A 72,089-nucleotide genomic window follows, 5' to 3' on the forward strand; every position below is an offset into this window, starting at 1 on the left:
ATGACCTGAGCCGAAGTCAGACGCTTAACCGACTGAGCCACCCAGGCGCCCCAAGCCTCCATTTTTTAGTCTGTCTCCTTCTCTCCTTTGATGGTCCATTTTGTTTCTTAAATTCCACATATGAATGAAATCATAGAGTATTTATCTTTCTCCGGCTGATTTATTTCACTTAGCAGTATACTCTCCAGGTCCGTCCATGCTGTTGCAAATGGCAGGATTTCATTCTTTTTTTATGGTTGAATCATATTTTCATTCTTTTTCATGGCCGAATAATATTATTTTATGGCGGGATAACGTATATATACACCACACCTTCTTTATCCATTCATCTGTCAATGGACCCTTGGGCTGCTTCCAGCCGGACAATTGTAAATAAGGCTGCGATAAATACGGTGGTGCATGTATCCTTTCAAATTAGTGTTGTTGTATTCTCGGAGGAAATACCCAGCAGTGCACTTACTGGATAATAGGGTAGTTCTATTTTTAATTTTTTAAGGAACCTCCATACTGTATCCCAGAGTGGCTGCACCAGTTTTCATTTGCACCGAGAGTGCAAAAGGATTCGTTCTTCTCCACATCCTGGCCAACACTTGTTGTTTCTTGAGTTTTTTGTATTAACCATTCTGACGGCCAGAATGGCGGTATCTCATCGTGGGTTTTGATTTGCGTTTCCCTGATGATGAGTGATGTTGAGCCTCTCTTCCTGTGTCTGGCGGTCATCTGGATGTCTTCTGTGGACAAATCTTTTATGTCTTCTCCCCATTTTTAATTGGCTACTTTGGGGATTTTTGGTGTTGGGTTGTGCAAGTTCTTTATATAGATAGTGGATGCTATCGGACCCTTTATCAGATATGTCATTTGCATTTTCTCCCATTCAGTAGGTTTTTGGTTTCTTTCTTCCCTTTGTTTTTCAGACACTTTTCTATTTCGATGCAGTCCCAATAGTGTATTTTTGTGCTTGTTTCCATTGCCTTAGGAGACATATCTAGAATAATGTTGCTATGACCAATGTCAGAGAAATTACTACCTGTGCTCCCTTCTGGAACTTCCATGGTTTCAGGTCTCAATCTTTAATCCGTTTTGGGTTTGTTTTTGTGTATATTATAAGAAAGCGGTCCGGTGTCAGTCTTTTGCATGCAGCCGTTCAGTTTTGCCAACACCATTTGTTGAAGAGACTTTTTCCCGTTGCATACCCTTACCTTCTTTATGGAAGATTAATTGGCCATATAATTGCGGGTTTATTTCTGCAATTTCCATTCGGTTTTATTGATCGATGTGTCTGTTTTTGTGCCAGTACCATACAGTTTTGATTACTACAGCTTTGTAATAGAACTTGAAGTCTGGAATTATGATACCTCCAGTTGTGTTTTCCTTTCAAGATTGCTTTGACTGTTCGAGGTCTTTCATGGTTCCATAAAAATTTTAGAATTGTTTGCGCTAGCTTTGCAAAACCTGCTGTTGGTATTTTGAAAGAAATTTCATTAAGTCTGTGGATTGCTCTGGGCAATATAGACATTTTAACAATGTTTGTTTTCCCAATCCACGAACGTGGAATATCTTTCCATTTGTTTGTGTAGCCTTTGATTTCTTCCATCCGTGTCTTATAGTTTTCAGAGTACAGGTCTTTTTCTTCCTTGGTTAAGTTTATTCATAGGTATTTTATTTTGGGTGCAATTATAAATGGAATGTTTTCTTAATCTCTCTTTCTGCTGCTTCATTATTATTGTATAGGAATGCAACAGATTTACATTGACTTTGTGTCCTGTGAGTTTAATAAATTCATTTATCAGTTATAGTAGCTTTCTGATGGAGTCTGTATATTGTATCATGTCATCTGCAAATAGTGAAAGTTTTGCTTCTCCCTTACCAATTTGGATGCCTTTTATTTCTTTTATTGTCTGATTGCTGTGGATAGGATTTCCAGTTCTATGTCGAATAAAGTGGCAAGAGCGGACATCCTTGTCTTATTCCTGACCTTAGGGGAAAGGTCTCAGTTTTTCCCCATTAGCATGATGTTAGCTGTGGGTTTTTTATATATGGCTTTTATTATGTTCAGGTATGTTCCCTCTAAGCCAACTTTGTTGAGGGTTTTGTCATGAATGGATACTGCACTTTGTCAAATGCTTTTTCTGCAGCTATTGAAATGATCATATGGCTGTCATCCTCTTATTGATGTCATGTAATATGTTGATTGGTTTGTGAATATTAAACCACCTTTGCATCAGGGGAATAAATCCCACTTAACTGTGATGAATGATTTTTCGAATGTATTGCTGGATTCAGTCTGCTAAATGTTAAGGATTTTCACATCTAAGTTCATCAGAGATAATTGGCTTTAGTTCTCTTTTTTGTGTGTTATCTTTATCTAGTTTTGGTATCAAGGTCATGTTGGCTTCCTAGAATGAATTTGGAAACTTTCCTTCCTCTTCTCTTCTTTTTGGAATAGTTGAGAATAATAAGTATTAACTTTTCTTTAAATGTTTGGTCAGATTTGCCTGTGAAGTTGCTTGGTCCTGGACTTTTTGTTTATTGGGAGTTTTTTAGTTTTTGTTTTTGTATTTATTTATTTATTTATTTATTTATTTATTTATTTAGACAGAGAAAGATAGAGCATAAGCAGGGGAGGGGTGGAGAGAGAGGGAGACCCAGAATCTGAAGCAGGCTCCAGGCCCTGAACTGTCAGCACAGAGCCCAATGTGGGGCTCAAACTCACGGACCGCGAGATCATGACCTGAGCTGAAGTCAGACGCTTAACCAACTGAGCCACCCAGGTGTCCCGAGGGAGTTTTTTGATTACTGATTCAATTTCATTACTGGTAATCAGTCTGTCCAAATTTTCTATTTCTTCCTGATTCAGTTTTGGTAGGTTATAAGCGTCTAGAAATTCATCCATTTCTTCTAGGTTATCTAGTTCGTTTGCATATAATCTTTCACAAAGTTTGCTAATAATCATTTGCTAATAATCATTTGTATTTCTGTGATGTCACTTGTTATTTCTCCTCTTTTATTTGTGATTTTGTTTATTTGAGTCCTCTCTCTCTCTCTTTTATTGATGAGTCCAGTTATTTTCTTTTTAGTTAAACTTTTTTTTTATTTAGACATAATTATAGTTTTAGATTCAGTTTAAGAAAGATTGCAGGGGTGCCTGGGTGACTCAGTCGGTTGAGCATCCAACTTCGGCTCAGGTCATGATCTCCCGGTTTGTGAGCTCGAGCCCCGCATCAGGCTCTGTGCTGGCGGCTCAGAGCCGGGAGCCTATTTCAGATTCTGTGTCTCTCTTTCTCTCTCTACCCTTCCCCCACTCACATTGTTTCTCTCTCTCAAAGATAAAGATTAAAAAAAATTTTTTTGAAGAAATATTGCAGACAGATCTCATGTATTCTTTACCTTGTTTCTCTGAATGGTAACACCTTGTGTAACTTTGGACACTGTCACAACCAGAATACATACATTGATAATGTCAAGAGACAGAAAATTTCCTTCACCGTGAGGATCCTTCTTGTCCTTTTGTAACTACATCCACTTTCTTCCTACCCTTCCGTCTCCTCTGTAAACATTGGAAGCCAAAAATATTTTGCTTATATGATACTGTCACTCAAGGGCTATTTTATAAATAGAATCATATAGTATAATCAACTTTGGGATTTGCTTTTTCACTCGGTCTTATTTTTAAGATATTTACCCGTGTTGTTGTGTATCTTTTTGTTACTGAGTTACCATTCTATGGTATGGCTATGTCAGAGTTTCCCTGTTCACCGAGTGAAGGACACCTCAGTTGTTTCCATTGGGGACCTACAATGAAACAAGTTGCTCTGAATATTCATGTACAGGTTTTTTTTGAAGTTTAATTATTTACTTATTTAATTTTTGAGATGGTTGGGGATTGCAGAGAGTGAGGGAGAGAGATAATCCTAAGCAGACTCCATGCTGTCAGTGCAGAGCCCAACGTTTGGCTCAAACTCATGAACCTTGAGATCATGATCTGAGCTGAAATCAAGAGTTAGATGCTTAACGGACTGAGCCCCCCAGGGGCCTCTCATGTACAGGTTTTTAGTGAATATATTGTTAGCATTAATGCCCAAGAATGTAATTGTCAGCATGTAAGGTACACAGAGGTTCACAGACTAACTGTATCATTGTACATTCCCACCAGCAATATATGAGTGACCCACTTTCTCACGTCCATGCCAGCATTTGGTGTTGTCATTATTTTTTATTTTAGGCATTCTGTTACATGTGCTGTGACCTTCCGTTGTGGTTTTAACTTGCGTGTCCTTAACAATGATAATGATATTAAACACTTTGTATGTGCTTATTTGCCTCCTGTATATTCTCCTGGATAAAATGTCTGGTTTTGTCCTTTCTCCATTTTACAATTCGTTTGTTACTTTGAAGTTTATAATCTGTCTTTGAGGTAATATTTTGTATGAGGTGTGAGATTTCAGTTGAGATTCTATTTTGTTTTGCTGTTGTTGTTTGTGTTCATAGATACTTAGCATCATTTATTGCAAATCCGTCTTACTCCAATTGAAAGATTTTTGCCCCTTTGTCAAAAATCAGCAGGTTATGTTTATGTGATTCTAGTTCTAAATTCTTTATTCTGTTTCATTCATGTGTGAGTCTATTTATTCACCAATGCCACATAGTCTTGATTATGGGAGCTCAGTAATAAGTCCTGAAATTAAGTAGAGTAATTCCTCTTTTTTGTGAAATAATTTTAGCTTAGATTGTTGACTTGAGATTTTTCTTCCTTCCTAATACATGTATTTAATGTTATAAATTTCCCTCTCAGCATTGTTTTAACTGTGTCCCACAGCTGTTCTAGTTTCTTTGACTTTCTTTATAAATTTTAGATTAATTTTGTTTATAACTGCAAACATTTTGCTAGTACTTTGGAAGGAGCGTTAAATCTATATTTCAGTGTAAGGAAGATTGGCATCTTCATGATGTTGAATATTCCAATCAATGAGCACAGTGAGTCTCCACTTACTTAGATCTTTGATTTCTTTAATTAGCCTTGTGTCGTTTCCAGTGTACGAATCCTGTCCATTTATTAGATCTACACTTAAACATTTCATTTTGTAAATGACCATCAATAATGTTATAGTTTTAATTTAAATCCACACGCTCATTGTTCGTATACAGAAATGTAATTGAATTTTGAATGTGTATCTTATATCTTACAATATTGCTGAACTCTACATTAGTGCTCGTAATATTTTTGTAGTCTTATTGGGATTATTTGACATAGATCCTCATACAATCTGAGATAGGAAGTTTTATTCCTTTAAGATCCATATACCTTTTACTGCTTTTTCTCACTGCATTGCACTACTGTCTGAATCAGAGTAGTAATAGCTGACATTTATGCCTGGCCCCAAATTTTAGGGAACAGGATTCAGTGTTTATAATTAAGTATCATATTCACTGTAGGTATTTCATAAATAATTTTTATTAAATTGAAGTCTCCTCTTTTCTTATCTTTTCTGAGAGTTTTTAGCATGAGTGGGTGTTTTGTTTTATTAAGTTGGCGTCACACCCAGTGTGAAGCCCGACATGGGGCTTGAACTCAAGACCCTGAGATTGAGAACTTAGCTGAGATCAGGAGTGTGATGCTTAACCAACTGAGCCATCCAGGTGCCCCAGGTTTTTAATTGTAGATTTGTTTTTTTTTTGTTTTCAGTTTAAACAGTTTTGCTTTACATATTTTGCAGCTCTATTGTGTGGTGCATACATATTTAAGATTACTGTGTACTTCTGGTGGATAGACCCTCTTATCACTAAGTAATATATATCCCCACATTTTTGTTTAATGTGTTCTTCCTTCCTCATTCTAATTTCTTTTTTTTTCATCATTTCCCTTATATTTAGAAAACTTCCTTTTGCTGTCCTTTTATGTCAGGTCTTCTGACATAAAATAAACAAACAGACAAACGCTCTTCATTTTCTTTCATCTGAGAATTCCTTGATGTGCCTTTCATTCCTTAAGGATATTTTCACTAGATATAGAGTCCTGGGTTGACAGTTGTTTTCTTTCAGCATTTGAAAACGTTTGTGCTGCTTTCGTCTGATCTTTAGAGTTTCTGGTAAGAAATCTACTGTCATTTGATTTGTTTCCCCCTAAGGGTAGGGTGCGGTCTCTCATTCACTGACTTGAAGATTTACTCTTCGTCTTTAGTTTTCAGGTGATTGACGATAATGAGCTGCAGTGTGAATTTCTTTGATTTTGTCCTGTTTAGGATTCATTTAGCTTCTTGAATATGTATTTTTTTGTCTTTCACTACATTTAAGAAGGTTTCAGTCATTAATTTTTAAAGTACTTTTTCAGCCCCTCCCATTTTCTCTTCTCTTCCCAGCATTTTGATGATAGGAATGTATACTCTGTTATAGTCCCATGGGTCCCTGATGTTATATTCCCTTTTTTTAGTCCATTTTCTCTCTGTTGCTCCAATTAGGTAATTTCTACTGTTCTGTCTTCAACTTCACAGATTCTTTCCTTTCTCCCCTTGTTATCGACTGAATGTTGGTTTCACCAAAATTCATACATTGAAGCCCTAATCTCCATGTGGCTGTATTTGGAGATTGGGTGTCTACAGAAGAAATTAAGATTACCTTAGATGACAAGTGTGGGGTCCTGATCCGAAAGGATATGTATCCTTATAAAAATTGACACCAAAGAGCACTCTCCCCCTTCTTCTCTTTCTCTCATCCTCTCTCCCTGCCTCTTCTCCTCACACCTGTGTTGATGCACAGAAGACAGGGTTTGTGAGGACTTGGAGAGAAGGCAGCTGTCTGCAAGCTGAGAAGAGAGGCTTCACTGGAAACTAAGTCAGCTGGGATCTTACCTTGCACTTCCCAGCTTCCAAAGCCGTGAGAAATAAATGTCTGTGGCTAAGCCATCCAGTCTGTGGTATTTTGTTATGGCGGCTCAAATTAACTCAGACACCCTTCTATTATGTTATTGGACCTTCCACTGAGTATTTTCTTTCAGTTTTTGTACTAGACGTGGTTACTGATGCAAAGTAAGCACTCCTGAAGTAGTTTGACAATCAACAGCTCACAAGTAATACAAATTCACCGTACGAGGATAGGCTAACCTGGGGCTTGAGCTTAGCCAAAAAAAAAAAAAAAAAAAAAAAATCCTGGGCCTAACCTATTTCAGTTTTGGACGCTTTGAAAATTATCTAAAATGCAACACATGTGATTGATTAGCCAATCATCTGAAGAGTCAGTGTTATTCAGCAATTCTCTCTTAAATGCCTATTCTTTTAATAAGTCACTGAACCATCTACATGTATTCAATCAATAAAAATTTATTGAACATCTCCTATCTCCCTGGCACTATGGTAGTTATGGGCATTGGGGATTAAAAATACAACTCACTTAATTCTTAATTCCTTTTCGACTATGTTGCCTTTTGAGCCTGATAACGATTTCTGCATTACGCCCAGGAAAGGGAAAGCCTTTGGTATTTAGGGTGGGTACTTTGGGTACTGGCCTGGTGCCTAATTGTTTTTTGAAATATCCTTCTTCTCCACTTTTAGTGGGAACAGTTTCTCTCATTTATGACTGAGGAAGAAATAAAGAGCATTAAATGCATACGGTATAAAGCCTCTCTTTGTCTCTATCTTTGCACAGAATTTACCCCACAGACTGAGTCTCAGAGGGCCTTCTGATCCCCATGGGTGGTCTGAGCTTTCCGCGTGACAGCTGGGAAGCCTAAGCTACTGCTGTGGGGCAGCGGGGGAACCACTAGAAAGAGCCAATAACAAGGATTTATTTTCTCTTTGGTTTTTCCCCTAAATCAACTATAAAAAAAAACTGTATAATACTTAGCCTGATAAGCAGAAAAAGGAAAACGCAAGATTTAAATTATCGGTTCATAAAATAAGACGCCAGACAATCCAGTTTCATTACGCACCGTGGATTGGTCGTAGTCTGTTAGCAGACAGCAGCGCTATGCATACAGATACTGCAATAATAAGGGGGAAAAAAAACCAGTTGATTGGGGAAGCAGTTCCCCTGCCTTGATTATTTTCATAATTCTTCCCTGTCTATTGTCTTCACAGATATGAGCACAATGTCAACTCTGGCCTTTTGTTGCATTTGTTTTTATTTTTGCCGTAGTCAAAATTTCCAACCACTTCGAAATGAAAAAAGTGTCATGTTGCCCTCTGCACTTCTGGGTTTGTCACAATATTGTGTAATTAGGCATGTTGGCAGTCTAATACTCAAATTAAAAGCATGTTTTCATAAAGACACGAACCCAAGAAATAGTAAAGGTATTGGGAAATTCCTGAATCTCAAAAGCTTTCTTAATTTTGAATATGTGTGTGTGTGTGTGTGTGTGTGTGTATAACACATATATATTATATATGTATATGGTATGATGTATACATCATGTTATACACACACACACACACACACACACACACACACACGTGGGAAAATAGCCAAAAGGGGCTCGGTCTTAAAATCCAGAGTCTGGTCTGAAAATCCAGAGTCTTAGTGAGATAGAGACACAGAATCAAATCAGATTTTCAGGGCCACACCCATCCAAAGATTCAGCTAAATAAAGGAGGGTCATTTACGGATTCCTCTAACAAATATTTGAACAAATATTTATGGCCAGTTTACAATGGGCCAGACACTGTTTTGGAGCTATGGGTCAGTGGGTTTCATGGCCAAGTCTGTAGGAAAATTTTGCCACGAAACAGCAACTAAAACTACGAGCAAACAGTGTGCTTAAGGCACAGCCAAGCACTGCCCTCAGCTAGACTTTCTGAGCTGTTTCGTATAACCGTATTCAGTAAAGATGGAATTGCTTTTCCCTAAAGTTTCCGTTCGCCACAAAACCGGTGTGGTCATGCTTCCTTCGTTTGAGAGATGTCCAGAGAGGGCTTGAAAAAGACAATCGGTGTTAGTGCCCTCAGGGGCTCACTAGAGACTGGGAAGTGTAAAGTGTCCCCCAAAGCATGAATAGACTGGAATCTAGCTGAGGAATCAACATGTACATATATAAGCAGACACCCATAGAGCAACTGAAAAATCACCCCTTTCTTACCTCTTGACCACAACAGTGGTTTTCCTGCCGGGCCTGTTGGCCTTACTTAGATGGTTCCATCAGCTGTCAGTTCAGCTGTGGACAGGGTTCTAGGACAGCCTCTCGTTCAAGGTCAGCTTCATGCTGCTGGAGTTGACCGTTGCCCAGACCTCTCTCTCTCTGCTGTTATTCAGGAGAAAAGGCCGGGATTGTTTATGTCAGCGGGAGCAGGAGTGCTCCCAGAGTTGAAAGCCAGAAGCTGGAAAGAGTTCTTCAGGCCTGGATTCGGAAACGTCCATAATTTAACTTCTACCACATTCTACTGCTCAAAGAAATCACATGCCAGGCCAGATCTAATTGGCAGTGACAGAGACTCTACCTCCGAAAGGGAGTTGTGCAAAAAATTTTAACCTTATTGGATCTACAATATCTATAAGGGACCATATGTCCTAGTTATACTATGCATAGGACGTATACATTTATACACATATGCATTTCAAACCAACCCCTGTCGCGTAAGAGGTCACTGGAAATGCAGGAAAAAAAGAAAGAATGGAAAAAAAGACTCTTGGTATTGTGTTGAAATAACTTAAAAGTTATAAAAAAATTCGCAGTGGGGCGCCTGGGTGGCTCAGTCAGTTAGGCGTCTGACTTCGGCTCAGGTCATGATCTCGCAGGTTGTGAGTTCAAGCCCTGCGTGGGGCTCTGTGCTGATAGCTTGGAGCCTGGAGCCTGCTTCGGATTCTGTGGCTCCCTCTCTCTGCCCTCTCCTGTTCATGCTCTGTCTCTGTCTCTCTCTCTCTCAAAAATAAACATACATAAATAAATAAATAAATAAATAAATAAATAAATGTAAAAAAATAAATAAAAATTCACAGAAATAGTTCAAAGAACTTCCTTATGTCATTTACTTAAATTCCCTGGTTGCAAATATTTTTTTCCTTATTTGCTTCATCACTAGGATGGTGGTGAATAGGCAACATATAAATTCAGAAAGTAGATTAGTTGTTGCCGAGCCCGTGGGTGACCACTAAGGGGTAAGGTCTTCCTTGGGGACTATGAAAGTGTTCTACAATTAGAACATCATCGTGGCTACACAACTCCGTGAACACACTAAAAAACACTGATTCTACACTCGAGTAAATTTTATAGCATGTGAATTACATCCTAATAAAGCTGTTAAAAAATACTCCCTAGAAGCACTCACTGAATGGATTTCACTCTCAAGGATAGGAAAGGTTATGGGCCTTTATGAAGGCTACCACGTCGTTGGAAATCTCTCTAAAAATAAATAATCCGAGAATCTACAACGTCAAGTCAGTGGTGGTTATTTGTAAATTCCAGCACGTGAATTGAGAATTAATCATTTGACCCTCGGAAACTGAGATATCAGCTTAGAATCAGGTACTTCACGGGCCCAAAATGTGATTCAGTGCCCAGTGGAGCTACAGAAATTGAATGTCCCGCCAGTGTCCACAGGCCTGCATGGGTAGACAGGTGCATGGACCTGACCCCAGCATACGGTGCCCAGAGTCAACTTAAGTGGGCCAGGGAGCCAGTGAGCCATTCTGATTTGGTGAAATACATACTACAAATATAGCATAATTATAGATTTTTAAACATATAGAAAAATAGAAATATTGAATATTGTCTAAAGGGAAAAAAACCTGAAACTAGAAGAAAACATAAGCAGTTGTTCTCACACTTGTGGATCAGAGCTCTGTACCAGTAACTCTCAGAAATACCTGGCTTTCCTGCATTCAAAATTTGCTCCCTTGTGTGTGTGTGTGTGTGTGTGTGTATGTGTGTGTAGTTGCGTTATCACATCCAGAAAATTATTAATGAGTACTAACCTTAACAACCAAACAATAACTGATACCTTTTGGAAAGCCTGAAATAATTTTTGAATAACTTCTTGATCGCACGATAGCCAAAATATGTGCTTTGTGAGAAATGCACATTATATTATTGTCACGGTAAGAAACTGAGATAAATTATAGGTAATTTCCAGTTTTTAGTACCGTTTCTATGGTTATATAAGCAACGTATATTACTTCAGAACATGTTACCATGGTTATTTCAGGTAATTCCGGGTTATTAAAGCTTTTGAAATAAAACTGATTTTTCTTCTTGGTGGTGGTTGTTGAACAAAATTGGTCAAGTTGAGAAGAAAGAAATCTCCTTTCTTGGTCACGAGGCATTGCACTCGGTGTGCATAGTCAGAGGCTGGAGAAAAGCCCAGAGCTGCCTCCCCCTGCCCTCCCCCCCTCACCATCCTGAGAGCAAGGGATCTCACATCTACAGATGTGGCTTCACCAGATGGAAAGTAAGCTCTAAATCCTAGCATCCCCTTGGCTTTTGAATATAAAAAGAGTGACAGGTCAGAGATGATACTTTAAAAGTTGATTCTGAGAGGGAAGATGCCTTTGATGCCCTATCGATGCCCAAAGCCTGCCAGGGACAGAAGGAGGTGTGGACACTCAAAGACAAAGTGCTGGGCCGTATTTCGTCCACCTCTAAACAAGATGGATTTCTCCTGACCACGCCTGAGTTTTTAGCCAATGGGGCCAATTGATCAGCCATGTGATCTTCATTTTACTGGGTGACAGTCTCGAAAAATCTGAAACCAAATTTATGGCCCCGCCCTGGAAAGCCTTGAGCAGTGAATGCAGCTGTCGCAGCAGAGAACACACAGGTGCTGAGCTGCCCAAATCCTCATTCAACTGCTCCCTCACTCCCTTGGTCCTGCCTTCTTCCTCTCCCATCCACTCAATTTAAATTGTGGACCATTGCGTTTTGTCATATGGACTTATGTAAGTTGCAGGAAATCTCGTATGAAGCACATTGTGAGAATAATTAATAAAAATAGTAAAAATCAGGAAATAGTCCTGCAATGACAGTATGAGAGTGAAGTAAAAACCACACACACTAGACATGTATACAAACGTGCAAGATTACACAACACTATTTCAGCTACATATGTATGTATGTATGTATCTATCTATATCTATCTATCCATCCTACATATGTACATATGTATGTATGTATGTATCTATCCATCCATCCATCCATCCATCTAAAACATGTGTGTGTCATTCGAGGACTTGTAAATTAAATTATTGCTAAAAGCCTATAACTATCACGCACATAAATATTACTCAACTTACATGAGTACAAGGATTTTCCAGTAAAACGTCATAATCTAATACAATATCTTCTTAGAGAATTCTGAAGCTAATTCTACCTTTGTTGTTATAGCCACATCGCTGGAGTATGTATTTGAGCAGACATGAATAATGTGGCCACGAAATCATAACAAACGTAACTTTCGGAATGTCCAGGCGAGCTGGTGGGTGGATAATGGCTTGTTTCCTTTCTTTTTCCCCTCCCTATGGAGACAGGCAAAAATCCTAATGAGATGGAAATAAACAGTATTCAGAGAAAAAGGCCTGGTGCAATTTAACGTGTGGACGAATTAGGGCAATTTAACTGAATGTTCTGCCTGTTTCCTCATGTGCAAATATTTCCTGTTTAAAGACCCTCACAGGCCGCTGTGAAGTTCAAAGCAAGAAAGTAATTTGTCATAACTTGTAAGTGCTATACTAGCATAAGCTGCCAAATTAATAATAAAAAATGATAATTCAAAGCTCATCATTTTCCTTACCAAATAAACTTAAAACGCCCACACAAAACCCATTTCCATTTCACAAAAGTATCTGGGCAGAATATATTTGAATTATTTATTGGGATCCCCTTTTTACAACATGTGCATTTTCTCTCTTGCTCTCCTTTTTTTCTTTCTTTTTCCCATGGATCCTTGGCTCTATTTTAGACCTGTCATTTTTCCAGAACGCTTACTAGACAAACTCTGTCTTTGAACACGCTATTGAGTCAGCCTGTTTCAGAGAATATTACACACAGCAAATCAAAGGAAACACAATTCCTGTTCAATTTTAATAACATTTTTGCTTTATGATAATTATAAAATATGTTCAATGGCAGTTTCAGAATTAAATGAAAAATTGTACATGACAACTTAGCAGCCATTGGATAATTGAAAAGGAATGTTGGCTGAGTGGATTAGGTTATGAAAGTGAAGACGTCAAAAGAATTTTGCTAAAAAAAAAACAACCCCTATTTTCATTTTAGGGAACATAGGGCAAAAAACCATGGATCTGAAAACAAGGAATCTTAAAGAATTACGTGGTACAACCCTCTATTATAAAAGAAATTTAAAAAAAAAAGAACTGATGGTTTCAGATGTTTAGAGACTACCCCAAGCAAAATGAAAATCAGATGCCTGATTAATTTCTTACTTGAACCTGAAAAGAATACTCTTGCATTCAGTTAGAATATTAATGAGCAGAGAAAAGTTCTCTTCAAATCATGGTTACAAAAACTATATATATTCAGTGACTATATTATAGCTTTTATTGCTCAAGGTGATGTTATTTGTTGATTGCCAAGTAACACTCCATTGCATATATATACCACATCTTCTGTATCCATTCATCCATCGATGGACATTTGGGCTCTTTCCATACTTTGGCCATTGTTGATAGTGCTGCTATAAACATGGGGCGCATGTGTCCCTTCAAATCAGCGTACCTGTATCCCTTGGATAATTACCTAGTAGTGCAATTGCTGGGTCGTAGGGTAGTTCTATTTTTAGTTTTTTTGAGGAACCTCCATACTGTTTTCCAGAGTGGCTGCACCAGCTTGCATTCCCACCAACAGTGCAAAAGAGATCCTCTTTCTCCACATCCTCGCCAACATCTGTTGCTGACTGAATTGTTCATGTTAGCCTTTCTGACAGGCGTGAGGTGGTATCTCATCGTGATTTTGATCTGTATTTCCCTGATGATGAGTGAGGTTGAGCATCTTTTCATGTGTCGGTTGGCCATCTGGATGTCTTCTTTGGAGAAGTGTCTATTCATGTCTTTTGCCCATTTCTTTACTGGATTATTTGTTTTTTGGGTGTTAAGTTTGATAAGTTCTTTATAGATTTTGGATACTAACCCTTTATCTGATATGTAGTATGTAAATATCTTCTCCCATTCTGTCAGTTGCCTTTTAGTTTTGCTGATTGTTTCCTTTGCTGTGCAGAAGCTTTTTATTTTGATGAGGTCCCAGTAGTTCATTTTTGCTTTTGTTTTCAAGGTGTTATTTGTTTCATGGCATTTTATGTGAGAGTCCTTATTTCTTCCATAACAAATGTAGCAAGTTGACTATGATATTTATATTAGCAATGCTATATTGGAGGTTTAACGTGGTCACCTGATCTGAAGTTTTAAATTAAAAAAAAAACTATATTGGATTTCCATAATACCAACAGAGTCACCTTGCTGAGATTTCGTTTTAAGAATACCACAATGTTTTGGGATGCCTGGGTGGCTCAGTCGGTTGAGCATCAAACTCTTGATTTCAGCTCAGGTCATGATCCCAGGGTTGTGAGATCAAGCTCCAAATCAGCTTCCACACTAAGTGTGGAGCCTGCTTAGGATTAAGAGTCTTTCTCTCTCTCCTTCTGCCCCTCTTGCCGCTTGCACATTCTCTCTCTTTGCCTCGAAAAAAGATACCAAGAAGTTTCAATTAAGGTAATCAATTTAAAATGCAATAAATTGGCACCTTCTTAGTTAAGATTAGAAAAAGGAGTTTAATTTTTTAGTTGTAGCCCAATCTCTTTCTGTCTCTCTCCATCTCTCTATGTTTTCATGATCCTTATTTTAACAAAAGTCTTCTTACATATAGAGAAAAGTGAATTTTAAATGTTTTCTAATCTGAAAGCAGTTAATTATTATTGAAGACACGGAATGAGGGCTTAGGATATGCCAAGTTCAAAACTGTTACTGAATTTCATCATTGCAAGAAACCAACAAGACATGATTAATTTTCACACTTAAAAGGTAAGAAAACACAGCCACACAGAAGTTAACTTTCCTAACTCACTGCTATGGAAGCGCAAAGCCAGGCAGTCAGTTTACGTTTTGTGTGTGTTTTTACAGTTTACCCTTGAACAACATGGGTTTGAACAGATTTTTTCTAATGTTTATTTTTTATTTATAATTTTTGAGAGAGAGAGAGAGAGAGAGAGAGAGGCAGAGTGTAAGTGGAAGAAGGGCAGATAGGGAAACACAGAATCCCAAGCAAGTCCCCGTCTCTGAGCTATAAGCACAGAGCCCCACGAGGGACTCAAAATCAGGAACTGTGAGATCGTGACCTGAGCTGAAGTCGAACACTTAGCCAACTGAGCCTACACAGGTGCCCCTTTATTTTTTTTTTTTTGGTAAATACAGTAGAGTATTGTGAATGTATCCTTATGATTTTCTTGAGAACATTTCCTTTTCTCTAGCCTATTTTATTTGGAAGAATACAGTATATAAAAAATATACAAAATATGTATTAATTAACTATTTATGTTATTGGTAAGACTTCTGGTCAATGGTATGCTATTGGTAGTTTAGCTCTGGGGATTCAAAAACTGTATGTGAATTTTCAACTTGGGGTTGGAGGGTAGGATCAGTGCTCTTACCCATGCATTGTTCAAACTGTGTTTAATTTCTTATGCTGATACTACCTGTGCAGTATTTTTCAATCATTCTGATCTCTAGAAAAATGTTATTAAAACTTACCGAGTCCACCAAGAACTTTGGTTTATGTAAGCTGTATCAATTCACTCTATCAGAATTTAAAACTGAGAATAATTTCAAATATGCATTTAGTCATTTAAAAATAACAGTAATCCATTACGTGTTAACAAAAATAATAATTGTCTGACCCTTAAATATGTTTCCCAAGGCAAAATATTAGTGAAAAGGGGCATTGTTTTACATTTTCACAAATTTCTTTGCCATCTACTTAAAAGAAGACAGCTCCGTTCTCATTTCTGCTTCTGCATTCAATAGATTGCAATATGTTGCTTTGGTGTCAGAGTTCTGGATGTACCCAGAAAGCCTCCTGTGTCCACCTCAGGAATTTCAGATCGTATTTTGGGAGACATTAATTGTTGACATTAAATAATCTTTGTGAACATGATTTTTAATGACTGTAGAATATTCTATCTTCTGGATAAATCTTAATTGTGGTAATCCTTCACTCATTGTTGATAGTACCAGTTGTATTTTTGTAACTAATTCCATAAATCTTTGCTCACATTTCTAATACAAGATTTAGGTAAGATTCTTTTAAAATAGTTGCTGAATATAGATCCTTTCAAGGCATTTGATGCCTATTATCAAATTGCTCTCATATCTATTACAAAGAATGTTGCTATTAATATTCTTGTCCCTGTCTTCAAGTGGACACAGGTATGCATTTCTGTTGAGCATATGCATGGTGGTGGAATTGCTCTGGTATTTATCTGCATCAACATTCGTGGAGACTGCCTATCAGCCTTCTAGAGTAGTTTTCAAGTTGTGCTCTCGTCAGTGTTGCATGAGAGTCCTGGTCACTCTATCTTTTCCTCGGCGCTTCATAATTTTTTAGTATTTTTTCCATCTTAGCCAAAATGGTGGATACGTAATGGTATCATACCACTGTGGTTATAATGTTCATTTCCCTAATGACAAACAGATGAACAGGGGCACCTGGGTGGCTCAGTCAGTTGAGTGTCCAACCGACTGATTTTGGCTCCTGTCATGATCTCCTGGTGTGTGGGATCAAGCCCGCTTTGAGCTTCTCACTGTCAGCAGAACCTGCTTGGGATAATCTCTCTCTGCCCCTCCCTTGCTTGTACTCTTCTCTCTCTCTCTCTCTCTCTCTCTCTCAAAATAAATATATAAAAACTTTAAAAAAAACAGCACATTCATGTATTTAGTGGCAATTTGTATATTTTCCTTTGTGAGATACTTGTCCAGGTTTTGTCTTTCTATTGGATTGTGAATCTTATCCTTATTTATTTGCAAAAGTTCTTTATGTAAAGTCCTTTGTACCTGTATGTATGAAAATATTTTCTACCCCTGTGCTGGTTTCTCTTTTCAGTACATGACTCCTTTTTGACATGGCAATTTTTAATACACCTCAGTTTATTCTTTTTCTTTCATGCTTAGTGTTTTCATATTTCTTTAAGAAATCTGCACCAATGTCAATGTCATAATGATGTCCTTTTATGATTTTTTCTTTTAAATGTCATTATTTAAATTTGGATTCCATATGAAATTTAATTTTGTGTATTGTCTGAAACAGAATTTGGAGCACATTTTTTTTTCATAAGAGAATGCAGTTACACAGCGGCACCCGTTCCCTACTACGCTGTGTTAATTCGTGTAGATTTATGCTAAGTCTTACTTTTGGAATGTATGTTTTCCAAACTTATTCTTTGAGAGCATCCTGGTTAATCTTGTGCCTTTCAATTTATGTAATAATTTTGGTATCATCATGTCAATTTCTTAAAAAAAAGAAAGAAAGAAAAGAAAAACTTGCTTGGACTTTGTTTGACATTGAAATGAATTTATAGATCAATTTGGAGAAAAATGACTTTTTTCAATATTGAATCTTTCGACCCATGAATGTGCAAGCGAGAAATATTGCAACTCTTTCATTAGATTTTGTTCTTGTATTTGATATGGTTGATGCAATACTTCTGGCATGTCCCTGACACTTATATTTTTTAAATGTATGCTGTAATATATCAAATACAATTGAGGGGCATCTAAGTGGCTCAGGTGGTTGAACACCCAACTCTTGATTTTGGCTCTAGTCACAATCCCAGGGTCTCAGAATCAAGCCCTGCATGGGGCTCTGCACCATAGAGCCTGCTTAAGAGTCTCTCTCTCTCTCTCTCTCTCTCTCTCTGCCCTTCTCCCCATTTGCTCTCACTCTTTCTCTCTCTAAAATTAAAAAAATTAAAATACAATTGATTTTTTTAGTGACCTTGTGTCCAATAGCCTTTTTAAGTCTACATATTGATTTTAAAAAATTTGTAGTTTTTTGGATGTTCTAGAAAAAATAATCATGTTGCCTGCAAATAACAACAGCCTCATTTCACCTTCCAAATCCATGTAGATTTATTATGTATTTATGTATTTATTTATTTATTTATGTTGCCTCAGAGCAAAGGCTACATATTTCAGTAAGCACTTGGCTGAATAAGAAGAATAAAAAGCATGCATTTGTTCTTCCTGCTCTCGAGGGTGGGAAAGATGAATATTTTACCATAGGGATTAATGTTTTTCTTAGTAGTTATTCTTTTCCAAATAATGCAGTACTCTCATATTCCTGGTTTAATAATACTTTTTAATCAAGAAAGGGTATTAAATTTTTTGAATGCTTTCTCCAGATTTACTTAGATAATAATATAGCCTTTCTTTTTTTTATGTTTAATGTAGTAAAGAAACATTGATTAATACTCAAACGTTACCCAATTTTAAAGACTTGGAATAAGCCCCATTTAGTTGTAATGTATTGTTCCTTATATATATTATGGGATTTGATTTTCCAATATTTGTTAATTTTTTAGTGAAATTGGTCTGTAATTTTATTGTCTTGTGTGGTGCTTATCATGTTTTAGAATAGAGATTATGTTAGAGTCACAAAAAGATATAGAAATATTCTTACTATTTATATAGTAATTCAGAGTAAATAAAATTGAATCCAATTGCTTGATCATGGTATTTGGTTCATTTGTATCCATATTGATTTTTTTTTTGGTAGCTGTAAACTCAAAATGTACTCTTAAACAGAGAGTCTAAGACAAATTAAACAGAAAAAATAAAATGGAAGTGATTTAGAAGGCCTGAACAACATGGCCAATACAGTAGAGCTTATATTACATATTGTACCTTGTATACAAATAACATAGAGAAAAACTTACTCATGTATTGGATGGTCAAGTGATATAGACTATAGCTTTGGCAATAAAACTCCCAACATAATAAAATAAATAAAATTTGAATGCCAAGGCAATAAACTAAAAGCTAATGCAAAAAAACACACTTTTATAAGAAAAATTTTTAACATTAAAAAAAAAATTTTTTTAATTTATTTTTGAGAGACAGAGCATAATCAGGGGAGGGGCAGAAAGAGAGGGAGACACAGAACCCAAAGTAGGCTCCAGGCTCTGAGCTGTCAGCACAAAACCTTATGCGGGGCTTGAACTCATGAACCGTGAGATCGTGACCTGAGCAGAAGTTAGATGTTCAATCGACTGAGCCACGCAGGCACCCCTATAAGAAGATTTTAAAATGTAATTAAATCAATTTGTACTGTAAGGGAAATATGGACCAATCTTCAGAATTTATTTAAAAAGAGAATATTTTGCCCAATGCACCTTTCCACTTGGCTGTTCCTCGGGTATGTTTTTTATAATAAATGACAACAGAGAATAAAATGCTTTCCAGAGTTCCCGTTTCTCTGGAAAATTATCAAACCTGTGGATAAGGGTTGTGGGAACCTCCAATTTTGTAGCTAATCCTGACCAAAATGTGCATAACTTGAGAAGTGACACTGTGACTGCCATCTGAAGTGAGGACAGTCTTGTGGGACTGGGCCCTGAAGCCTGGGAAGCTGGGCCCTGACTTCGAGTAAAGAGGGTAAGAATTGAAGTGATTTGTGAAACACCTATTGGTGTCCACAGAGACTGGAGAAATGATTGGTGTCAGGAGGGAAAAAATATCTCTCAAAATCTAACTCTAAAATCTAAAACAACACAAGAGAAATACAAAGTAGTAGCTATATAAAAATAAAAATTAGTTAATTGGGAAACAAAAAATAGTAGAGCAAAGCAGAAATTCCAAAAACGATTTATTTTTAACTCAACAGAATTCATAAACTTTAACTCAACTGATAGAAAGCTATGGAAACACAAATGCCAAACGTAGGAAATGACAAGTGACAAATAACTACCAAATGAAGGAAATGTCAGAAGAGACTTTAAAATACCATAAGAGACGTCTTTTTACGACAACACGCACATCTGTGAAAACCTACATGAAGTGGATTATTTCCAATATAAATGTAATTTATCCATATTGATCCAAACAGAAAGAGAAAATCTAACTGAATAATTATAGCAGAAACAAAAAGTAATTAATGAGTGTCACTCGGGTCTAAAACAACAACACAACACAACAATATATTCTCGATTCTATTACTTTTTGATCAATTTTTCATGTACTTTGAAGCTCTACTGTTAGGTGTGTGTACATGGAACATGATTATAGATTGGTTGTGTTGATACGTTTCTCATTCATTGATGCCCGTTTTTATCCCTGGTAAAATTGCTTATTATAAATCTATTTTGTTTAATTTTAAAATAGCCAGTATAGCTTTCTTTTATTAGTGTCTACATGGAATATCTTTCTCCATTCTATTTTTATCTATCTATCTATCTACCTACCTATCTATCTATCATCTATCTATCACATTTATTTGTTTGTTTGTTTGTTTGTTTATTATTTATTTCAGAGGGAGGGAGAGAGAGAGCATGCATGCAAGCAGGGGAGGGCCAGAGAGAAAGAGAGAATATTAAGCAGGCTACATGTTCATCATGGAGACAGTCACAGGGCTCCATCCTACAAACGGGGTTCATGAAATGAACCAAAATCAAGACTCAGACACTCAAGTGACTGAGCCACCCTGGCACCCTAATTTTTATCTATATTTAAATAGGTATTTATTGACTTGTTTATTTACAGTAGATTTCTTACAAAAACATATAGCTGTGTCAGTTTTTATCAAATCTATTTTTTCTGTTTAATTGGTATGTACAAATCATTTACGTTCAACGTGATTGTTGCTGTTTGGATTAAAATTTCTATGTTGCTAGGTCGTAGTTTCTACCTGTTCCTTTCTTTCTTGTTTCTTTTCTCTCCTTTCATAGCTTATTTTGGGTTATATTATTTTAAAACCTTTATTCCATTTTATCTTCACTTATGCTTATTTCTTACACTGCTCTTTAAAACCTTTAATGATTATCTTGCATTTATATTATAAATATATCAAATAATCGCAATATGCCTTCAAAGAATATCACAATGCTTCATCTGTAGCATAAGAAACTTACATTTTACCTCAGTTCCGACTCTCAACTGTGATACTGCTTTCATACAATTTATTTTTTATATTTCATTTTATATATGGAAGCCAATAATACTATTTTTACTTTAGAAAGTCATTTATCTTCTAAACTGATTAAAAAAAATAAAAGTGAGTTTTATAGCCACATTTTTATTGCGAGTCATATCTTTTTGTGAGACCATATTACTTTAGCTCGAAGAACTTCCTTCATGAATTCTTGTAGTAAAAGTTCACTAGTATCAATTCTCTCTGGTTTTGATTTTTTGTGTAGTCTTTATTTCCCCTTCATTCTTAAAAACATGCTTTTGTTGCATATAGAATTTCTGTTTGAGTTTTTCTTCCAGCATTTAAGGAAATGACATTCCATTATCCTCTGACTTGCATGGTTTCTAATGAGAAATCTGTCGTCAATCTTATTATATATTTTTTGATGTTGATTTATTTATTTTGAAAGAGAGAAAGATAGAGAGTGAGCAGGGAAGGGGCAGAGAAAGATGGAGACAGAGAATCCCAGGCAGGCTCCACACTGTCAGCACAGAGCCCGATGTCGGATTAGAAGTCATGGACCGTGAGATCATGACCTGAGTCGAAACCACGAGTCGGAGGTTTAACCGACTGAGCCACCCAGATACCCCTGTAACTCCTATTTTTGAATTCTGTATGAAGTGGGTCTTCACTGGCTGCCTTAAAGCTTTTCTCCACGTGCATGTTTTATTTATTTCCCTTCTGGTATTATACGAGATTCTTGAATGTATAGTTTAGTGTTGTTTATTTTGATTAAAAACTTCTCAGCAATTATTTCTTCAGGTATTTCTTCTGCTCCTTTCTCTCTCTTTGGTTCTTCCAGGATTTCAATTATACACACGTTAGATCCTTTATATCATTTCACATATCTACCATCCTCTGCCTTATTTTTGTTTTCTTCTTTATCTTTTAAATTACTTAATTACCATTAACCTATCTTTAGGTCACCAATTCTTTCCTAACTATATCGACTTTAACAATGAGCTTAGCAAAGCATTTTTAAATGTTTTTTACTGTGTTCTATGAGATCATTTGTTATGGTTTCATCTCTGTTTTTAATGAAAAGTACCATCTGTTCATTTATTCTTTTCTTCTACAACAGGCATGGCAAATTATAGCCCGTAAGTTGGTTGCCTATTTTCATAAATGAAGTTTTATTGGAATACAGCCATGTTCATTTATCCGTTATCATCAATGCTGCTTTTGAGCTACAATGGCAGATTAAATAATTGCGTCATAGATTGTATATTATGTGTGTGTGTGTGTGTGTGTGTGTGTGTGTGTGTGCACATACACGCACTCCTACATATATACAACATACAACAGTGGAACAAATGAAGAGATTCATATGGTACAAAACTTGTATTTCAAAATATTTTAATTTAGGATCCAATCGATACTTTGTAATAGCAATCTAATAAGTGGATAATGGCTATCTGGGGACTGGTAAATGTGCATATCTTGAAGGATATTTTCAGTAAAATATCTCTGTATATAATTAGATCATCCACAAGGACCTAAATTACAAAAGTCTCCAAAAACAATCATTCTTAAAAAAAATGTTATTATTCTTGTCATCTGTGAAAAGTGGCCATTGATATACCGAAAGACCAAAAGATGGGACAACCTGTAATGGGGGCACAAAAATTTAACGCTTTAAGACTAGGTTATAAAATTTGGTGAACGGCAGATGATTTATCGAAATATAAGTAGTAAACTATAAGACATGCTTCATTATTTTACATGAATAAAATTCTAGAAGATGTGGAAAGAAGGGAGCTTCAGTGGTTTACTTTCTAAAGCATGTAATATTTTGTTTGCTTATATTTCTTTTTCCTTGCCAGTGAGCACAGTTTATCTGTTTCATGAGGTTAATGGGGAAGACACTGAAATTTTCCTAGCCCTGTTATGCTCAAGGAAATTGTATAAGAATAGAAATATAGAACTCCCTCCCTTCCTAGAAACTATGATTATGGGTTTTTTTGTTTGTTTGTTTAATCATTAGTTCTTCTTTTAATGCAAGTTGTTAGGTAGGAGACAAATTTTAAAAAACGAAAAAGACTAGATTGATTTACAATAGGAAAGGTCCTGAATCAGTCTTAAATCTAACAGCAGTCAGACAGACCATGTACGGAAGATAAAAATGAAAGTACGGATTTGCCTGAGCTGAGTGGACTGTAGGTTTTCTGAGGAAGAAATATGTATATGAGAGACTCATGAACAACTTTTGAGAGGATTCAGAGAAATTCAGGTGAATATAGATGATTTTAGGGCTTTTCGCCATGAGTCATGAATCGCCATGCGATTTTGTTTCGGCACTTCTTTGTAGAGCAGCAGTAAACATTTAAATTGTTTGATTCCTTTATTGTGTATCCAACTGGGTTGGTTTGGGGGGGGTGGGGGCTTGGGGGGTTTTGTTTTTTGTGTGTTTTTGTTTTTGTTTTGAGCATGGCACTGGTTTTAGATAAGTTGCAGGGTAGTCCAGGCTTATTCAGGTTACAGAAAGTTCTCCTAGATTCTGAGTATAGGCCATTTGGTCTAAATTTGCAGTGTTCTTCTGAGCTCTCATTTTGTTTTGTGTCTCCCTCCATCTTTTTTTTTTAATGTTTATTTATGTTTGAGTCAATGCGAGAGACGTAGTGCAAGCAGAGAAGGGGCAGACAGAGGGAGACACAGAATCTGAAGCGGGCTCCAGGCTCTGAGCTGTCGACCCAGAGCCCGACGCGGGGGCTGAACTCACAAACCGTGAGATCATGACCTGAGCTGAAGTCGGACGCTTAACCGACTGAGCCACCTAGGCGCCCCAGTCTCCCTCCATCTTTTAATGAGAACTTGGAGGAGGCTGTTTCAGGAATTGCTGCTTTTCAAAAAGCATTTTAAAAGACAATATTAATCTGTTGTTCCCTAATCTAGATTTTTCTTACTATTTAAACCATAGTCACAAAAATCACAGCTCAAAGTCTTTTTGCAAACATTGTTTATTAATTTTCCAGTTACAGAACAGAAATATTAAAGCCATTTTAAACAGAGATTTTGATCATTGTTTTCTCAAAGCAACTAAAATAAATCTCACCGAGGTCTGACTGATTGTGTTTTGCAGATATGCCCTTCATAAATCACTGAGATTTGTAATACTTACTCAAATCCATCATTTGACCTTTCTGCTATATATAACATGACAACAAAAATGATTCCCCAAAGAGAAGAATATTCTCATTAAATGCTGTATTCTGTTCAAGTTTTTGATTTTTAAAAAATCGGTGCATTCTCACATCAATAAGAGGTGAATGCTTGAAAATAGCAGAGATGACCTTAGTTGTCAGGCATGAATCTCCATGCAAAGGACAAACTAGTGTTTTATCATAAGCCAATCCTGGAAGATAACCACTCTCTTAAAAATACTGACAATTAGACAATAATTCAGAGGCTTTGGTTTTAAGTACCTGGTGTGGAGCAGATTAAGAGAATATTGTCTCTGGTTTCCGGGGGAAAACCAATTGAGCCAACCATATAATGAGCAGTGATGTTCTTCCCATCTGCCACCAAAACCAATCAATTTCATCTATTATAGACTGTTGCGCTTCTATTCAGCATTCAGTAGGCAGGCCTTAATGCAGCAAGTCAGTGCACGTTACAGACACTGGTAATCTTTTGAAGCAACAGTTCTCAGCACCAAAGTTCTTTCGCAATCAAACTGTTCATTGTCAGCCTTTGGGATCTTGGGTCAAGTAGGAAGGACGTTTTTCATATTTTGCATACTACATTTTCCTGGATTCTTATTCTCATCTTACACCCCCCAAATTATCTTTCAGTCAATTTGAGGAAATGTTGCGACGTTTAAAAAATGTAAAGTGAGCTTTGTTGATATTCGCTGAGTTCTCTAGTTTTCAGATATTAAGATTTTTTTTTCCTGAAAACTAGTAACAAAAACATCAATAGCTTGTCAACTGCTTTTCATATCATTTAAGCATGTATAATATTTATACAGTCCTGGGGTTACTTTCATTTAAATATTTGAAGTTAATTCCGGGAGGAGATTATCATCTCTGAGTAATGTTTTTTCTAAACTTGAAAAGAGGCAAGAGAATTGTATTAATATTCCAGATCATGATTCACAAGCAAGATTCACTATGCTATCTTTAGGCACCAAAAATATATATGTTGGGGATATTTATAATTAATATTTTAGTTTCCTAGAGACAGATGGAGAAATGAGAAAGGAAATAATAGAGCATTCAGCCTTTAGAGACTTGACCCATTAAAAGTTTTGTTCCTCGGGGCTCCTCCGGACCGGAAGCAAACAAACAGATGGGCAACAACTCCAGAAAGGCTAATAAGGGCCAATGAAAATCAGCAACCATTTATTAACGCTTCCAACAAATATGAATTGAGGGTCTTCGGTATTGTCAGCACAGTTCTAAAATGATAGATAAATTTGCACTGTAACCAACACTAGCCATCCTTCCCTTGTTGTGTGACTCTTCTTTAGCCCATTAATCTCAGCCTCAGTTTCCTGGACCAAATGACACAAACCTAATAGAGTTTTCACTGTGCCTGTTCCACATTCTTGCACAATGGAAATATTACTTTAAAAGACAGTATTACTGGGGTGTCTGGGTGGCTCAGTCGGTTATGTGTCTGACTGGCTCAGGTCATGATCTCACGGGTTCATGGGTTCAAGCCGTCGGTGCTGACGGCTCAGAGCCTGGAGCCTGCTTTGGATTCGGGGTCTCCCTCTCTCTCTCTGTCCCTTCCCTGTTCATTCTCTCTCTCTCTCCCTCTTTCTCTCTCTTTCTGTCTCTCAAAAATAAGTAATAAAACATTAAAAAATGTTAATATTTATATTTCATTCTTGTTGAATATATCCACTTATTCTGTTAATATTCAAATATACGACACATAACCCACACGCTCCATAAGGGCACTGCTTCCTCCGACCCTAATAATTCCATGCAACGCCAAGAAAGGAACACACTAAAATCCAAATGAATAAACTGATCACTTTTGTGGGATTTTTTTTTCCAGTGAACTGGGGCGTATTCCAGTAGCGACCAAATAAAAGCCACAAGCACTAAAAGTGTATAACGTTCTGAGTGGCTACATTTGTAACTTTGAGTGAGAAAAATACCCAAACCTGAAAGAGTGTTTGACAGCACCCAAGCCTTCTCCACGAAGGCGATATTATTCTTTCCGCAAATACTTGACAACATAATTTATTAAAATTTATTACATTTCACTGTCTACATCGTACTTTATGCACAGCCTTCGGCTCACGGTAAAAATGGTATTTTGAGGGTTTACTGGATTTTGATGGCGTTCTGAAATCAGGGGAATAGTTAGTAACGTTTTCATTTTGCAAATGATGAACCCCACTTCAGAGAGCTTGGGAACACTTTAGCACACGGAGTATACCATTAATGTTTTCACACATACTTCGATAACATTCTTAGTAGTTTCCTCAGATTGCAAAAAAATGTCATGACTGGATGCAAAGGTCCTTTCCAACTCTTCACTGTTTCAAACATGGGTTACTTGTATTTCTTTTTCTGCAAACACATGTTCAAGTGTTCGTGTGGTTTTATTAATTATTTTTCAGGCAACCTGTGTAAATGGAGACTACCAATAACTTATCATATATTTTATACATATCTGCTTCCGTAAATAATATTGTATGGCCACTTGCTACCTTTCCGGAGCAACAAGAGAGCAGTATTTGAAATTATGTTGCCTACACTTGAGATGTTGTATCAATCATGTTGCACGTGTCGTTGTCCCCATGTTCTTAGCAATACGACTAGTGACGAAAGCTCTTTCATTGTTTAAGTTTTTATCTAAATTCCAGTTAGTTAGCATACGACGTTCTATCAGTTTCGTGCACACTATAGCGATTCAACACTTCCGTACATCACTTGGTGCTGGTCATGACGAGTGCACTCGTTAATCCACATCACTTGTTTCCCCAGCCCCCCCTCCCACCTCATCTGGTGACCATCAGTTTGTTCACTGTAGTTAAGAGTCTGTAGTTTCTTGGTTTGTCTCTCTCTTTCTCTCTTTTTCTCCCTTTTCTGGTTTGTTTTGTTTCTTAAATTCCACATATGAGTGAAATCATATGGTATTTGTCTTTCTTTGACTGACTTATGTTTTTTAATTTTTTTTAATGTTTTATTTATATTTGAAAGAGAGGGAGAGAGAGAGCATGAGTTGGGGAGGGGTATAGAGAGAGGAAGGCACAGAATCCGAAGCAAGGTCCAGGCTCTGAGCTGTCAGCACAGAGCCCAACACGGGGCTCAAACTCACAAACCACGAGATCATGACCTGAGCTGAAGTCGGACACAACTGACTTAGCCACCCAGGCGCCCCCTTTGACTGATGTATTTTATTTAGCACAATAATCTCCACTCTATCCATGTCTTTGCAAAAATAGAACTTCGCTACTCTCCAGCAATTGCACTACTAGGTATTTACTCAAAGAATACAAGAGTACATGCATTGGGTGTTTATGGCAGCATTATCTACACTAGCCAAATTATGGAAACAGCCCAAATATCCATATACTGATGAATGGATATAGAAATATATATCTATATCTATCTATATAGATCTATCTATAGATAGATAAATCTATATAGATAGATATAGATATAGATATAGGTATAGATATAGATAGATACAGATAGATAGATACATACATACATACACACACACACACGCAAACACTCATACACACACACACACACACACACACACACACTGGAATATTACTCAGCCATAAAAATGAGTAAAGCTCTTTTAAATAATTCTATGAGTAAGAAATTTGGTTTACAATGGTTCACTTTATATTCATTTTTTATCTTGCCCTGCATAGAGCAGGGACTGTCTATAATGTGGTCTTGAGTGATCTTAGCAGGAAAAGGGGGGACTGCATTCAGGATTTCTTTATGAGGAAGAAGGAAGTAATAGGAAAAGACAAGGAAGAAAGAAGCAGGGAAAAAAGAAACCTGCCCGGACTGGTGGAAGAAATCCAAGGAAGGCAGGGACTATGATGGCTGTCATATAAAGAGTCAACAGTGGAATGTATGGCAGAGATTAGAAGAAGCAGAGACTAAAGAGAACGCTTGGAATTGGCCACAAAGAGGTTCATAAGCCTAGTGGGAAGATTCAGTGATAGAAAGATACTAAAGTTACACCAGAGGCCATGAGTCTTGTAGCAGTGTCCCAAAGAAAGGAGGTGATAAAGGACCAAGGAGACGCTGGGAGGAGACAGGTGATTCTTGGCAACAGGCATGGAAAATAGGGTCATCGTGGAGGACTGGGGCCCTGAGAAGGGGAACGGGTTCATGCAGAACGGCCCTGACTTTCACAGTGGGACAGCGGCAGGTGGACAGGAGGGGGATGGCGATGGTGCTTCCAGTTTGTTGGCTCCTGAAGGGAAGAAAGAGGTCCTGCTGCAGCCGAAACGGAGGGACGGTGGCTCACACAGAAAGCCGTGCCAGGTGAACTGGTTTCCGAGAGGGTCGGGTTTTCTTTATCACCACTGTGCCGCCTGCACACGGTAGAGACTCTGGAGGGCAACATGGAAGAGAAGCTGGAGTTGCGTGTGGTGGTTACCATGTAAATGTATGAAGGAGGGAAGGTTTGAGTGAAAGAGTCACCCAGATGGCCGATCACCGTGTGTGCAGCGATAGGACACGAACAGACTGAGGGGTCTGATCACCTGGGGAGTGTGAAGGTGGTCAAGGGAGTCCAGGTCCAAAGTTGGTGGAAGCCAGTGCCAGAGAGGCTGAGGTTGGCACTAACCCGTCACAGAGCCACGGGCATCTCCTGTCCACCAGAGCCGGGCCGGCTTCCCTCACAGCCTTCAGTGTTGTCCTCGGTATCTTCGTGTTTATTTCCTGGTTCTCCCGTGACTATTGACGTAAATTGCTTAAGAACCTTAACATAAGCACGGCAATAGTAAAGTTCAAAATAGTAAATCAATGTCTTAGTCCATTTAGGCTGCCGCACATAGAGAGAGAGGGGGGCTTACAAGCAACAGAAACGTATTTCCCACAGTTCTGGAGGCTGGGAGTTCAAGACCACGGCGCTTGCAGGCCCAGAGAATGGTGAGAGCCTGCTTCCTGGTTCCTAGATGGCCATCTTCTCTCTGTGACCTCATGTGACACACTGGGTGAGGGAGCTCTCTAAGTCTCTTTTACAAGAGCATTAATCCATTCATAAGGACCCCAGCCTCATGACCCAGTCACCTTCAAAAGGCCACACCTGCTAACACCATCACATTGGGGATTATATTTCAACCTACGAATTTTGGGAAAACACAAATACTTAGTTCACAACATTCAAGGAGATTGAAAGAAAAAAAATGACCTAAAGGAAGTTACAAATTACACACGTAAAATGGTAGCTGATAAAATCATAACCAATTTCAATCTACAGCTATAATGTAAGGTTTTCTCTGTGCAATGATTAGTCTAGCTAATCTAGGTCAGATCATCAAAATATTGTATACACTGGGGCACATGGGTGCCTCAGTCGGTTCAGTGTCCCACTTTGGCTCAGGTTATGATGTCATGGTTCCTGGGTTTGAGTCCCGCAGTGGGCACTGGGCTGACAGCTAAGAACTTGGAGCCTGCTTCACATTCTGTGCTTCCCGCTCTCTCTGCCCCTCCTCCACTCATGCTCTGTCTGTCTGTCTGTCTCTCTCTCTCAAAAATAAATAGACATTTAAAAAAAAATTTTTAAACATATTGTGTACATTGAGTCTGGACACGGAAACCAGGATCTGGGTTCCAAGAATCTCCCCATAAAACATGCATGATGTGCTGCTGGGACCGCCATGACCATTTTGGCCAACCCCTTCCATCTCGGGCCATCCAAAGGCAAGGTGATGCTTCCACCCTATTGTTGGTATCCCAAGGAGACACAGAGAGATTACAACTGGCCGCTTTCTTAAGTCATTAGCCCATCTTTTCAAAGCACATAAGGCTACTTCTGTCCCTTCCAGCTGCTCCGTCGTTTTTTGGACAGAAACACCGTGTCATTTTCCTTCGGCGTGAACTCTGCATGAGAGCCGCAAGTGACCTGGAACCTGGAAGATGTTGCTTTGTTAAGATCTCTCCCTTGGAGATGCTCAAGCAGGCTCGGGGAGGGGGGTTGGGTAGCTGGGGAAGCACCGGCCTTCGTATCCATCATCCAATCGCCTCTGAGGCTTAGTCCATTCGTAGGAGACAGCCCCATGCTTCTGGAGGCTCAAACACTAAAGTTTCTTCGTACAACATCCTCTGTCCCTTAGAAGTTGAATATAAGCTGTCAGTGCCAGGAAACATGGTGACAGAAAACCACCAAGAGTCTCCCTAGATGCGTCTGTGCTCCTCTGAAAATTTCTTCTGTTTTCTTCTCTCGACCCTTCCTTTCTGTTCACTGGTTTTCCACTTCTAGACTGTTTTCTTTTTTTTTTATTTTTTTTTTCAATGTTTTTATTTATTTTGGGGACAGAGAGAGACAGAGCATGAACGGGGGAGGGGCAGAGAGAGAGGGAGACACAGAATCGGAAACAGGCTCCAGGCTCCGAGCCATCAGCCCAGAGCCTGACGCGGGGCTCGAACTCACGGACCGCGAGATCGTGACCTGGCTGAAGTCGGACGCTTAACCGACTGCGCCACCCAGGCGCCCCTACTTCTAGACTGTTTTCTGTCAGCACTGCTTACCCTTCGCTTTGTGCTACTGACGCGTGGACTGGTGAATGGGACCTTTCCAGTCTCCTGTATGGGATTCTTCTTCTCTGCCAACAGTAGAATTTCACTGGAATTGAAAAGTGGCTCAAAGCTGGCAGGACAGAGCAGCGTATACCCTATTTCTTTGTTATTTGTGCTTAATAAATTGTTGGAGCCTCATCTGTTTTAGCTTCTTGGCAGGACTTGGACTCTCCTCCCTTGGCAGCCTTCCCTCAGTTTTGAACACTCGGGAAAATTTACGCAGCGAGCTTTCAACTAGTCCATTTTTAGACCAACAGATGTGAAGAGTCACCGGCTGACCCTGTCCCATCCAGCAGCCAAGCGCCCCCTTCCCCATAATCAGTAGTTGCTGAGGTGCAAATAGACTCCGAATCTGAGAAACACAACTGATATTTGCAACTTTCATGACATATCAGTAAAAACCTCCAGAAGGGGCTTCTGTGGGTGTGGAACCTCACGGTGAAATCCCCCGTGAGAGGCTCTGGTAATGCAAACTGCATTCCACAAAATGCAGATTACCCTGAAATGCAGAAGATCCGTGTCGCCAAGGCAGTGAGCTCTGTTATTTGCTTCATTCAGTTTTAGCTCATGCAAAAGGCGCTAGAAGAGGTGGTTCCCAGCGCAGCAAATATGTAGCATAACTGGGCAACCAGCTGCTTTAACTCTGTGACGGCAGCACCTGTCAGTTCACGCAGGGCGCCAGGGATGATTCCGCGAGCTGAGTGAATTTAACGTCCCCAATCCTGTCATCCTGCCTAAAGAAGAGATTCCACCCAGGACAGTGGTATCTGCTCCATAGCTTGGTGCGTATCTCATTCGATTAACAGAAATTTAGAGGAAAAAAAATTAAAACTTGTAAAAAAAATCCATTAAAATGGGAAGTCAGTCAGGGGTCTGTTTTACGGCCAGCCTACCCTCGTCTAATTACAGTGCCCCTCTGACCTACACTTATTTATTGCAAACACTGAAACCCTCAAGTATATGGATTCTGCAATTTCAAAAGAATCAATACTACTTTAAACTATGCAGTAGGAAGCTTCGGGAGAAATATAACACATGGTTAAGAATATTTGTCTCTGAGGGGCGCCCGGGGGGCTCAGTCGGTTATGCATCTGACGTCGGCCCAGGTCATGATCTCACGGTTTGTGAGTTCGAGCCCCGCGTCGGGCTCTGTGCTGACAGCTCGGAGCCCGGAGCCTCTTTCCGATTCTGTGTCTCCCTCTCTCTTTCTGCCCCTCCCCTGCTCATGTTCTGTCTCTCTCAAAAATAAATACACATTACCAATTTAAAAAAAAAAAAGAATATTTATCTCTGAGTCGTGGGATTGTTTTCTCTATTGTTACTTGTATGTGACGCTTACGCAATTTGAAAAACAGTGCGTAACTTTAAGAAAGTAGGGAAGTATTTGTATCTTTTTTCCAAGTGTAAGTGGGATTAGCAGTCATCTAAATGAGAATCAATTATGGGCGCAAGCAGTTTCTTGACGCTTGAGCGAGTTTTGAGCCAAACACTCAAGGGTGCAGATATGTCACTGTGAGCATCCCCAACTCTGCCTCGCTCTGTCCGTGGAAGTGTGTGCACTAAAGGTTGGTAAACCTGTCAGCCAGGTTTGGCTGACCTCTTTCTTTATGGCCCACGAATGAAAAATGGCCTTTTTACACTTCACATGGCTATATCTTATTTCATTTTTTTCCCAATTGTTATGCTTTAAGTGACTGTAGAAACACCCACACGATAGCCTAAATTTTTTGTCGACAAACCCGAAAACATGTATTGTCTGACTCTGCCAGAAACAAACCCACTGGCCTCTGATCCCAAGAGAAAGTAGTTTGGATTCCAAGGAAGTTTGGGCACTAGTAGGTTAAAATTGAAAAGGTTTGTCTCAGGCGACCCCGCCGACACTTTAATGTGCTATTAGCGTTACAACTATAACCAAACTACGACTTTAACCACAATTATACCATTTCTACAAACTATGTGACCATGGGAAGATTATGTGCTAGCATCACTTTTGATATATTCCAGGTCTTGGTTCCACAGAAAACTATTTGCTATAAAGTTTGCATATAAAGTGCATGTTTTTCAACGAGGGGAAGCTTTCTCTGTAGCCTGGTGGGGATCCAGAGAGATTATTTATCATGTTCCAGGCCTGCGTGCAGCTCTCGGTAAAAAATTATGTGTACAAAATGTGGCCTCTGCCTGCTAGCAGTTTGCAATCATTTTGAGGGGGGTAAGAGAATTTCTGTTTGCATAAATGTAGAATGGCGTCTTCTCAAAGACCTAGGTAATAGTAGGAGAAGTCGTGAATTAAATGTGGATTTATTATTTTTTTCCTAGCACACAGTCTGTGGGAAGGAAGAGAAGGAAGAGGGTGAGCAGTACCCTTTTTTTGCAGGGAATGGAAATCAGGCATCTTGCTTTTAAGAACTGCTTGTCTTTATCCACAGGATCGGTAAACAGACTTTTTACCATGTCCATTGGGTTGCGAGGAACCATAAAACTTTTCTTTTATATTTTACATGGCAGGGCTCTAAAAGGAAAAGAATGTAGAATAGCGGGAGGAAGAAACAGGGGGAGAAAGTGCTGGAAATGGGGTGTTGAGTGAGGCCCAGGACACTTCTTGAGATGCTCTGGGAATGGCGAGAAGGGCAGGGCAGGGAGACCAGTGCAGGACTGGGGACCAGTCAATGGGGACCAGTGCGGGAGAACTGGGGCTGGTTGCCTAAGTACGCCCCACACAACATCCCAGCAAGGCTCCCCTTGCCCTGGGTGTGGGAATGGCGCTTGGCCCCGTTGCTTCGAACTCATTGGATCAGTTGTGTCCATCACACAACTGATGGAATCAATGTCATGAACAGACTTGAGACGTTGCTGCCCAGAAGGGGACGGGAAGACGACACAAAGTCAGGAAAGTTTGTCAGGTTCTGAAAACCTGAATCCCGTTGATGAGGTTTTGGGGCGATGGTGGGGTTCATGGGGTCCAGAGCCGATGGTCAAGAAAGAATTCTTGAAGACTTCTTTGGTGCAAAAAGGTGATTTTATTGAAGCCTGGGGACAGGACCCGGGAGCAGGAAAAGCTGCCCTGGGATTGTGTAGAATGGATGGTTATATACCAAGGACTTGGAGGTAAACTCAAAAGGGGGGCCTCCTGGAGGGACTTTCATATGCTAAAGAGGACTCCAAAGATACCCCAGGCCTGGCTATTGTCAAAGTTGTTTTTCCCTCCAGCAAAGCATTAGCATTAAGACAGTAGGGAGTTCCTGAAAAAAACATTTTCCTCTGGCCTCAAGTATTTGTCCATGGGCTGCTGATTATAAGGAAATTTAATTTTACCTGCCATTTTCTTCTTGCCTTTGTTCTCCATATCACTAGGGAGGGGTGATGTTGAGGCTCCAGGAAACTGAGTCTACAGGTTTCTGGAGATCAGGCCATTGGTAAGATTGCCTTTTTCTTGTAATTTACTAAGATATTTGTAAACTGATGGCGACTCTATTAGCTCAACCAATTGTTTTCTGTCCTTTCCTTTGTCCTTGGGCAGCCAAGAGTGCCTGAGGAATGTCACAGAAATCCCACTGCGGGAGGGGGTGGGGGGAGTGTCTGCTGGTTTGTATTTTGCTCTCAGCCTGCCCCACACTCCCTCATCGCTGTCAGGCAGGTTTTATTATATCCACTTACCAGAAATAAAAGCGATATTTTGAAAGATGTATTGCCTTGACCTAGAACATTGGCAAATCCTCTGACTCAAAATGTTCAATCGCTTAGCTTACTTAACTCCTCATGTCCCTCAAAGGACATCTGAGTCCTCCCTGGAGTCACCCTGCGGCTTCCTGGTCTCCCTGAGTCAGGGATCCAAAAAGGCTTGGTTTTCACCTTTAGGTAGCTCCAAAACAAGGGCGAAGCCCTATTTCCTAAGCATTAGTGATATCAGTCAGACGGGTGATCAAGTTGGCTTGACGTCGCCAAGTTTAGGATGGCCAAATCATTCTCACAAGACTTGAAGATCCGAGGCGCTCTCCAACTTTCCTATAAACCAGGGGGCAGAGAGAGCTTTGAGACGCAGTGACGAACGAAGTCTGCCTGCGGCCACCAGGTCATTTCTTACTGTATCAGGATGTTCTCGGATCCAGGCCGAACACAAGAGATTGCTAACAGACATTAGGTTAGATGTCCCCCCCCCCCCACACACACAAAGGGAGACATTTTATGCTCTCATAGAAATATACTGACATTGATAGTTTTGTTGCAGAACCTGGTCCGGATCACCCAGCGGAAGAACCAAGCGGCACTCAGAGGTTTTGGAAGGCGGGAGGTTTATTTCACACCTGCGGGCTCAGAGGAGATCACTCTCCCGAGGTCTGAGCCCAGAGCATGAGCAGAGGGGACAATTTATAACCTGTTACTTCCACATTCCGCATTAGTAGTAATTTGGCACAGGAGGCAAGCAGGGTGGGAAGAAAAGCCCAGAAGGGGAGTCTTCAGGCAGGGACTGGAAGTCCCCTATCAGTCCTGTTGGCCATCTTATAATAGATTTTCCCTATCAGTTTAAGTGGGTGTGCCCCATAATTCAATAAACCACAAATCCATAAAATTGGCTTACTGTTAGAAAGACAAGAAGTGCAGATACGACTTGCTAAAGGCATTCTGGAGATAAAGACTCTTCATTATCTTCTATCAGGAATTCCGGTTAGCAGGTGTAAAGGGAGATCTTCTAGCCTTTTCCTTTTTTCTATTTATCCGTCTCACCCTGGGTGTTCCCCAGTAGAAAGGATGGGTTTCAGCCCAGCTTCTACGCCATTCTTCTTGACTCTTCATTTTCTAATATCATTTTATAAGCACTTTCTGATTGTAGATTTTAACATAAAAGAACACAGCCAGTAATTGGTGAATGGAAGCAAACCATAGTATGAGTCAGTAGCCTGGGAATTAAGCTTTGGAATCAGAAAAAGAAGTGGGGTTGAGTCCTGACTGCGTGCATACTGGGATATTCATTTTTCACTGTCTGTATAATAGGGATGCCAGTGCACTGACCTCATAGATTTACGTAAGAATGAAGGAAGGTAACGCATCCAGAGTCTCTAGCACAGTGCCAGGCTCTTGGTCGATCTGGGATAGGAGGAATTATTTGCGATGGTGTTGAGGCTAGGGGACGTGGTTATTGGTGGACACGAGAGATGGAAAAATTCAGAAGAGCAGCAAAAAAGCAGGCAACCACTGTTCAGCAACGTCCAGTGCTCCTCCATACTTGCACATCTGGGATTCTTGTGTTCCTTCATCTCTAAGGCAGGTGTGCCTGACTTGCCCAGGAGTCACTCTCAGTCACTTGCAATCATAGCCATCACATGCCTCCCGGCTGGCGTTCCCTCTCCAGGTGGCTCTTCCCATGGTGCTCAGAAGCGTTTACTGCGGTGGCGATGGTCTGCTGGTAAGTTCTGATTGACCCAGCGCAGAGTATCAAGCCCACACATGGGGCAACTGTCCCTGGGAGTTACGCCAAGCCAGAGCTCATCATCTTTGTGAGAGAACCCCCTCTTTTCATGGTTAATTCACTGAGATTATTTGTTGTTACGGAAATAACAGAGATTACTTGGACCCCCAGAACTTTTATCTAGATAAAACTCAACAACTCATGATACTTACGACTGTCTGAATTTGTGTGTGTGTGTGTGTTTTATTGCCATTTACATGTCATTCTTCCAAAGCACAACCCAGTATTTAATGGACTGAAGAAAATGGATACACGCATGCATTCAGTTAAAAAGCAACGTTGCCTCTTGCGTTTTACAATTTCTATAGAGAAGCTGTAAATGCTGCATTGTGCTTAGCGTATCAGGTAGCTGGTTTTGCAGACTAATTTTCAGCCACAGTATGCCGTTTGCACCGAATACATTGCTCAGAATGCATATTTACAAATGCCTGATTCTTTCTAGTCCTAATGAATAGAACAGGTTGTCATAACAAATTGCTATCTTCTAGAACAGATTTTGAGAGAAAAAAGCCAATAGAGAGAATGTCAATGATTCTTGTGCTTTTCAGTTTACGATAGGTGGAGATCAATACCATTTATTTAAATGGCCATGTATTACACCTGCTATAATTCTTTTCACATTCATGTCAACTTGGCATTACCCTGGAAATTTCTCTGCCGGAAGAGCAGCAACAATGTAGACTTTTTTGTTTTTGCTTTCTCCCCTATGAATCTGTATGTATGGTGTTGCTATGGAAAGGTTTCAATAGCTAGGGGTACAAATTAAAATTGGAATAAAGATAAATTAATTTCTTTCCCATGCACTACATTCTGTTTTATTCTGGGGGAGAAACTTGATTAGAATATCTATTACAATAGGTAAATTGTCTCAGGTCATTTTAACAGCTCACACTGAACACGGTATATTTTTTTCTCTATTTCGGCTGAATAACGTAAGTAATTGGCAAAGCTTGTAGAGTCATTCGTTGGAAATGCCGTCTGACTTCATGTATTATTTAAATATATTTCATCAATTCTGAAACCAAAAATGTATATTAAAATTTCTTCCAATATCTTTGTTTTTCACGGTTCTTATTAAGCTTACGATTCAATGATTCTGGCTCTGTAACCAGCACTATCTTAAAGTCGTCCTGGCACTTTTTCTTGAAGAACTGCAGTTACGTTTCTCAGTGCAATTACCTGTCCAATCTCACGTAATTACTGCTGCAAGTTCCCCATGTTTCATGGTCTTACCATCCTGGGAAGTTATGTCTCGTTGACTTCTGAAAAGCTCTTGTGTTGCACATTCATTCAGTTTCTTCCTGCTTCCCATCAAGAAAAACAGAAGATGTTTTTTTCATGCGTGCTTTGGAAAGTCCGAAGATTCTAAAGGATTCCCCATAGCACAGGGCTGCTGAGGGGTATCGCTCATTGTTCTGAATTTTTCACAGATCTATTTTAACCTCAATTTTAAGATGACAGTGTCCAGAAGGCCTGGAGGAAAGGCTATGGCGGTCACGCGGCCCTGGGGCACACCGGCTGGAGAAAAAGCTCTACTGGTGACGTCACGTGGAGCAGGTCATTTCTCAACAGAGAGCGGCAGTGCCTGATGACAGAAGAGAGGAGGGGGGAGTTCATGGGCATCCCCGCCGAGAGAACAGGACACTCCACAGAATTTCACCCCCTTGAAGAAACACTGCAGAACAATGTCATCGCCCAGGAAAGGACCCAAAGGCAACGTGAAGACATGGCCTTAGAACAGAGTCACCCCTCCATCATGTGACAGTTACAGGCTGCTGACTGGGTCGAGAGAGCCGACGAGGGGTGTTGAGTCTTCTACGCCCCAAAGATTGGGGCCAAAGAGGGGAAACCTCCTCTGAATCCTCAGGAAGCAACTGACATTCTCTCAGCTCTACGCTGTAGTTACAGAGAGGGTGGGAGAGGCTGGAAAACCTTCCTTCCAAGCTTGCGAGAAACCAGCAAACGAGCAGCTCAACCATCCAGGGCAGGCTGAGGAACCAAATAGCCAGAGAGAGGGAGACCTTGCAGAAAAGAGGGATATTGGCCTTCCAGGGGACACAGATGAGCCCCGCCAAGTTGTGTGTGCGTAGCAGACAGAACTTTAAGGTTTGAAATGTAACACACAAATGTCTACTCATCTTTTGGGGGCCTGAAAAAAGAGAGCTTGAGGTCTTCTATAAAGTGCAATAGATGCACGGAAGAAAAACATTGAGATTGTGTTTTGCAAAAGCAAGTTCAAGACATTTCAAACCCATAGTGCAAAAATGTAAAAAAAATAAAGGGGGGGGATATCTTGAAGGAAACATTAGAAAATTGGGGGGTAGATTAAGATAAAAAAATATCGGGGCGCCTGAGTGGCTCAGTCGGTTAAGCATCTGACTTTGGCTCAGGTTACGATCTCATAGTTTGTGAGTTTAAGCCCCACGTCAGGCTCTGGGTTGACAGCCTGGAGCCTGGAACCTGCTTTGGATTCTGTGTCCTCCCTCTGTCTGCCCCTCTGCCACTTGCACTCTGTCTCTCTCCTTGTCTCAAAAATAAATAAACATTAAATTTTTTTTAAAAAAGATAAAAAAATATTCATAACAGAAGCTTCAGAAGGAGAATATGCACAGATTGGAACTTATCCTCAATAATCATCATCTGATTCTTCTACTAATTCAGTGTTGATAAGACGGAAAACTGTTACAAGAAGAACGAGCTGAAGCCTGTAAGTTAGAACGGCTCACCGCTTCCGGAGACGATTGATAAAAAGAGTTACGAATCAAATCGAGGCATGGGTGGAGGATATAGGGAAAATCTTAAAAGGTTTTTGACTGAAAGTCCAGTACCCTACCAGCTAAAAAAAAAATCAACGCGGACCACAAAGAGGAAAATAAAAGAGACAGTTGCAAAAAACGATCACGTTTACGATTGTGGGGCTAAAAAGAAAAATAAAAACCTAACTAAGGGGTATGCAAAAATTCCAAGTATATTACTCACTGAAAACTATGTGAGAAAAGACTCTATCAGAAAAAATAAAATAAAACTGAAGCAATGAGGCAGAAGAGACAACCAGGTGGGAACACAGCAGAGGAAACACTAAGAGGAAAGGCGGTAGGATGTACAGGTGTTTGTATCCACCGGTGAGGTTTAAATGAAAACAGTGCATTATGCAATTGTTGGACGGGCCCTTACGGAAATGTCAATTAAGCTAAGGTGGTTCTTCATCTACTTTATTCTGAATTCTATTCAGATCTACGTCACTCTAAATTACTTTTCTTTAATTCTCCGGTAAGTTACAAAGAAAGATGAACTAACATTGCCAGCGATGTTTGTTAATGTCTCCAAATTTGTGTGTGGATTTACCTACTTCTCCCTTAAATCTTGTGAGTTTTAGCTACAGCAGTTTCAAACATATGTAGGTAACAGCGACAGCTTCTTGGTGTATTGGCCTATTGAACATTACGAGCCTTTATAGCCTCTCCTTCTTTCTGCCATTTTCTGTTTTCAGGGCATGTGATTTTTAACATATTTTCAACCTACTTATGTTTGTGTGTTTTAGGTGTTTCTTCCAGCCAGACTAAAACTGATACTTTTCAGGGGCGCCTGGGTGTCTCGGTTGGTTGAGTGTCCGACTTCGGCTCAGGTCGTGATCTCACAGTCTGTGGGTTCGAGCCCCACGTCGGGCTCTGTGCTGACAGCTCAGAGCCTGGAGCCTGCTTCAGATTCTGTGTCTCCTTCTCTCTCTCTGCCCCTCCCCCACTCATGCCTCTGTCTCTCTGTCTCTCTCTCTTTCTCTCAAAAGTAAATAAACATTAAAAAATAAATAAATAAAATAAAATTGACGCTTTTCAAATCCAGTCTGATGATCTCTGTCTCGATTGGATTCTTCAGTCTAGTTACATTTAACATCATTATTGATATGGTTGGGAATAAGTCTGCCATCTTACTGTTTGTTAGTTTTCCATTTTGTTTAACTTCTGTTCTTCCTTTCTTCCATTTTTTTGTTAATTACATAATTTATGAATCCGCTTTATTACCACTATTGGCTTTTTTCCTGTATTTATTGGGATTACTTTTTAGTAGTTTCTTTAGAGACTACAATATGCACCTGTAATGTATGATAGTAGTCTTAGAATTGTTTTTCAATTACTTCAGGCACTATAGGAAACTTCTGATCAGTCTGTTTGTAACACTCCCATCCTTATGGCTTATTGTCATATCTACCATGCTATAGACATTATAAACTGAACCAAAAAAATATGACCATTTTTGCTTTCAACAGTTATATCTTTTAGTGAGGTAGACAAAACTCAAATGGTCTCATTCACGTAGGGTTTGATTTTTCTGACTAAAGAAGACTCACGAGACCCCAGATGGCAACTCAGACGAATCATTTACTTCTGGAAAAGGATACAACGGAGCAACTACATTAAGGTGAGGGTATCTATAGGTTGCCTCTCTGCGTGGGTCCTGCAGAGCCAGCATCAGCCCTGGTGGTCTTTTCTCTTCAGGTTGTCTCAACTGAAAGTGCTTCCTTTTCAAATCCAGAATCACTAACAGGTGCATGGAACACCCCAAAGTAGATTCTCAATGGGGGCATCTTATACCTGGCATATCCCGTGGTACATGAGCAGCTTGCTATGTAACCACCGCCCTCGCAGAGCCCTCTGGGTTTCTTACCCGGACCCGCACAAATCATCGACTCTATTGTGCAAACCACCCCAAACTCCCTTGGCCCCCTCATCACAAAGCGGCGTGTTAATTAATCGATACCTTTCATGCCTTCACTAGGGGTCAGTGCTATACAGGACCATCACCAATTTCAACAAAATAGCCCAGGCCAATTCCAGGGCTGCTGGGATTAACCTTCTAAGTGTGTGTATGTGAAAGCAGGCACGCGTGTGTGTGTGTGTGTGTGTGTAGGTGTCTGTCCCTGTAGGTGATAATCTTTCATGCTTACTCATATATTCACCATTCATGCAACTCTTCCTTCCTTCCTTAGATTGGATTTGTCATTTAGAGTCATTTCCCTTGGCCTAAAAAGGACCTTTTTTTTTTTCTCTTTTTGCATTTCTTACAATGGAAGTCTGCCGGTGACAAGTAGTTTCAATTTTTGTTCCTCTGGTACCAAAAATACATTTCCCCTTCATTTTTTCAGGATAGGCTAGTTGCAGGTAGAATTCTTAGTTAAGAGTTTGACTAGGGGTGCCTGGGCGGCTGAGTCGGTTAAGCATCCGGCTTCGGCTCAGGTCATGATCTCACCGTTGGTGGGTTCAAGCCCCGCATCGGGCTCTGTGCTGACAGCTCAGAGCCTGGAGCCTGCTTCAGATTCTGTGTCTCCTTCTCTCTCTCTGCCCCTCCCCCACTCATGCTCTGTTTCTCTCTGTCTCAAAAATAAATAAACACTAAAAAAAATTGTTTTAAAAAGAGTTTGCCTCATGTGGAATCTGAACAACAAATGAGTAAACAAACAAGCGAAAAGCAGAATCAGACTTACATATACAAAGATCAAAAACAAGCCGATTTGTCGGAGGGGGGGATGGGCAAAATAGGGGAAGGGGAGTGGAAGGCACAGGCTTCCAGTTATGGAGGGAATAAGTCATGGGGCAAAGGCACAGCATAGGGCATATGGTCACTGGTGTTGTAATGGAGTCATGTAGTGACAAATGGCAGGTAGACTTGAGGTGAACACATCGTGACGTGATGCGGTACAACCACTATGCTGTACCCCTGAACTAATGTAACGTTGCGTGTCAACTATACTCAAAAAATTTTTAAAGAATTCTATTCTTGCTTTTTTCTCCGCAGCACAAAGACATGGTGCCCAATATTTTCCGGCTTTTATTTTTATCTGATAGGAACACAGGATGGATTCTGGTTTTTCTCCTCTTTATGAAATGTTTTTCTCTTATCATATTTTCTCCCGTATTTAACTTTCGACGGCTCAGTTACAATGTTCCCAGGTGATTTTCTTTTTTTTTTTTTTTTAATCTCTCCTTGGAGTTTGTTGAGCTTCATGGATCTGTATAACTTTTCCACCAAATGTAGAATATTTTACCTCATTGTTTCCTCAAGTATTTTCTCTGCTCCCTTCTCTCCTTCTTCTCTTTCTGAAACTCCAATTACATTCATACCGACACATTAACGCATTACCACAGGGCTCTGAGACTCTGTTCATCTCTTATTGGCTTTTCCTTTGTTTTTTATATTGGCTGATGTCCATCCGTCTATCTTCAATTTCACTGAGCGTTTCTTCTGTCATCTCCGCTCTGCTGTTGAGTCCATCTAGTGAATTTTTTATTTGAATTATCATACCGCATGGAATTTTGTTGCTTCTATTTTCTAATTCTCCATTGAAGTTCTCTATCCCTTCACTGAGACCTTTTTCTTTCTTTGCAAACCTCACATGTGCATCTTGCAACCCAATGTATATAACATGGTTGGTCTGCAACACCTGTAGCCATCACTTTAATTTTTTTTTTAAATTTTTTTATTTATTATTTTTTAATTTATTTTTGACAGAGAGAGACAGAGCATGACTGGGGGAGGGGCAGAGAGAGGGAGACACAGAATCCGAAGCAGGCTCCAGGCTCTGAGCTGTCAGCACAGAGCCCGATGCGGGGCTCCAACTCATGGACCGCAAGATCATGTCCTTAGCCAAAGTCAGATGCTCAACCGACTGAGCCACCCAGGCTCCCCACCATCACTTTAATTTAATGTGGCCCCGATTTAAAACATTTATAGGCAGGAGGGAGGGACAAATTCACATGTTTTTCCAATGATAGAGCCTTCCTCCTATGCTTTAAGTAATCCCCACAAATAACTATTCAAGGAAAATTAGCACCTAACCATCAAAAATACTTAACCCCACAAGGAATCAAGATATCATCACCAAGAATCAGTAAGAAAAAACACTCTGAGAAAATAGACCTAAAACTGTTTACATATACAGCAACTATCTTACTCTGGTTAAAGAAATACAAACCAATTTGAAAAAAAAATGGTAAAAATCTGGGAATTAATAAAAATGTCTCAGCTGACTTGCAAAAGAATTAAATAGAACAACTACCCGTGAAAATGCTGAAAGTGAAATTAAAACTCAACAAAATATGCTTTAAAAATAGACATGGCAGCAGAAGAAATTACTCAGTAGGATAATAGATCAAAATAAATTATAACACAGCATAGAGGAAAAAGAGGCAGAGATCTAAAATAACAAATAGCACACATGGAAGATTATATGCAAACATACACCATCATCTATTTGAATTTCTAGATGGAGAGCAAGGAGAAAATGAGTCGGGTTCAAAAAAGGACACGAAGACCAAGGATTTGTTTGAACTGATGAAAGACATCAATCCATAGTCTCACAGAAACTAACAAAGTCAGTCTGGTATTTGCCCTTAAGAATAAACACTATGGTTGTCATAGCTAGTCTGCTTCTCCTTTTCCTTCCTCATCGTTTCTGAAGAAATATGGCCACGTGACTTGCTTCGATCGATGAACTATATTTAGCACAATGTTTGGTGTGACCTTTCCAGGCAGAAACACAGCGAATGCTTTGGTCTTATCTCCATTCTCTTTGCTGGAAGACTGTGGAAGGGTGTGTGTGCCTAGAGACCTACTTCACCATGGGTCTCAGAAAAGCTGCCTGGAACATGCAGAATGAACAAAAAATAGGCATTTGTTGGTTTAAAACATTGACATTTGGGGGATGTTTGAAACTCAGCATAAGCTAACTGATCACTACTGAAACATGAAATTAGAAAAATAAATCACTGGAACAAAAGTGGATATCGGAATATAGAAATAGGTGTTAGCATAATCTAATAAAAAATCAATGGCTTATTTAATGACTGGTGTTGCCACCATCGACTGTCTATCAAGAAGACAAAAATAAGGGCATCCACACTCACTCAAATCTTAGACCTCATATCAAAATAAATTTTAGATGGTTGAATGTTTAAAAAAATGAGAAGAGTTAATGCCAACAGAAAACCTAATAGAAAACCTACACATGGGAGTCCAAGAAATTCTCTTTTTATTTTTTTTTAATGTTCATTTATTTTTGAGACATAGAGAGACAGAGCATGAGCGGAGGAGGGGCAGGGGGAGAGGGAGACACAGAATTTGAAACAGGCTCCAGGCTCTGAGTGGTCAGCACAGAGCCCGACGCGGGGCTTGAACTCACGGACCACAAGATCGTGACCTGAGCCGAAGTCGGACGCTTAACCGACTGAGCCACCCAGGCGCCCCAAGAAATTCTCTTTTTAATCAAGGCTGGACACCTGGGTGTTTCTTAAAGAAAAGCTGGCACATTGAATTACAGAAAAAGTTAAATCTTTGTAGAGCAAAAGTTACCATAAAAAATGCCAAGAGACAACCACGTCAGGTGGAAAACTTTCGTTATGCAGATGTCAGTGTGTTACTATTATGATATAAAGTGACATACTAAAAATTTGCAAGAAGAGACCAAATAACGCAAAGGAAATTAAATGCAATAATTAACAGAAGTACAAATGTAAAAGCCATGAGACACAGGAAAAGACACAATTTGGCGGTAGACGAATGTAAATAAAAGTAACAAGGATATATCATTTCGCATTAAACTGAAAACACGTAAGATACAAAGCCTATTTCCAGTAGGTATGTGTGGTAAAGAATACTTTCAAACATTTTTGACGAAAATGGAAAGTGATACTACCCTTTTTTTTTAAGGAAAATAATTTGGTAACATCGTTACTGAAATTATATAGAAGAACGTATACACACCCTTCTAGCAAAAAAGTTTATTTGAACGTAGCTGACACGTGATATTACATTAGCTGCGGGCATACAGCAGAGCGGTTCAATGAGTCTACACATTGTGCTGTGCTCACCACAAGTGTAGTACCATCTGTCACCATGTAACACTATTCAAATACCGTTGACATACTTTTGACAAACAACCCTCACTCTTCAATTTAGCGCACAGAAACCAAGTACTAGAACATGCAAAGGTTCCTTCCAGCTTTATTTGAGGCGGGAAAAGGATAAACAAAGAAACATAACCATACACACACACACACACACACACACACGTCTGTATGCGTACCATGCATCACATCTCTTACGTGCATCCAGAGACAGAGAGGGAGGGAGAGACAATAAGTGAGAGAGATACATTCAGATGCAATCACATGGTAAGAATAATTTCCATAAAAAAGGAATGAATCACAGTGCAAAGCATTTACTGTAACTTAGCTCATCTTTATAAAACAACAACACAATGCCCAAAGTCTCGTGAGTACCTCTGACATCCTGTTTTAGTCAGAGCCTGGGACAGGACTCGGGTGAACTTACTGTCTGAACGAGGTGGCATCTAAGGACGCATGTGGAAACAAAGGTTAATAAAGGCCAATAGGACTGTCGTATTAAGACCTGGCACCTGCCCATTTCCGGTGGGAGCCCTGGGGAACCACACAGGAGGTCTCCAGAACTGTCAGTCTGAAGAATGGAGAAGCAAAGAGGGTGTGGAGAAGCAAAGAATGAAGAATGGAGAAGCAAAGACAGCATCCCCTGTCTCCTGGTGGAGACACCTCCTTGCCCTGCGTTTCCACACCAGCTTGCTTGTCCTTAGAATAGCACATGATCGGGGGGCTTAGGAAGAGGGAAAGGAGGACAGTATGCTCCGGCTGGTAATGTGCATCACCATGTGCTGGTAAAGAGGAAGATGGCAGACCCCTGTGTAAGGAAGCAAAAGAGACTAAGAAGAAATACAGACTTCGCTAAGAAAGGGATGCGCCTACACGCACATAACCACATTTATGGATTGCTGTGAGATTATTTATGGAGCTGAGTATAAACGGGTATAGTGAACGCATGGTATCCTAATACATATTTTCTGAGTTGGATGAAAAGGAACAGAAATACAACTTATCTGATCATGGTTTAGGTCACTCGACACCAGAAAATCTGAGTTGATTTACGGTAATTAACAAATACATGAAATTATAATAGTGAATTATAAAACATTAGAAAGGTAAAAGCAAGGAATAGGAGAGAACGATTTAACGTATTTCTGCTGCTCAGATTAACTTTTTCAAAAATGCTTATTTATCTTAAGAGAGCAAGAGAGAGAGTGGACGCTCACCTGAGAGTGAGCAGAGGAGGGAGCCGAGAGAGAGAGAGGGAGAGAGAATCCCAAGCAGGCTCTGTGCTGTCAGGGCAGAGCCTGACATGAGGCTCAATCTCCCAAACCGTGAGATCACGACCTGAGCTGAAATCAAGAATCGGACACTTAACCTACTGAGCCACCTAGACATCCCTGCTCAGATTAACTTTTACGTTTAAAAAATACTTATCTTAAAAAGAAAGCAATAGGGCTGTCTGGGTGTATATGCTATCACCTAATTTATTTGATTCTATTTCATAGCCTGCTTTATTTTTATCAAAGTGTTTACTATCTGGAATTAGCTTAAACTCACTAGAAGGTAAAGTCTGTGAGAGGAGGGGCTTTACCCACCTTGTTCCCTGCTGTATCATCAGGGAACCTAGATACCTAGATACCTAGATACCTAGAAAAGCCCCTCACATGGTGCACGTGCTGAGCAAATACAAAGTGTGAAAGAAGGAGCTAATTTTTCATTTAATTTGCTACACGCGGTTTAGTGGATAAAGGGCACACCATTAAAAGGAAGTATAAAGACAATCAACTACCGATCTGGTGTTTCATGTTTGAATTTGTTTTCAAAGTTTTCACCGTTAGAAACAATTCTGCGCGTTCTTGTGGCTAATCTCGGCGCACAACCTTGATTATCTCTTTGATTCAGGTTTCTAGACGTGACTGATGGGTCAAAGGCTAGCGATATTGTAAGCATTTTCGTACACTTTGCCAAATGAAGCTATGTAACATTTTTTTCTCTTTTATCAGCTTTGCATGAGAACCTCTTGAGCCTTTGCTAACACAAAGCACTGCCATTTACCATTGAACTTGAAAGATAAAAAATGGCTTCCTGTTTTGTTTATATTTGCATTTCTTAGATAATTAACAAATTTGGATTTCGTCAAAATAATTTATGTATTACTTCTTCATATCTCTCTCCCGTTTTAATGGAGACTCTGTCTTTTTCTTCCTGATTTCTGGGGGTTTTAAAATAGTAAAAAGCATTAATCACTTGCCTGTCGTGCTATAAATATTCTTCCCGGTTTGTTATTCGCCTTTTTCTCACACTGATAATTTTCTAATGATATTCCAACTAGGTTTTTCCATTTCTAGCATCTCAGTCAGAAGCTCGTGCCAAGAAATCGCAAATATTTTTTTTAAAGTCTTCCTCTTATTACCTAATTTGTTGGTGTGTTTCTTGTGCATTCTTTTGAATACACTTCCTTTTAAAAATGCGCTTACTATCTGTGCTTCTACAAAGCATTTGAAAAAAAAAACACCCATAATACATCATTGTGAACACAGCACAGAGATGTTGAATGATAATATAGTTAGGTAGCAACGCAGTTCAAATCGTACATGGACAGCGTTCCTCTATAGAACATTCCAGCTCAAGAGCAGTTATCTGGTAGCCTACCACGAAGACTTTATCCCTGGCCATGGCCCTTCCTTCCAACTGTTAATTAAAGTGTTAATGCCAAATAATCTGCATTTAAAATTTGTAAGTGAAACCAAGTAAACTCTGACAGCCAGATTTCAAAAAGATTTCCGTAGACCGTGTGACAAAATGATAATATGACACCTCTCTGATTCCGCTCCCGTGAAACCACATATGCTCCTTTCTCTACAACCGCCTCACCAAGAAGCGTATCCTGCAAAACATATCGAGAAGAATATCAAGGAAAACACTGGAGAGGTTGCTATGTGCCCACTGGTGTCTGACTCCTAGCTGAAAAGTTTAAAGGGAGAAAGTTCTGGAATGCCCGTGTGCTCCAAAGATGGAACGCTGTGAGCACAGCGAGCATCCTCGTGTGTGGAGAAGCAGCAAATGTGTTAGTGTTTCCTGTTCACAGACACGGCTGAGAGAGAGAACTGCCCTTGGATTAACCTTACATCTGGCCCAGGCGAAATGTTCAGATTGGAAATATGATCATAGCTGATGGTTGGACCACAAAAGGCTGAGGGGGACAGCCAGAGACACAGGTCGGCTGGGGTGCAGGAGCGTCCTGGCCATGGGAGGGTCCCCGACAAACTCACGCGTGTGTCGAAAGAATTTGAGCGGTTGATCACGCATCACGTATAGACAGAGGCGGCTCTGAATAATAACCAAGTGCCGGCAGTTCTCAAGACAGCACCAATAGAAGTAAACTATTTCCTGCCTGCTTACCGCTTTACTCCAAACTCCCATCCCTGAACTCAGAAGAATCAGAAAACAGTCTTAAATAAGGTGGGAAAGCCGGCCACATCCACCCTTCTTTCATACCCGGACCCCCGCCTGCAAGCAAGGTCAAAGCAATAGATTTAATTTCCAAATTAACCTGGAAATTTTTTTTCCTTTTCTTACTATACTCATGGATGCTTTAACTGTGGAAAAATATAGAGCCGAGAGCACTGTGGAAAGATGAAAATGATCAAAAATTTTCTATTGCAAGAAAAACGAGCTGAAATATGACTGCACTTGGCCTAGATTTCATTCGTGTGTACGAGAAAAACCTGTCCCGCAGAGTGGATTTGGATATTCAGTAGGGACAAAACAAAAAACAAAAAAACAAAAAAACACAATTGTTTTCTGATCCACTGGAGACCCTGTTTTCTTTAATATAATGGATAGAATTGTAACAATGGACTCGAATCAAAAGACGGTATTTCAGAAGGAAATTTTTTAAAGCCGGCCTAAGGTTAGATACTTCATTAAGTAAAAATGCCAGGAACTTGACTGAAGTTCATGGCTGTGTTCATGTAGGGATAACTGTTGAACTGTGCAATTCTGATTTGTGCACCTTTCTGTTTATCTAGTATAATTTAATAAAAACATTATAAGCCCTGGTCTGATGAGGTACATTTGAAATGACTTTAGATCTTTTCTGACCACAAGAGTATGTGCCCAGTGGAAGCTGTCAGGTCAAGTCTCCATGTAAACAAGGTGGCACTGGGGCAGGGGGACAGTGAAGAAGCCTGCTGTCATGTGCTCGTTATATTCCTAATGTCTGGAAATCTCTGCCAGTCACAGGGCAGATCCTACGTTGAAAAGAAGTTTCTATTTCAAAAAGAGTTTTAGGAGAAAAGGTTATAAAGTCTCTCACCGAGAACCTCATAGGCATCTTTTACCAAATCCTACCTGCTCCGTCAGCATTAAAAGACTTGGAGAATCTGCAGCAAAGTTAAGATAACTTCTCTCTCATCTGGGCTCCTTCTCTTGCTCTCTCTCCTTCCCTCTCTGGGCAAACCAGCCCTCATTAAGGGAAGCAGCTGTCCAGCCTGCTGGAGCGTGGTCGATGGCCAACAAACAATGCCCCAGGGATACAGAAGGAAAAAGCTAGAAGGGAGAGATGCCTGAGAGGAAATCAGCTGGAACCTGGCTCAGTCTCTCTCTTATTCTGCTTATTTTGAGCTGCTGGCGACAGGCACCAGGGAGGTGATATGGATAAGCAAGGCAGGCAAAATATAAGATTAATCAGCAACTGTGTAAGAAGGGGGTGGGGGGCCTGGGTTGAGTTGGAGGGGACATTTTGGAATAAAGGGACCACTTCAAACCTGCTTTACCTGGATGTTGTCGTGAAGAAGTGAAGGTTTACCTCGCCATACGTTGTGAATATGCAAAGAGGTCATAAGTCTGGGTATTTAAATTTCTTGATGTTTAAATATTGCCACCTAATTTAAAGGGCTTGTGTGGTACGGGGCGCCTGGGTGGCTCAGTCGGTTGAGCGTCCGACTTCGGCTCAGGTCATGATCTCGCGGTCCGTGAGTTCGAGCCCCGCATCGGGCTCTGTGCTGACGGCTCAGAGCCTGGAGCCTGCTTCGGATCCTGTGTCTCCCTCTCTCTCTCTTCCCCTCCCCTGCTCATGTTCTGTTGCTCTCTCAAAAATAAACATTAAAAATTTTTAAAAAAACAAATACAAATGTAAAGGGCTGTGTGGTCTAATGCATGTGGGTCATGCTAAACATATCTGTAAGCCTAATTTGACCATTAGTTTGTGACCTCCAAATGCTAGGACTTTTTTCAGCGGGTCTATGAAAGCCTGAATTCATCATATGAAAGGCATTTGTTGTTTCAAAATATAATGTGTGAAAGTATACGATGTATGGATAGTATAGATTCCATAGCTAATGTCCTATTCAGTGGTGAAAGGATGAAAACTTTTCCTCTCAGATCGGGAACAAGGATGTGCTCACCCTCACCACTTCTATTAACTATAATTCTAGAAGTTCTAGCCCAAGCAATTGAGGGGAGAGGGAGAAAAATAAAAGAAGACAAAAGAAATAAATAACAGGCATCCAAATCAGAAAGGAAGAAGTAAAATGCTGTTTGCAGGTGGCATGATGTCATGTAGTAAAAAGCCCAAAAGACGCCACCAAAAAATTATTAAAACAAATGAAAAAATTTATTAAAGTAACATACGAAAATCAGTTGCCTCTCCATACACTAACAGAAAACTATCCAAAAAGTGAAATTTAGAAAACATGAATAATAGCATCAAAAAAAAAATACTTAGCAATAAATTTAACCACAGAGATCAAAGATCTGCGTGCTGAAAACTGTAACATTGATGAAAGAAATTGAAGAAGACATGAACAAATGGAAAGCTATTCCACAATTGTGGATTGGAAGAATCAGTATCGTTAAAACGTTCATCCTACCCAAAGTAATCTGCACGTTCAACGCAATCCCTATCGAAATTCCCATTGGAAGTTTTCCCAGAAACAGAAAAAAAAATAATCCTAAAATTTGTATGGAACACAAAAGACTGTGACTAGACAAAGCAATCTTGAGCAAGAAGAACAAAGTTAGAAGCATCAGGGTACTTGATTTTGAAATAGACCACAAAGGTGTTGTAAGTAAAACAGACAGATCAGCGGGACAGAATAGAGAACTCAGAAATAAATCCACTCGTTTATGGTTAGTTGACTTCAACACATTGGCCAACAGAATACGCTGAGGAAAGGACAGTGTCTTCAATAAATGCTGGTGGGAAAACTGGTTTTCCACATGCAGGTAAATGAAATTTGACCCTTATTCCATTCCATACACCGAAATCAACTCAAAATAGAGTAGAGACTTATGTGTAAGATCTGAAACCATAAAACTATTAGAAAACATACAAAACAAAAAGTCTTGGCCTTGTTTTGGGCAAGGATAGTTTTCAGGATGATTCCAACAGCACAGACAAAACAAAACAAAACAAATAAAGACAAATAAAACTGTATCAAACCAAAAGCTCTGCACAGCAAAGGACACAGTCAACAGAGTGTAAGGACAACTTACTGAATAGGAGAAGGTATTTGCAAACATAAAACTCAGTAACAAAAAAAAACCCAATCTGATTAAAATATAGGCAATGGCCCTGAGTAGACATTCCTCAAAAGAAGGTGTACAGGTGGCGAATAGATATATGAAAAGATACTCAATATCACTAATCATCAGGGAAATACAAATCAAAACCACCACGAGATATCACTTCACACCTATTAGAATAGCTATTATCACAAACGCAAACTATAACAAGTGTCAGCCAGGATGTGGACAAAAGGGAATCCATGTACACTCTTGGTGGGAATGTAGTTGGAAAATGGTATGAAAGTTTTTCAAAAAATCAAAAAATAGAGCTCCATATGATACAGCAACCCCACTTCTGGGTATCTATCCAAAAGAAATATAATTACTAACCTAAAGAGATATATGCGCTCCCATGTTCCTTGCGACATTATTTACACTCGCTGAGATTCCTTAGAAACAACCTAAGCATCCACCGATGGATGAATGGAGATATACAATGGAATATTACTCAGGAACGAGAAAAAAGGAAATCCTGCCATTTGCAACAACGTGGATGAACATGGAGAACATTTTGGCAAATGAAATAAAGCAAAGACAAACTACTATGTGATCTCACATGTGAAAAAAAAAAGAAGTTGAACTGGTAGAGACAGATTAGAACATCGGTTACTAGGGCCGGAGAGGTGGGAGAAATGGGAAGAATTTGGTTAAAGTGTATTAAATTGTAGTTATGTAGGATGAATAAGTCTACAGATTGGATGCAAATATAGTGACTATACTCAATACTGTATTGGATATTGGAACTATTCTAAGAGAGCAGATTTCAGGTGCACTCATCTGAAAAATAATGTTAACTATGTGAAGAGATGATAGTTAATTACCCGGTCTATAATAAACATTTCACTATGTATATATATATATCAAATCATCATGTTGTACACTTTAAATATATACAATTTTTATTAAAATATACAAAGAAAAAAGTGATAGATTTTAATTTATAAACAAAATAATAGCTCTCAAATGAAATATAGTTGTTTTGAATATCCATCAATGTAACCTTAAAAACTTCCCAATATGTATAACTTTCTAATAAGATCAGCAGTGATATTAACAAGCGTGATATTTTTAAATACCATACGATAAAATGAGTCAATATTTGAAAGATAACTCAGTAACCCAATAAAACAGTATTTTCCAAATGACCCAAAACATGCTTGGGATCCACTGAAAGTACAAGGTAGACCAATAAGATCGAATAAACCCCAAGCTTACTGATATTGTTTGAGATTTCACATTGCAACTAAACTTTGAGATACTACCATTTGTTGAATGTTGGTGTAATATCAAAAGAAGAATATCCGCTGTGTCCAAAAAAGCTGCTAAAAAATACTGCTTTCTTTTCCATCTATATGTTTCTATGAGACCAGAGTTTTCCATATAAGCTCACACTACAATTTTACATATTGCAACAGATGGAATACAGAAGCGGATGAGAACCCATCTGTCTTCTATTATGCCAGATACTAATAGATAAAAGGGAAAACAATGTCACTCCTCTAAAGGTGGTTTTTTGGTTTTGAAAAATATAGTAATTTTCATAAAATATGGTGTTGATGCTAACCATGAGCTGATTGTTCTTATTTTTAAATAGTTGAGTGTTCTTATTTTTAAATTTAAATATCTTAATTTCTGTTCTCATTTCAAATACAGTAACTATTGACAAAATATAACCCATGTAAACAGAAGCTTTTTGGTGTTCTCAATAACTTTTAAGAGTGTAAAGCAATCCCGAGACTAAACTATTTGGAAAGGACATTACTCACGTCACACTTCTCAAGATAACGGAAAACTTATTAAGCTAGCCTGTCTTCCAGGACATTTCCTTGGCCACTTCTCCTCAAAGTCTTACAAACGGCCAAACTCTTCTGTGTTGGTCCAGACTCAGCTTGACTTTACATCTTCCCCTCGACACTTAAATTGATACAGATGTGTCTTCTCCCAAAAAGTAAAAAACAAAAGCAAAAACAAAAACAAAAACAAAACCCATTTCTCTTCTCTCGTTCTCTATCATACTATTTATAAATTAGATGAGGGTTCTTGTCATAATGTGCTTTAGTCATTGCTTCCCTCGATTGTCTTCTCCAGAGGATGGCAAGATGTCTGGGGAATACCACCTCATTTCCTTTGGGGACAAGAATTAAGTGTTCTCTGATCTATATCATATCCACATCATCAATGTCTCACTCAGTCCTTGCATATGACCTGTGCTTACGAATATTCCATGAAAGGATGACTCTGATTTTTGCGGAATTTTCAAATAATTTGAAAATGTTGATGGATATGTTATAAGCAAGGCTTTTGCTCTCATCAAGCGTCTCATTCCCAGGGGATTTTGCGTGTATCATCATACGTTTCCAATATTACGTATGGCAGTAAAGATGTGTCAGAGAGGTCCGATATTTGAAGCCTCGTGCCCACTGCGATGCGAACAATTTTCTGTAAAACATGTGTAATAAGTAAAACCTTATTTTGTCAGTATTTCCATGGTACTACCGGTCACCTTTATACGGTGAAAGCTCTGTTCTGATCGTGAAATAGTGAAGTGCATAGAACTTGGTCTTTTTTGCTTTGTTCATCCTCATCTGTAGTTTCCTTTCTTTATCTTAATTTTTTTTTTTTTTTACCTCTCCAGAGATCATCATCATCAGGCACTAAGAGGATCATTTAAATTCCTTAAAAACAAATTATTCTTATCGGGTCTGTGGCAGTGACATTGTTTCAGCGTCCACTATATTGACGGCTACCCAGAAGCTGCCATCTCAAAGAATTCATCCTTCACTGAGCGCTTTCAAAAATGTCACTACTGACAGCGTGCCCAGCAGCAATTTTAACATAGCAGACACACATTCTTTGGAGCACAGGGGTACCGTCAGCTCTGAGACCTGTCATTTTCTAAGGTTCTGCCCCTTGGATGGCTGCTTTTCTTGCCCAGAATGAATCTTTCCATCTCATGTTGCGCCTGGCACACCAATGCACATCTGCTGCTCTAACTGCCCGAAGAAGTGATTCCGTATGTCCCTGCGCCAGCTTTCGACTCACGCGTCCAGGGGTGACCCTACTTCATCTGTGAAGCTCAGGACTTGCTCAGATGTCATGCCGTCAATCATCTTGTAGACATGCCTGTATCAGGACGCTTGGCTTCAATGCTTTGGGACCTCCTCATTATTGATCTTCTGTTGCCATTTGCTATTAAACTTCACGTGTCAGTGACTCTGATAGAACTTCTTAAGAGACTGAAGGTCACATCCAAACAGATTCGAGTCTTGTAGTCAAAAAAGGTTAAAAAGACGACCTCTTTTTAGAGACTATGGCTTAATAGTCTAAGCCCAGTCTCTCAAGAACGTTGGATGTTGGGTTTTCCTCGACTTACGCTTACCATTTCTTAGATTGTTTGCTAATTGTGAAAGGAAAAAAACAACAAGAGCATAATTTTGTAGTTCCTTTAAAACCACAGTATCAAGGAACTTTACTCCTGGCAGGAATATGCCATTGACTCCAATCCCCCACTTACACTATGAGAAAATATTATATATGTATGTATGTATGTATGCAAGTATGTATGTATATATGTACATATGTATGTATGTATGTATGTATTTATTGAGAGTAGCATGGAAAATATGAACATAATAGCTTCAAGACTCGCCATGAGATCTGATCTCTGATTTGTAATCTCAACTAAAAATTTGTAATTTTTACAGTGTTCTAAAATGTAACTAGTATATATTTCAAGATTTACATGGTAAATTTCTTGAGTTTTATGGGGATATTTACAGTGTTTCTTCCCATAATACTTTTATATTTCTTCCTGGTTATGTGGACACTACATTAAGACATTCTGGTTACTTTCCCTCGTTCAACTCTGTCTGTACTGAGTGTCTGACTGTGTGCATATCTAATAAATCACATACAGTTAAAAATCTAAAGCTTGACCCCAGTCTGCTCTGTTTAGTGGGTGACCTCTTTGTTTGATAGTCTCAGTGTTTGCATATGTAAAGTGTTTTCATACAATCCCTCTCTCCTGAAACTTTGGCATTGTTTTTTACAAATATTAATATTAGCTTCTAAAAATGTATATATTATTTATATATTTCTATAAAACCATTCATAATAATGGATGTAATAAATGTAAGAAATTTAATGTAAGCTCCATATGTGTGTCACATTTACCACTTAGCTCAAAAGTCACCTGTATAATGTACTGGGTTATAATAGGTTTTAATGTTGTTTCCAGCAAATTCTATTGTGTTATCAATGGATAGACTCCAACATAACCTCAAAATCCACTGAAGTGTTTATATGGAAATAACTAGCAGAGCATAAAATTGCATTTTTATAACTCTAGGAATGATGATTTTGCAAATCTGCAAACCGGTGACTAATACTATAAATAAGAAAGTCCAAGAGACAGTTGTTGTATGTTGTTTGGGTATATACAAATATAACAAGTATCAGGTTCCTAATAAAATTCACAAACTGCAGAAATCTCTCTTCTCCAATAAAAGATATGCAATATCATATTTTAAGAATGACACATAAATGCTAGTTATTAATTAAATTTTCAAAAATTACCTTGTTAAACCATCTGAAACACCTCCTATAATTAGCTATCATCATAAAAGCTCATTAGTGCCCACAGTATGTTCCTACCAAAAATGCAATTTCAATAACTCTGCTACATGAATATTTAAACAAAAATTTCTTCAACCCACAGTTATCAGTGGGAGAAAACTGTTCACCGGTTTGGTCATAACTTTTTCCCAAGAACCAAATGGCTCCAAATCTTTCTTCTCTGACGGGCCCTGATACAGCACTGGGGAATCGGCATCTCATTCCCCTGCCCACTCTGGTCTTTGGTACTTTGGGCTTCCCTTCTCTAATTTTTCTGCAGGAAGAAAATGGATAGAACTGTACCTCCGAAAGATTAGGAAACAGGAAAGTGAACCCAAACAAACCTGCGATGCATTAGAGATACAAATTCTGGAAGTATAAGAAAGGCTTATGATCACTCTGGTTCTAATTGTGTTAGGGTCTCTTAGCCCCTTAGAAGCAAGCAAATACAGTAAAACCTTGAATTGCAAGTAACTTGTTCTGTGAGCGTTCCGCAAGGCAAGCAAACGTTTCTAATAACTGAGCCAATGGACACTGATATATTTTTTTGTCACTTCAAAGCACCTGTGGACAGTTCTTTGCTTTTACATACAAGAGAAAGCTGAGGAATGCTTTGCTTCATTCTAGGTCATCAGATGGGTTCTTTGTTAAAGCTGCACAAAAAGAAACAGATTCCATTGAGCCAATAGATAGCGGTGATTCTGTTAGTAATAGTGAAAGTCATTCCTGCACATTAATTCTCCTCTCTCTTGTCTCCCTCACATCAGCCACAAAGGCTTTCAAAGGCACTTGCAGGTTAATTTGTTTATTTTTCTTTTTATTTTGTGTTTTCTTTATTATTTTGTATTATAGCACAGCACTGTAATCATTTTTATATGAATATTTTGGGGTTGTGGAACAATCATATGAGTTTCCATTATTCCTTATGGGGAAATTCACTCCTATATACAAGTGCTTTGGATTACAAGCATGTTTCTGGAATGAATCATGCTTGCAAACCAATGTTTTACAGCACTTACATTTAGCTATTTCATTCTGGATCTTAGAGTGATTTCGGTTTCAGCAAGAGCTGCTGTGAAAAAAGGAAAGAACCAAGGAAAAGTAAAAATAGGGAGTGGACCGAGGGAGACATTGAGGTGACAAAGATAGCAGAAACCAAAGACAAAATGAGGAAGCCTTTTCCATATTCTGTTTCCCAGAGCCCTGCTCTCAAGGACTATGTTTCTAAGTCACTAGAATGAGCTACTGTGAATGTGTATTGGGAGAAAGAGGACAGAATGCTTACACGTTCACCTCCTTGGACACTGGAGCTGGTCTGGTCTAGTATTTGCACATCTGATAGCACCTAGAGTTAGGTGACCTTTTATGCAAGAATAGTGCAGTGCTGGGACGTCTTTGGAATCTAGATCCAATCAATACAGTACTGTTTACTTTACCTGCAATATTTTTTGTCCTGGCCCAATCGATTACTTGTGCTTCAAGATCCATCAGGGCAAATGTCACCTGATTCCCTCATTCTTTTGCTTACTCAATAAAGGAATGACTTGATTGAGCATCATCAGAATGGCCAAAACCTGAGGTAGATACTAGGAATTCAGATAAGAAAAAGTATAACCCTCTTCCTTAAGGGCATAAAAACAACCAAGGAAGATAGATGGGTAAAGAATTAGAACAATATAATATGATGTTGATTGCAAGAATGGATTGCTCCTGGATACAATGAGCGCACAGGCAAGATGGTCATATCGGGGGTTATTGCTGATTATCCTCTCCAGTCATACTTGAATGCCACCTTCCTGTTTCCACGCATCCGGCTCGGGCCTCCAGAGAAGCATTGGCCAGGCTGCATTGTACTCATCCATAGGATTATCTCCTTCACTGGGCAATTAACTTGTAGAGAGCAGAGACTAAGTGTGGTCAACGTCCCATCATCTCCACATTGAACACAGCTCCTAAAACACGTTTGGCAAATGAATGAATAAAGAAAAAAATGACACTAGCTGGCCCGGCTGGCCCCAGCTAATCTCAAATGCCTCCTTGAAGCATTTATTCCTCGAATCTTCTCTTCTCACTATCACTACACCTGTGACAAATAGGAAACTCGATGTGTGATAGCAAATACTTCATGCTATAGCCAAAATTAATTTGCATGGACACCATTTATGATTTCTTCTCACTAGAAGGCTGGAATTATTCCCAAAGAGGAATTCATTTGATTATAGTTTCTGTTGCCTCTAAATTGGGAGAGCTCCAATTATGATAGGATTCAACATATGATGCAGACACATGCAGCCATGAGACATCTTTCTCTCTCACCACTAAGTCACGGCTGCTAAATTTATCAACCTGCCGCTCTGAGTCTGACATCATGCAATGGAAGTGAAAGGCACCAGCAGCCCTGTAACCCTGTATTCGTTTCCTATCGCTGTGATAAAAATTATGCCATACTTAGTGACTCGTAAGAACACGATGTTATTATCACATAGGCCCAGAGGTCAGAGGTCTGAAATGGGTCTCACTGGGCTACGATTATGATCTCTCAGCAGGGATGCTTGCCTTCCTGGGGGTTTCAGGAGTTAATCCAGTTTTGTTTTGTTTTTTTTTCCTTTCTCAGCTCCTAGCAGCTGTCAGCATTCTGTGACTGGGGTCCCTTTTCCATCTTTAAAGGTGTCTTTGGCTGGTCGAGTCTCACCCTGCAGCACTCTGACATGCCCCTGCCTCCCAGTGTCACTTATAAGGACCTACGTGATTACACTGGGTCTCTCCCAGTGTACCCTGGGATTATCCAGGTAATGCAGTATAATCCATCTCCAAGTTACCTGATTAGCAAATTTAATTCCATCTACGATCTTAACTCCGTTTTGCCAGAGAACATAACAAACTCACAGGTTCCAGGAATGCAGATGTGGACATTTTGGGGTTCTATTGTTTTGCCTACCACACTCCTTTTACGTGCCCGCTTTAGTATTCACTACCATGAAAGCCCACCATATATACGTTCCCTCATATATACGTTTTCACCTGCCGCACCATTATATTGTTACGAAGCAGAGAACAAGTTAGTTCTTATGCCTAAAAGAAGGCATGGGCGGGGTGGGGCGGGGTGTCTCTAATCATAGAATTTGATATCATCTTTTTACATCAGAATTGTTTATTCCAAAAGGGAGGGATGAGTTTGCAAAAGCTTGCATTTGCTTCCCCAGGATGACCTCACGTTCCCTACCTACTCCTTAGGAGAGGAATAGAGAAAATTGCTTCCACTCTGTGCTTTGGACGGTACCTCTGGGGTCCCAAGTCAATCACCTGCATAGGATTGTTTTGGTCCTTCTCAGTGCCTGTAGAGCCTTCTGCCGTGTCCTTACTGGGCTTCAGGCTGTCAGCTGCTCTCTGTCCTCAGCACCCTCTGCAGCGCTGTTAGATTTCTTCCCACAGCTGCTATCAGAACAAATGTGTCAGCACTTTGGAACAGATGGCCGCCTTCACCAGTGAACACAGTCTCTGAATATATCACATAGGCTTCAAGAGATGCTGGGTGCACATCTCAGAGACAGGCTGGCTGCCCTGTGAAGTACAGGCCAGGGAAAACAATTGCTTCCCACGGGATTCCTGGAAAAGAAGCCACGTAAGGTGGCAGCGGAGAATCACCGCACACCCCCCCCCTCTACTGAATGGGGCCAAGATGGCGTATGTCCTACTGTGGGAAAGATCCAGTCCATTTCAAGGGCGTGGATAGTTTCACTGACAGCTGAATAAAGACCCATTCTTCCACCCACTAGCTGTTCGACTTGGAGCAACCTTTGCAAAGTTGAATTTATCCGAAAAGTAGAAAAATCTGCCTTTTGCAGATTTCGAGAAGACGTAGCGTAGAAAGGGCTTTGAAAATGGCAGACAAACATAAGGAACTCTTATGTTGTGGTTTCCATTAAACATAACATTGCCAGGCTTAATTAAGTTAATCCAAAGCTTGGTGTCAGTTGGCCAGGGGTTCTCAATAGGGTGCCCAAAAATTCTTTGGAAATATGGGAGTTGTTTTGCACCGTCACGAAAAGTAGGAAGGCGCGGAGTTTTAGTGGGCTGCATCCATGTGACTTAGATACCCTGACGTTCGTACACAGCCCTGCACAATCAAAGTTGTTCAGTCCTTTCTACCTGGCAACCAAATGCCCCACTAATTTCCTTTGGATGCGTGAATATCTGTCTGGATACTTCTCATACTCTTTTGAAGCATAAAGCATTTAAAAAAAATTTTTTTAACACTTATTCATTTTTGAGAGAAAGAGAGAGACAGAGTGTGAGAGGGAGACACAGAATCTGAAGCAGGCTCCAGGCTCTGAGCTGTCATCACAGAGCCCAATGCGGGGCTCCAACTCAGGAACCACAAGATCACGACCTGAGCTGAGGTCAGAAGCTTAACTGACTGAGCGCCCCGGGCACCCCAAAGCGTGACGCATTTTTTGCTGAGCTTTAATATCTATGAAATTATCCAAAACCTCATCTTATCATGAAAGTTGAAGAAGAGTGTACTTTGTTTTGTCCAGACGTTTACCAAAAGTTTACTTACATTTCCAGAAAAATCAAGATACTAACAGCCACACTGTTCGTTGTATGTGTCACTATCCCAAAATTCCTGTGTCAGTTTGTATTTGTAATTGAAATACACACAATACCTTTTACATATAAGAATAGTCTTGGGACACATGGGTACCTCAGTCAGCCGGGCAACTGACTGCATTTCAGCTCAGATCGTGATCTCACTGGTCATGACATCCAGCCTCATGTTTGGTCTCTATGCAGACAGCATGAAGCCTGCTTGAGATTCTCTCTCTCCCTTTCTCCCTCTCCCCCCAGTGCTCTCTCTCTCTCAAAAAAAAAAAAAAAGTCTTATTTATGCCCTATTTTGAAATGTCAAAACTACAGAAAAAGTGTGGACTCTACCCAATTAAGAATTGTCTTCTCTTGAATATAAATTTACGTGGATGAAGCATCGGCTATGTCATCAGGCCTTGTAATACATCACACTATTTCATCCAGTATGTCCCCCGATAGCTTACATCATAAAAGGCATCTGGATTTACTGTAAGTTACTTTTTTTCATTCATTTTTAAACTGTCATGCTTTTTAATTTACTTAAATGTGAATATAAGTTATATTATTCATGCATGTTTTTCAAGATTGCAGGCTGATTACATTATTGTTTAACATGTTATTTGGGGGAAGGAACAAATTGTAGTATTACTGAAAGCAAGAAATCTGGAATTAGGCAGACCTGAGATTAAATCTCATTTCCAAATCTTGGTAACTATCTGATATCAGCTGATATTGACCCCTTAGCCCCTTGCTTTTTAAAATTGTTATGGCAAGTGTGGAAATGAGATATAAATTGTAACGTACAGAAATTCTGGTTCTTAATGTAGTTGGATGATCAATATATTTATTTATGGTTTGCATTTATTAAATCTAATTTAAGAAAGTCTTTCCTGCTGCAAAGCGTTAAGGACATTCTCCTGTATTGTTTTTTTTTAAATATTGTTTTGCTGTTCATATTTAAATTCATAATTCATATGGAATCCAATTTATTACTGGCCATATGTTATTTACATTACTTTTTAAATTTTTTCTCATTTTAAAAGAATTGTAGATTTGCAGAATAGTTACAAAAATAGTATAGAAAATTCACTTATTTCCTTTTCCCAGCTTCCTATCACGTTAACTCTTACATATCCTTAGTGTAATTATAAGACAAGATATCCTTGTGAATACAGCCCTGGGAATTGATAAACATTGTATTCAAATGTCACTAACTAGGGGCGCCTGGGTGGCACAGTCGGTTAAGTGTCCTACTTCAGCCAAGTCACGATCTCGCGGTCCGTGAGCTTGAGCCCCGCGTGGGGCTCTGGGCTGATGGCTCAGAGCCTGGAACCTGTTTCCGATTCTGTGTCTCCCTCTCTCTCTGCCCCTCCCCCATTCATGCTCTGTCTCTCTCTGTCCCAAAATAAATAAACGTTGAAAAAAAAAATTCAAATGTCACTAACTATATGGATTAAATTTTTGCTTATCTATTACGATGGAAACCTGTTACTTGTGTCTCACTTAAATAACTGATTGTTTTCCCTGTACTATGTATTAATGACTTTCCTCACTCATGTAAAATGACAGCTTTAACATATTTCAGGTTTTCATATATGCATGGATCTAGTTTTGCACTTTTGTTTTCTTTTCTATTCATTTGTTTATTTATTCCTAATTCTATACCAACCATAAAATGTAATACAGCATTACAAGTATATATGAAATACTTAGTATATGTTATATTTATATGTGTTGTCTAGTAGCCATATTATTATCTGTATATTATCTGTATATTATCTGTAGTGATATTATCTGTATATTATGTATATATTACATATATGTATTATATATTTTATATTAAGTTATATTCTCAATATATAATAGAATAAATCCTGTCTTCTTCTTCACAAGTATCTTGGCTATTGTTGGTCTTTGATTACTCCATATAATTTTGGAATGTGAGATAATGTATATAGAATATTAAAAACATGGTAAATACTCAATAGTTGTCTAAGTGAAATGTTGTGAATGAACAAAGTGCATGAATGTCTTCAATATTTATTTTCCTAATTGGTTACAACCACTAGAAATAGACACTGAATTTATATAGAATATTCTTAAAGTGTATTCTGTTCTCCAGTGTGCATAAAAGTGTAATTTGCCACCTAGCTGTCCAGTTACCTAGTTTTATTACTGCATAATTTATCATTGTCTGAATAGGCTAACATGTATCCATTGACAATAGGATTTTTCCAATCATTGCTTATTTTAAATAGTGCTGCTATTAACATACTGTATATGCTTTTGATCCATATGCACATGAAATTCAATCGGGGAAATAGTAGGAGATTTAAAGCTAATAAGATATAAATATACCTGATTTTTAAAGATAAAATCAAAGGGTTTTTAAAGTGGTAAAATATCACCTTTTATAGGAAGTGTGTGAGGGCTATTACTACATAGCCATGTCAATCCTTGGTCGTTTCTATCTTGTTCATGTTAGCAAAGTGCATACAGTGGGTTAGTTTGATGTTTTATTTTGTATTTCCCTGATCAAAATGAGGTTGAGTAACTTTTCATATGCTTATTAACCCTTTGGATATTCTCCTTTGCACAGTATTCCATTTAGGTATCTAAAGCAGATTTATTTGTTAAACTGTAGGTGTTCTTTATATACTTTGGATACTACTCTTTTGTTGTAAGAATATGTATTCAGATTCTGCCTACTTATTATTATCACCTAGTTTTGAAATATTGTTATTGCCAACCTGGACTAGTAAAATAGCATCTTAATATCTTAATTTTTCTTACTTCTACTCTAATCATATTGGTTTTTAAGGAATCTCTTGAAGTATAATATACATAAGGAAATGTCCACAGATTATAAATATACAGCTGGATGTGTATCCCACACATTTAATCATTTTCTAACCCAAAATATTTTCTCATTTCCATTATCATTTCTTTAACTCTGGTATTTTTAAAATATATAGTAATTAAAGTTTTATTTGGAGATCTTCTATTTACCTGTTTCTTATTGATTTCTAGATTAATGTCATTATAATCAGACAACAGGCTCTGAGTCATTTCTACTCTTAGAATGAAAGACAGGTTTTGTAGCCAGTTTAAAGACAACTTCTTGTCAGTTCTATGCAATGTTATCTATATGCCAATTAGATCATATTTATTTTTACTGTTTGGATCTTTCATATTCTCACTGATTTCGTTTAATTTCTTCATTCTATTGGATACTAAGAAGAGTACATTAGAGGATCTCAATTTCGCTATGGCTTTTTTCCTTTCCTTTCAGGTCTACCCGTCATTATATTATTTATTTTGTGAACATTTTATTATAACATACCAATTAAAAAACACATTGTCATTGAATTTCCTTTCTTTTTTTATACTTTTTTTTAAATTGAAGTATGACTGACATGCAATGTTATATTAGTTTTCATTATATTAGTTTTTAAAGCTATACTGTCAGATCTATTCAAATTTATCATTGCTATATTTGGCCAGTAAGTCGATACATAATGTTACAAAATGTCCTTTATTTTTTACTAACTCTTCTTTCTTTAATATCATTATTTCTTTGAGATATAATTGATATGTGGGGTATAAAATTTTTCCTTACTTCCAGCTTTATGTGACTTTTATATCTAAGAATCTCTTGAGAGTGATATTGATTTGAAGATTTTTAATCCAGTCTGATAATCTTTACATTTTAATTGAAGTACTTAATCCATTTTATTTAAATTTACGATTGACACTTCGTTTAAATCTGTGTACCTTCTATTCTCCAATCCTTTTGTCTCCTTACTTTCTTTCTTTTATATGATAAAAAAAATATTTTTATCACCTCATTCTACCTTTAAATTAATTTATTTTACTGGTTACCTTATTAAGATCCTTAAGTTAACAATGTCTAATAGATATAAGTACTTTAGCTAGTTTCAGTGAAGGAATTTTAAGAAATTTTAACTGCTTCATGTCCTATTAGTTTTGTCATTTAATTACATATACATTAAACATAACATGAAATTATTATTATTGCTTTATATAGACGATGTTCTTTTAGGTTCATACCACATATGACCTTTCCTTGCCTCTTCAATTACTTTCTGCATTTCCGTGTTCTTCTTCCTGGAGAACTTCTTTTGCTGTTACCTTTGATGCAATTTCTGCTGGCAACAAATTCAGTTTCCATTGTTTAGAAAATTCTAAATTTTTCCTTTATTGTTTGTTATTTGTTCTAGGGTACTATGCTTTATTTTTTGTGTGTAAGTGTTTATGTGTGGGATGATAACGGGATGCCCAGTGAAAACTTCCAAACTGGGGAGCAGGTCTAGAGTTTCTTTTTAATCTAGAGTATAAGGAAATTGCCAATCATTTCAATTCCTAAAGATTAATGGGTATATTTAGAATAAGGATGACTTTTTACTTTTCCGGAAATATCATTACATTGTTCCTTTTATTATTTAGGTAGAGGATGTATTTACTTACAGTTTTTGTAAAGAGGGTAACCAAATATATGTTTTCCTTTCTCTGGAGGATCAAACCTTTACAAAAGAAGATCAAAAAAGAAGTATTTCTGGCTTTCTAGGCCATATGTTTGCTGTCACAACTACTCAACTCCATTGTTACAGCATGAGAGAAGCCATAGACAATATGTAAAGCAAAGAGTGAGGCTGTATTCTAATAAAATGTTCCAAAAATAAGTGATAGGTCAGATTTGACCCACAGATTTGCTTTGCAACCCTTAGTCCAAGGTCTGGCATCTAAAAAGAAACGGATGGGTAAAGATTGACATGGCTTCTTAACAATGTGCATATATTTGCATTTATGCAAAGACCAAAGGGCCATTTGGGAAAAAGGAAAGTGGGATCCTGACACCTTGCCTTGAATGTTCAAAATGATGGATACATGCTGGAGCAGGGTATAAACTCGTAAGTGAGACTAAACCTCAGAGCCTAGAAGACTGACAAAGGCATATGTCAGATGCTGAAAATTATGAAGATGCAATCACTGTGGTGTCATGGGAAATGCCTTTGGGAAAATGTCAGGTCAGTATGTAAGTTCTCTTGTGAGAAGACAATGGAACATCCATGCAGTTGTTTGTCTTATATGCGTAAGATATGTGTGTGCGTGAACCTGTGTGCCTGCATGTGTACATATGTGTGTGCGGAATAGTTATCCTCATTTCTAATGCTCTTTCTTCATTCCTGAACATCCAAGTTGCCATCATTTTAACTCCCTAGTGAAATTCCTTTGCCGTACCTTGTGGAACAATCTGCTGATAACACGTTGTATTAACTGTTTTCATCTGAAACTTCCTTTTAATTCCTGTTGGATATGAAATACCGGATTGACGATGCCTGTTTTCTTGTTTCAAGGGGATTTTTTTTTGGCCACTTCTAGTCTCTAAACTTTCAGATGAGAGATCTACAGCTCTCAAAGCATTGCTTTTCTGCTTGAAGGATATCATTTTCTCTAGTTGCTTTCATTATCTTTGTTTTTCAGCAGTTTGAGTATGATGTCTCTGGAGGTGACTTCTTTGAATTTCACCTTTTGGGGGCTTGCTTAGTTTCGTGAATCTATAAATTCATATCTTTAGCAAATTTCGTAAATTTTTGGCCATGGAGAATTTTACCCTTATTGGTTTACCCCACTATCTCCTCATTCTGGTACTGCAAAGAAACACATCTTAGAACTCTTGATGAATGCCATGACTTTGCTTATTTTATGTTTCTTCTCTTCGTATTCTGCTCGTAGATTGGACAAGTCCTATGCAATGCCTTTCGATTCACTGACTCTTTTGACTACCATCCCTATTCTGCCGTGGAGCTCATTTCTATTTGGTTCATTTTTACAGTTGTCATTTCTCTGCTGAGGTTTTCTATATTTTCATTCATGTCAAGTGTGAGTTCCTTTAACTCACGGAGCATAGCTAAAATGGGTGCTTGCGTGTGTCAGCTCGGACTGCCACAACAAGTTACCATAGTCTAGGCAGCTTAAACAACAGAGATTTATTCCTCACAGTGTTGGAGGCCAGAAGCACCCTCTCAGTGTTTCCAGGGTTGATTTCTGGTGAGTTCTCTTCCTGAATGAAGATGTCTGCCTTCTCATGGCAACCTCACGTGGCCTTCTTGGTGCATGAGTGGAGAGAGAAAGATCTTTCTCTCTGTCTCTGTCTCTGTCTCTGCAACTGTTACTTGACTGGAGTCCATCTTTGAGCAAAGCCACAAGAATTGAAAAGATGAGAAATTTACCCTTGTTTGTATCATCTGTCCAAGCCTTTTTCTCTGTTTACTCTTCAGAGTCCTTTTTTGTCCAGAGATTAGGAAGTCATCTGTGGGAAGGATGGGCTGACCAGAACTTACAATGCCTGCCAGTCGCTATTATTTTTGAAAGCTATTTTCACTGGGTATCCAATGCTACTTTGATAGTTATTTTATTTTAAATATGACAGCCTATAATCTTATGGAGTCCACCATTTTTTCTAAAAAGTCAGCCATCAGTCTTATCTGTTGTTCTTTGAGAGGTGATACTAATTTTCTCCTCTGGCTACTTTTAAGATTTTTCTCTTTACTTTGGTTAATAGATTTACTATGTTGTGTACAGATGTTTATTTCTTTTCCTGCTGGGGATTTGTGATACCCCTTCAATCTGTGTCTTTTTTTAAAATGTTTATTTATTTTTGAGAGAGGGAGAGACAGAGTGGCGAGCAGGGGAGGGGCAGAGAGAGAGGGAGACAGACACAGAATCCAAAGCAGGATCCAGGCTCCGAGCCATCAGCACAGATTCCAATGCAGGACTTGAACCCACGGACCATGAGATCAAGATCTGAACTGAAGTTGGATGTTTAACCAACTGAACCATGCGGGCACCCCTTCAATGTGTGTCTTGATGTCTTTTGTGAGTTTGTGGAAATTCTTGGGCGTTAATATTTTAAAATATTGTCTATGTCAAATATATCTCTTTACACCCTTTAATTTTCATTTTTTTCTTTATACTTTAGACAATGTTTCTCCTGACCGCTAGTGCTTTCTTCAACTTTGAATAATTGGCTCTTAAAACCACTTATTCATTACTTCTTCATTTCAGTTATGAGTTTTCACCTTAGATATTCAGTGTAAAGGTTTCACATTGGCTACAGGCAAACCTATTTATTTTCATGTCCTTTTTTGAAATACGTCAGTCCTGGTTATTTTAAAGCTCAAGTCTGGCAAACTCGGTATTTCTATCACCGGTTAGTCTATCACTCTTTGTTTTGTTTGGTTTTCATTTTCTCTAGATTCTGTCTTTTGCTCTGTCAGTCATTTATTTTTATTACAGACTGGACATTATATGTATAAAAAAGGTAGAACTTCTAGATGACACTATTTTCTTCATAAGGGATTTACTTTAGTTTATTCCAGTAATAAATTCGGGAGAAAATCACCTTACTGCCATCAGCAGTCAACCTGACTCTCAGCGGGGGAGGTTCTTTGTGAGTCCTGGTTTATTTCTGGGTCACACATTCTCCTCCGGTCTAAACGTTCAGGCTCGCCAGCTTCCCCTACGGTGTCTTTTAAGGTCCTTCCACACTGGCAATCCCTGAACTCCAATTTTTACTTCTTCAGCACCATGAAAATGTTAATCGCTCGATTTAGTTTCTCATTATCTTAGCAGCCAAGTTATGCTCAGTGTTGGCAAAGCTTCAAATTAAGCTAATAAGTCAATGCCAAAAGTGGTTCAGACTATCACCCCATCCCCTTGTCACCTGGAGTAACACTTTGTTTGGGGATTCCTTTGGTGCTCTGTTTAGGCAGCTATGAATTGGAAACTATGTTGAAAGGAAAAGGTACATGAAATATGGTGCTTTCCTCAATGAGTTTTCCTTCTCTCGGGGCTATTGGCTTCCTATGTCCCGAATGCCTTTGTAGTTTTCAGATGCCTTCGAACAGACGTTTTTATTTGTTTTTATTTTCTGCAACTCTTCTAACAGATCTCACTGTTTGGGTGATCTGCTCTCAACCATTCCCTCACAGCTGCAAGTGGAACAGTGTGCGGGCCTTGCCCGTTTCTATTGGCAAATTATATGTCACCTTCACGACCCGTGGCTATTTTATTTCCCAAGATAAAAATAGTCGGAGGAGTCATTGTTTCATAAATTTTGTTTCAAACGGAAGATAGAAAAAGATGCCTTAGGGGCGCCTGGGTGGCTCAGTCAGTTAAGCGTCCAACTTCAGCTCAGGTCACGATCTCACGGTCCATGAGTTCGAGCCCCGCGTCGGGCTCTGGACTGATGGCTCAGAGCCTGGAGCCTGCTTCCGATTCTGTGTCTCCCTCTCTCTTTGCCCCTCCCCGTTCATGCTCTGTCTCTCTCTGTCTCAAAAATAAATAAACGTTAAAAAAAAAATTAAAAAAAAAAAGAAAAAGATGCCTTAGTCAACAGTACATTTCCCACGCTTACTGAAGCCACGTGTTTACAAGAGGTCCAAACGGATTTTGCCATAACATTTTCAGACGCTTAATATTCACCGTCTTCCTCTCCCCTTCTTCCCTCTCGTTGTTACTAAGGCTTGTGAGATCCCCTCAGTGGTAGGCAACTGTCAAGTCTCTAGTTTGTGTCACATGCCCTGAGAATGGAGGGCGAGAGGCCTCAGAAGCAGGAATCGTGAGGGTGCGTGCAGCCGGCGTCTGGGAAAGGAGAGATTACACGTGAGGCAATGTGCTGGGCGACATGGAGATAAACAAACAGCCCTGCCCGAAGAGGCACAAGAGGGCTGACTCAAAATTAACTGATTTTAGTTCCACAAAATGAAGCTCCAGCGAAGGAGCCAATCACCCGCAACGGGATCACAGAGGAGGGAGTGATTCACTGCCTGTAAGAGTGTCTTCGCCTTCTCAGGGCAGGACCCTGCAGAGCGGTGGCTTGAAAGGCACTTAGAAGTTTACCTGTAGGACGAGTAAGAGAGGAAGAAGGTTCGTGGTAGAGGGGAGGCTGTGTGCAACACAGCAGATGTGTTGATACGGGAAATAGCAGATTTGGTGTGGCCAAAGCCTGCCCGCTGAAGGAGACGGGTAGGACATAAAGCGTAAAATTAGGATTGCCGCGCACCTGCCGTGACAGGCCACTTGGACTTGATATCGTGGCAATGGAAAAACAAATACATGATTTCACTGGTGATACGACCTTATAAGCTGCGGTTCACATGGAGTGATCTGTGCGCACAGGCGACAGAATGAGGATCATACTGAGATCTTAATCTCGCCCCAGAGACCTATCATCACTGTATTGAAGAGTCGGAATTCATCTGAAGAGGTCGCATCTGACGGGACACTTTCAGACACAAATTATACCTTTAGACCTAAGAGTCTGCTTCATTGGTGGTTTTGGGAAACTGATGTTTATGAAGGAAAAAAAGGAAGTTTTTTAAAATGGTAGGGAAACCTCTTCTCCACACATCACAAACGAATCTTCATTCACTACGGGTTTCAGTTGGGAGCAAGCACAAAATCCTTATCATTTGGTCACTGATGGCTGCTATAATTTGCCTGCCAAACCAGTTAGCGACATTCATTCTGAATCAAATCCAGTCAGTGCTAATCCCGTGAGTCGAAGCACCCAGGCTGTTTTTGTTTTGATTCCCGTTGCTAGGAATAAAACAAACATGGCTGGTTGTATTTTTGCCCGTTTGCAATCCATGGGAAAAGAAAACCGGGGGACGGGAGATGTTATTGTTTCTTTATCTTGGCTCAGGTCTAATATAGTGTAACATCCTAGGTCAAAAAGAGAGTGAAACATCCTCTTTCTAGTCAGCCAATGCAACTGGCATACCTTTATTTTCACCACTGTGTGCTGTGGCTGCTAACTTAGAAAGAAAGAAAATAATTTCATTCTTGCATAAGATGAATGTACATTCATCTCAACTTTATTTACATAAATAAGTCAGCAATGAAGGCTGACTACCCCAGTTAAACACACACACACACACACACACACACACACAAATTTAGTAAGCGTTAGAGGTCAAGAAGATTTCTGCAGCCTCAGACCAGATAACAGAATATTCAACACCATCTCCCAAGACTGTGGTTTTACTTTCTGCCACAGATTTTCTTTCCCCTTTGAATGGGCTAGAATATTAGGTAGTATTTCTTGGTCAAAATAAGCTTTGTAGAATATAGAATACTGTCTCATTCTTGTTGGAAAAGAGTTATGTGACTATCAGCCAGGTATGTGTCACCTCTGATACAAATCAGAACAAATCAGAGCGACCATCCACAAGGTATGCAGAATCTGGGAATATTGTCCAGAAAGGACTGCTGTAACCAATCTAGGTGCTTAAAAATTACCTGAGTGCTATAGAGAGAAGGCACTGGATGAGAGATCAGGTGAATCGATTCCACAATTTACTGAGTTATCATGGTGACTTTAAGTAGGGGCTTACCAATGAAGAAGGAGTGAAATGGGTACTTTTTGGAAGTATCCTGGAAGTTGCATTGACAGGATGTTCGGTGACGGAGAGATAAATGTCAGGAGTCATTCCTAGGTTTGGCTTGTGCAATTGGCCTGGTCTAAGTGCCGTTTCTTAAGGTGAGTAAGACTAAGGGCGAAGTTTCATGGGGTGAGATAAACCTAGGTAAGGGAGGTAGTGGCATCATCAGATGTAGAGAAGACACTCTGCTCAGATTCACCAAAAGGCAACACCCTCACTTTTTATCTTTTGTATCATCCTCCAACTTAAGAGCCAAGAAAAACTGGGGCACATAGGTGGCTCAGTCAGGTAAGCAGCAGACTCTTGAGTTCGGCTCTGGTCACGATCTCATGGTTCGTGTGCTCGGGCACGGTGTCGGGCTCCATGCTGGCAGTGTGGAGGCTGCTTGGGATTCTCTCTCTCCCTCTCTCTCTGCCCCTCCCCTATGCTCTCTCTCTCTGTCAAAATAAATAATAAACTTTAAAAAAATCCAGGAAAAATTCTAATAGCATCAAATGAACTGTGAGCGCCCATACTCACACTCAACTCAAGAAATCACCAGCATCAGCTACAGCCTTTTCTTTGCTCAATGATTAACAAGCATGAAAACCAACATGAGTCTCATGAAATTATGTTACAACATAAAAAGAATCAAACTATCAATAAAGAAAAGGGAAAATT

The sequence above is a fragment of the Lynx rufus genome, unplaced genomic scaffold, assembly GCF_022079265.1.
Source record: "Lynx rufus isolate CCGP_SWC_20201006 ecotype Redwood Valley unplaced genomic scaffold, mLynRuf1.p SCAF_32, whole genome shotgun sequence".
Taxonomy (NCBI): domain Eukaryota; kingdom Metazoa; phylum Chordata; class Mammalia; order Carnivora; family Felidae; genus Lynx; species Lynx rufus.